Raw genomic sequence first — 71,651 nt, forward strand, 5'->3', positions numbered from 1 at the left:
GAGGTCTCCTGAGGCCAAGAACCAGGAGAGAAAGAGACAAGAAAGAAACCACGTGTAGTACTGGATCTTTAAATGACCTTTGAAGTATAAATGACTAGCAGAAATTAGGTCTGTGGTTAGAGAGGAAATGTTCTAAGCCTGTACACAAAAGATACTTCCAGTTGTTAAAATGCTTAAAAGCTATAGCTATAGCTTTGATGGAAGGGACCATTCTCTATACTTTCAACAGCCAAGATATAAGAACTGATACAGGAGCTCAGAACAAACATCTAGGCTACTGTCCTCTTTCTGACAGCAACTCAATGAGAATGCATAGGGTGGAGTGAAAGAGCAGGACAACACATAGCAGTGCTTCCTTTGAATACTCTCCCATCGTCCACCAAACTGCAGTTTAGGGATTTCCTAAGCCAGATACTCTTGAGTATCACACTTGGAAATTTAGGCATCCAGGACCTCAAATGTTCCAAGGAGAGGACTCAGAGTTATGAGTCATGTTCATATGACCAAAAATGTGATTCAAACACAATTAAAAAAATGCACTTAATGATACGGAATGGTTTTGCCTTTGATTTCTGCCTTTACCAGTGTTTCTTGTGGCTCTGCTGACCTTGGAACTGCCCTTGTACAAGGTCAATTCTGAAAAGAAGATCAGCCGTGCAGTGCCCTGACTGGCAGTGGCCATTGTAAAACTTAGTGACGTTCCAGGGCAGGTTTAGTCATCTTTGTCGTAACAGTGCCCAGAGCTGTACCTACTATTTTAGAGTCAGACATAAACAAACGTAGTCTCTGTCTATAAATGGACATTGATATTACATGAACAAACAGTTTGTGGTGATTCACCTGAGACTAAACTGGATTTGCCTGCCAGGATAATTCACCTGGAGAGCTGATTGCTTCCATTCACCTCCTTTCTTGGAAGCAGGCTGAGAATAACAAACTGTTCCGATAACATCAGCCTACTTCCAGTCAACATATTTCCTATTGAGAGGGAAGGCAGGTCCCACCCTGTTACATGACAGGCACATATTTGGTCATATAAATGTGACTCATAATTCTGACTCTTCCCCTTAGAGTTAGGTGTCAACAGCAGCCAGTTGTCACAAAACCCTTGCTTGAAACTGTGATGCCATGCCTTCTCTCCAGCAGTTCAGTGTTCGTCTCTCTCTTCCTGGAGCTCTGGAAAGCAGAAGTCACAACAATGTGCTCCAATCATCTGGATACAGAATTTCAGGAGAGACCTCCCCTCAGTCCATCTTGCTGCTGTTGCTCTTGGTGCAAACTAAATATGCAGTGCATATCCAGGGCATTTCATGGTGGTCAGGATGCTCACAAAGAAGAGGACAGTCCTGACTCTAGACCAACTCAATGATTCCTAAGCATTTGTATTCATTAGAGCAGAGACTGTAGCATTGTCCTCTCTTCTTCCAGCTCTATAAACACTAGGTCACGCGGTTTTATTTATTGAATGTTTAACCATTTCATGCTAAATGGAAAAGCCATTCAAAGGAAGAAAGGCATTATCTATAAATCAAATAGTATCAGTAACAAGTAGCAAGAGTGTCCAGTGCAGGCACTCTATTTTGGAAGCTGTCCCTTGCCTGTTTCATCTGAGGCAGTGCTGGCCCAGAATCATAGGCACAAGCCACCCACAGTGGCCTTTATACTCTTACAGCTGCAGTAATGTCCAAATCTGAACCACTGAACTGAAAGTTACCTGCATGTGGCGATGTGGGCATGAACCTACAGGAACCAACTACATTAAGGTCTTAAGGGACTTGTCCGAGATCGCATGGAGAGGCATTGGAAAAGTAGGAAAAAATCCCAAGAGGACTCTGATGAAAGTACCTAAACCTTTCTTCAAACCTGCTTCTCTCCGGCTTAGTATCAGTCTTAGTTGTGTGATCTGGACTTGCCAGATCATTGACAACAGCTTGCTGGGTCCCAGAGCATGAGATCTTTTCTTTTGATCCCATGGAGAACTGGGCTTCTGGCCAGCTAAGAAGAGCAATCCAGCTAGGCAGTCCTCCAGCCAAACTCCCCCTGGATGTGCTAATTTGGACATTGATATCTCACTGACACTAAACTTCCCTCTTCAGCATGAATTGCTCATTACTTGAATTCCATCAGGGATTTCTGATGTCATGAAAAAGCAGAGATTCTGCCTGAACACACTGAGCAGGACCGACTGCTTTCTATGGATAAAGTTGTTGATCTGTGTATATGTGTGTGCCTGTATCTGCAGGACATAGATGTCTCAGTGTTTTACTCTCAATGGTGTCTCTGTTCTGCAACCATCTGTGTATAAAGCTGCTATTCTCTCGTGAACAATGACTCATACAGGAAAGTCTCTAAGAATTAGGAAAGAACTATGTTCATCCTGAGTAGTATTGAAGATGAGGATTCAATTCCATAAACTCTTGGAAACTCAGCATTAGTTTCCCCTTGACAGCTTTAATTTTTAAAATCTGCTGTTGCTGACACACATTTGCAACAACAGGTTGGCAGTAAACTGTCTCTGCAAACAGGCGCTGCAAGTCCGCTGCTTGCTTCTGACCAAGACCCAGCACAGCACTGCGCACTGTGGGCAACCTCTTCCTCACTCCATTTTCGAGTGAGGATCCACCTAGTGACTCTTCCACCCGCCACATTCTTCTCAGCCCCCACAGATGAGTCTCTGCAGCCCTTTCCCTTATATTTCCAGGCTACTCTGCGTCTTTGCCAACTACAGTGGGTGAGTGGGAAAAAGTAGGGTCACTGTTCCTAGTGCCCTGCAAGCTACACCTGGACCTGGAGCTGCCCAAAAGACTGTACAGTTAGCCATAGGGACTATCCAGAGCAGTGAACCGTATTGGTATAAGACAAATCACAATGGAATGTTAAAATCAATGGATAAAATCAGAGTCAGGATCACAGAACAGTTGAGGTGGGAAGGGAACCCTGGAGGTGATCTGGTCCAAACGCCTCTGCACAAGCAGGGTCACCTACAGCAGGTTGCCCAGGCCCATGTTCAGACAGCTTTCAAATATCCTCCAAAACCAAAGATTACAAATCTACGTTGTAAAAATATCATGGGGAAAAGAGGTTGTACTTTATCCCTGGAATCGTCACTTTGAGAACTCACAGGCTGAAGGAGGTGATTTGATGGCTCACTTGCATGGCACCTGAGACAGAGGCCTCGTTCCCATGCTGTCCTTTCCCAGTCACCACTCTTCCCTCTAGCTGCATGGTCCTGACCTTCCTGTGGCTGGTCCCAGTTTTGTGTTCCTCAGCCTTTTCAGTGAATTGATCAATTTCAAATGGCAGACTGCAACTCTGTTCCTTATGGATTAGTGAGTTCAACTGAATCAGTGAAAAATGTAGATTGTAAGGGATATTGGGGGTCTTTAGTCCAATCTCCTACTCAAAGAAGGGCTAACTTCAAGGCTAGATGAAGTTGCTTGGGGCCTTGTCCACATGTATCCTGGAAATCCCCACGGATGGAGATTTCACAGCCTCTCTGGGCAGCCTGTCCCAGGGCTGCACCACACTCATGGTAAACAATGTGTTCCTTTTGTTGAAAAAGAATTTCCCTGGTTTGCAACACAGAATCACAGAATCACAGAATCTTCATGGTTGGAAAGGACCCTTAAGATCATTGAGTCCAACTAAACAATGTACAATCTCTGCCACTAGAGCATGCCCTGAAGTGCCACATCTAGATGTTTCTTAAACACCTCTGGGTGTTTAAGAAACACAAGACCATTGCCTCTTATCTCTTCACTGTACACTTGTAGGAAAAGCTTGGATGCATCTTAATTCGCACTTTTCAGCAGTGTTAGTCTGCAATTAGTTTCCCCGCTAGCTTTCTCTTCTCCAGGCTAAATGAACCTAATTCCTTCACATATCCTCATATGGCACGTGCTCCAACTGACTGATACCAGGGGCTTTTGCTGGATCCTCTCCAGCATGTCAACATCTCCGGTATAATGGGCGGGTCCACAAACTGAACACAGTATTGCAGATGCCACCTCATCAGTGCCAAGCAGAGGGGAATAACCACATCGCTCCACCTGCTGGCTACTTACTGGCTCCTTACTAATGCAGTCCCATGACTGGTTAGTGTTATTACTGCAGGGGAGCACTGCTGACACAGGTCCAACTTGTTTTCCACCATAATCCCGAGGTCTTTTCTGCAGGCTGCACCCTAGCAATCAGTCCTCAGTCTGCACTGAAACATGGAGTTGTTTTGTCCCAAGCTGAAAACATAAAGAGGATTTATTATTTCATAGAATCAGAACAAACGTATGAGGTGAATTAGACCAAATTCATTGCATGATTAACAAGGGTCAAATGCTGAGTCCTCTTGTGCTTAGTTTGTCTGCTAATACAAGTAAGGCATAACGGTGGCACACGGGAGTACAGTTTCATACCTGAGAAATCTCAGTTTTCTGCAAAAAGTTTTTTAGAGGTGTACAAGGCCTGATGTTGGCCACAGACATAAGCAAAGGGGCTGTAACTCTCAGCACAACTTACCCTTTTCCTACAAAAAGGCCCTACAGACTTGAAAGACAATCCTGTAGGACACTGGAATGAATCCCACTTCCGTCCGTTCCCCCAGGACCTCAAAGGAGGAGCAGGCACCATGCCTAGAAGCAATGAGCTTTGTGTGTGCATGGTGTGTTTTTAAATCAGCATTTTAAACCTCCTTCTGACTTCACGGGTAGGCAAACTAGTAAGAGTAATTCTTAGTATACACTGAGGTATGACACAGCTCCTGCTCTCTTAATAAGCTTATTTGTTACTGTTCTAAAATAAAGAGTTTGTCCTTTTTTATTTCCTAAGCATATATCACGCTACCTCTAGTTCAACTAAACAAAAAATAGTACGTTTTTTGTTCTTAAAGAAATAAATAAAGTTTATTTTGAAAACCTAGCAGTTATCCTATTTCATTTTCCTTCCAGCTTTCTGGTTTCATTTTTTTTTTATCTATCCTCTCAGTCCTTCTCCTATTTTCCAGAAACCGTCTGCTTCTTTTCAGAATGCTAATACGCACCTGCATATCTTATAAATTTAGTGGCAAGAATTAAGCACAGAGATACAGAAATACAAAAACCTCTGAGCTGGGAATAGTCTAGAGTTGCCCACTGGAGCTGCTCGGCACAGACCTGCATTCAAGTTCTTGCAGCCTCTGGAGGCTCAGCGTCTCTCTCTGTCTTCTCAGTCTCTCTCTGTGTGGAGATACACAGTGAGCTCTGATCAGTGAGCAGTTTTTGAAGAGCATATGACATGGATGTTTGCTGTCATTTTCCCATTTATAGCTAAGTTAAAGGTGTGGCCTGTTTTGTTTCTCCATCAGCCTAAAGAGCAATTCAAGCTTTTGGCCTGAGTGTTGTTCAAACCGTCTGCCTGGACTGTGCACTCTGCCCCGGAACAGAGGTGGAAGTAGCACAGATTTGGACTGAGTCTTTAACTTTCACCTTGTCTCTTCTTCCTCCCTGCCAGAGCTGTCTTTGAGTGAGCAAGGTGACATGTTCTGTGGTCACAGAAGATGCTAATGTATGGCCTAAGCACCTCACAGGCTGCTTTACTGAAATACTCCTGCGGAGAGACAGGCAGTGACACAAGATCCTTCCTACTGCTGGCCAGCATGCCAAGAACAAGTCAGTGCTGGCTCATGGGTAACGCACATGTGTCTGGTCATTCCACTACCACTCCCTTCCTGGTCTACTGGGACAAGCAAAGGACTCAGAGGGCTCTATAGGTCTCATGACAAATACAAAGCATATCTAGAAGCTTCTGGGAGTGCAAAGAGATTTTCAGACAAAGGATTTTCTTTCAGCTTTATAAATACATTTGCAGCCGCCATCATTCATGTTAAAGAAAAAATAGCCTTAAAAACCACCCCTGCAGAACAAAACTCCCATGCAGAGCTGTTTCTCATTCTTTCCATTTTTCTTCCTTTATGTACAAATAAGAGTACTGAGAACAGGTTTGTACATAACAAAGGGATAAACCCTGCTAATCTACTGATTTGTCTGCCATCATTGTGCTTATCGCAGCACTGTGTGTTGACTGGGGTAGCCGTGGTCCTAATGTGCACAGCTGTGCAACAAAAACCGTGTCCTGTCATGTTTGGGGGGGTTGGACACGGTGACAGTTCAAGTCACAGACTGCTGTGTCTGTGAAAAGGCTGTCCACATCCGCCGCTGACAACAGAAAACGCTGTGCTGAAGAACATGCAAGCCAGAGCCAACGATGGCAGGTAGCCACAGAGCAGAGGAAAAGAAACAAGATGCTTTTGGCCAGCTCAGGAGGCAGTGATGGCAGGTCAGCGTTTGATGGGGCATTAGCAGGCTATGACTAACAGACAGTTGTGACTGGCACAAAGGACCCTGGATAGGAACAGGAGGACAACCCATCGGGAGGCACAGGGGTTACAGCCAGCAGTGACAGGGTATAAAACACGGGAGAAGGAGGACAGAAGCCCAGAGGGAACACGAGGTACCAGAACAATTGGCGCAGATGAATACACAAGAGGAGAAAGGAATGACATGGAAGGAAGGAGCATCACGGGGAGGTGGGCAGCAGGCCACTGGTACTGAGTGTCAAAGGGAGGAGGCAGAACCTTGAGAGGGGTGACCAGCTGATGGCTGGTGATGGCACTGGTGCCTGCAGACAAAAATGAGGGAAGATGGTGGCCACAGCCACTGGCTGTCTCTTGGACGCGACCCTCTGGCTGAACACGACCCCCTGGCAAAGTCTGGCTCCTACCGACAGTGAACATCCAGACATTTAAAAATGAAAAATCTGAAGCTGTTAATGTGCTCCAGCACATTTTTACTGTTTAGAAACAGGCCCTTTTAGAAACAGGCAAAGACCGACGCTGCGGAAGGCAGGCAGAGCACCCCTCCCTTTGCAGAGGGGCCCTGCTCACCAGGGAGAGCCCCGGGACGCGAGGACTCCGGCCGGACCGCGGGCAACGGCCCACCCCCGCGTCCCGGGGAGAAGAGAGCCCACAGCCGGCAGAGACCGCGCAGGGGCAGGGCTGCCCGGCGGGCTGCCGGGACAGGCGGAGGGCTCGGCCCCGGCCGGGGGCGGCGGTCGAGGCCGTCCCCGCTCCGGCAGGAAGCCGCTGGCCCGCCCCGGGCGGCCCCGACCGCCGCCCCCGGCCTGAGGGGAGAGGGGGCCCTGCCCGCCGCGCAACGGCAGCGCCACCTGCCGGCGGGCCGCGCGCAGGCACGGCTCCCGTGGGCGGGGCCAGCCGGGACCCACCGCCTACCTGAGGGGCGACCCGGGGCGGGGGGACCGGCGGCGGCCACGGGGCTCCCGGCGCGGCGACAGGCTGAGCGAACGGGCCACCGTGCGCCGCGGCCCGCGGGGTTCAGCAGAATCAGCCCCCTCCCCACATGGAGCGGATCCCTCCCCAGGGGCGCTGCATGGAGCAGATTCCCCCCCCACCCACACACAGCCGCACGGAGCAGACACCCGCCTTTTCCCGCCTCCGCCGGCCCAGCACACCGCCGGCCGCAGGGCGCCGCACGCAGGGCCCCGCCCGTGCCCCCCGCGCGTGGCCGGTGCCAAGCTCGTGCGCGGCCCCGAGGGGACCCGCCCGCATCCCACCGAGCTGCGGCGCGGACGGGCCGCGAGGGCGGCGGAGCAGAGGCGTTCCGGCCACGGCTGTTGTTACAGCCTTGCGGAGAGATCTTCTCGGTATTTTTCCTACTTAACTGTTAGCTTCTCTCACGCAGGAAGGTTGAAGCCGTGGAGAACAGCTGAGGAGTGTGTTCCCATTGCCCCGGGAACCCTTTTCCCCTCCACAGGACATAACTTGGAGTTTGGGAACTGCTGCCATACCCAACACATCCCTTCACAGACGCGCACGGTCAATCTCATGACAAATTGATTATCCTTACAGTCACCACAGCATCACCCAGGTTTATTTTTATTTCTCACAGCTTCTACTTAGGGTTGTCTAAAAGTTACCAGGTCAAGGATCAGTTACACGCACACCTAGTTCCTTGAAGCAAGTAATGACTATCTGTTGGATGCGCTGGAGTCTATATTGTAAGAGAGCCTGCTGCAGCTCTGATCAGGGACATCATTCCTCTGATTTCTAAATATAAAAAAAAAAAAAAAGGATGATAACGTAGAGGTTATTGGAGCAATTGAATTATTTGCGGGGTTGCTACAGGTCTGTGGGTATTGCAAATGTTCTGCCATATTACTGGCAAAGAACCAGTATCTCCCAATTCTGCTGAAAGACCTGGATTCTTAGCATCAATCATATCTGGTCTGTCTGTTGGGAGGCACCAAAAGGACGTTCAAAACTCACTGGTTTTGAGTAAGTGCCAACTTCTGGCCTTCCTTTATGAGGCTGCTGCAGTGCCAGAGGGAGGAATGCAGCTGTGGCTGCAGATCTTTGTGGCACTTGCAGCGTAGGAAGGATCCTTCTCCGTAGCCCTCCAACTCACCTGTCGTCCAATGTCACGAGTTTTGGCGCGCAACTTGTTAACCTGGCATTCAGCAATATCAGCTCGTTCTTCAGCCTCTTCCAGCTCATGCTGGGTCTTGCGGCATCGTGAGAGGTTAGTGTTCGCCTGTTCTTCCTGAAAGTCATGCAGTGCCATCAGCGACATGGGCATGAACTGACATTGTGCTGTTACTGTTAACTGAACACCCTGTGGCTGCGCCACAGTAACGTCACCTATAGCTCATAGCTACATCCCTGCGCTGCCAGCACTCTGAGCACTTCTATCCCGTGCTGTCAACAACATGAGCGCTCTGCTGGGGACAGAACAATCCGTCCTGCTCAGCTCCAGCTGGCAAAATTGGCTAGCGTGGCTCCAAAAGTGCAACAACTCCAGGATAATTACAGCTGTGCCTGCTCTGTTGTGAGCCAGAAGTCTTTACAAGGTAAGGAATATTTAAAGCCAGTGGCCATAGCTGCCCTATCAAACTGGGTGTTCAATTATTTTAATGAACTTGAGAGCCCAGGCCTTTTGGAAATTCCACCCTGGGCCCACAAAGATTTAAAAAGAGTCCTGCACTCACGGCTTCCTCAGCCTGTTTCTTGTATGCTTTCACTTTTAACTGCAGCTTGTCCACCAGGTCCTGGAGCCGGAGAATATTTTTCTTATCCTCTTCAGACTGCAAGAAGTGAAAACCAAGTCAGCCTTGGATGATGGGCCGAGGTGATGTAAGAGGCCAGAGGATTTGAAGTACCTGGTATGTGAGCTCCTTCAGCCTTCGCTCATACTTGCGAGCGCCTTTCAGTGACTCTATTCCCCGTTTCTGCTCAGCATCAAGCTCGTTTTCTAACTCGTTGATCTGAAACACAGCATCATGGTGAAGACAGCAAGCTGCCAAGAAAGGCTGCTGATCCCGCTGTAGGATCCTGGGAACCGGGGCTCTGCAGACTAAGGCTGCAGAGCGCAGGGCAGCTTCCTGCAGCTGCTTCTTGGGGCTAAACTAGCTAAAAACTGCTCACTGTGCTATACTAGTAGTGACACAGTGTGTGAATCCATAGGTATTTATAGAAGGAACTTACTGTGGATAGCCGGGGCACTTATAAACACAATTAGGCTTAAATCGGTCAGAGAAGAGGAAATTGAAACAGGGACGGGAGGGTTCTGTCAATGTTCACCAGGTAAATAGGGAAAATCTGTTTAATTTGTAATCATTGAGTCCAGCTCACCCTCACGAATAGCCCCTAACAACTTCCCACAGCTCCCTGCCTTTTGTGCTTTGTATGTAGGTCAAACCTGGACAGCAATGTTTGCATTTCAGTGTGGATATTTCCTTTCAAATCCAAGAACACCTAACTCCCTGTCAGCTGTGCTGTGTTTTGGAACAGGAGCGGTTTAAGAGTGCAGTTAAGTGAGTCAGGCAAATGGTCCATCTAGCTGAACGCTCTGTCTTTGGGAGTGGCAGCAGCATATACTATTTAGGGGCAGCAGGTGACATATCTGTGCCTGTTCCCTTAAGTATGTCTATAAACCTGCTGATTTCTGATCTTTTTAAACCTTGTACCAGCTGTCTCTACAACCTCCCGTGGCAGCAGGTTCCAGAATTTCACTGCCTGCTCTGTAAAGTAGTTCCTTTTATTTCTTTTAAACTGATCTCCAGATGAAGATGTCCTGATCTGCATCATGTGTTCTTACTTCTCATATTGTGCATTTTGATGAATAACCATTCAGAACACACCTTGGCTACTGCTGTCGTGATTCTGTAAATGTCGATCATATGCCCCTCCACCATCTCCTCTCCAAATAAGAGTCCTAGCCTTTTTTGTCTCTCCTCATAAGGCTACACACTGGATGCCGTTCCCTGGCTGCTTCTCTAACTGTCAGGTCCTTCTTGAGTTGCAGTGACCAGAACTTGCACGTGGCAAGTGATGCCCTCTGTCTTGTTCTCAGTGCCCTTCCTAATGAAGCCCAATTTTTTTTCTCTTTTGGGTTTTTGCTTTTACTGAACATTGAACAAACAGTTTCTGAGGCCAGTCATGGATGAGATAGATTTCCTGGCTGATCTGTAATTGCCAGTTCCAAGTTCATCCCCAAGTAAGTATGCTTTAAATTATTTTTCCCTGGGTAAGTTACCGTATATGTCTACCCTGATGTTCATCTGCCACCATTTTTTCCCACTCATTTTTTATGAGGTCATTCTTAAGTTCCTCACCCACAATGCAATGTACGACTACTCAGTGTAATTCATCAACCCTGCTGGAGATACCTGGGGTTGTCCCTGTTGTAACCCTCCCAAGAGGTTCCAGCAACCAAGGGCCCACTCAGGAACTTAACCTTAGCCCACCCTCGTCTTTACCATACCCTCGCCTCTAGTTTCTGCAGTTGCTTCTTTCCACCCTTCAGTGCCAGCTGCTCAGCTTCATCCAGACGGAGCTGCAGGTCCTTCACCGTCTGTTCCAGATTCCTCTTCATCCTCTCCAGGTGGGCGCTGGTGTCCTGCTCCTTCTTCAGCTCTTCTGCCATCATGGCTGCCTGGTTGTAGTGCACAGTTATGTTACAAGTAGGCCTCCCCGTCCCTGGCAGTTTTGCGCTCTCACTGGGAGCAATGCCCAGCTTCACATTGGCGTACAGCTCTCAACGTTCTCAGTCAGTGCCCATGGCTGTGCTAAGGGTCTGTCATATAAAGAGGATCACCGTTTCTCAATATCTGTATTTCTAAAACTACTCTGCCTTGGAGAATGGGCAGGGTTGATGACAAGAAAAAAATAATTAGGGCATGGAAATGACTCAATACCGAAGTTTCATTTCTTAAGAATCAATGGAAATTAGGGGCATCTTGAAGTATCACCAGCTAGCCCTCTGCATCTCTGGGCCGCCAAATGAATTTGAATATCTGGCCATTCGGGCTGAAGAGTCAGACTCCTAAGCAGTTTTTGCCAATGAAATGACCCCCAATATCTCGAACCGCAATGAAAATCTTGTGCCTGCTGAGATCTTCAGAACCCTGGATGGATAGCTGTCACCAATGCGGCAGGGCAGAGGGGAATCTGCAGCACTGCCACTGGTGGGCAACCAGAACCAGACACAGCTTTTCAGGCCCAGGTGCACCATGAAGTCATGGTATGACTGGTAGTCTGTAGCGTGACCATTTTCTGTTTCATTTTCATATACCTTTCCTAGATAGTCCTAAGATTTGTTTCTTCTGATGCTGTAACTGTAGTCTTGTTTAAATGAAACATTTCTATTCTCAATTTCTTACATGTCTAGCATTTGTATAGAAGCATGTATGACTTTAGTCTTAATTTCTGCTTTTCTGTGGTGTGTCTAAACAGGCCTTGGTTTGACTACTCTTTTCCTATTACAGTTTTGCCACCATCTGTACTATCCTGTTTGTTACATTTATACTGGAAGCAAAAGTGAACGTGGGTATGGGGAGACAGGGATGAGTAGAAGACCTCGACTGAAGGCGTCTTCAATGGCAAGCAGTAGGGCAAAGGCTGTGTGAGGCCCATGTGGGAGGGATTGTGTGTCACCAGTATTTTCTGTTCCTATGTTGAAGAATTGGTTCTCCTCAACCTGATTGCTCCTTTCTAAAATGTAAAAGTGACTGCAGTAGTATGAAGTGGAAGAGAGGCAAGCAAGAGGACTTACATCTGTGATTGCTTTCTTTGCTTTCTCCTCTGCATTTCTGGCTTCCTGAATGCTGTCTTCAACTTCATTGTGTAAATGAGTAATGTCTACTTCCAGTCTCTTCTTGGTGTTGAGGAGGCTTGTGTTCTGTTGGGACAGACAGAAGACAGGTCATTCCCACCCTATTTCATGCCACTCCTACGTGCCCGTTGTAAAGGAGTTACCAAATACCTGCGAGTGGAGAAGCTGCACTCGCTCACTGGCATCTGTCAGCTCCTGCTCAGAAACTTTCCGGGCTCGCTCTGTCTGCTCCATAGCAGCTCGCATCTCCTCCATTTCTGTTGTCATCAGATTGTTCCTACGCTCTACGATAGCAAGCTGCTCCTTCAGGTCGTCGTTCTCTCTCAAAGCATCATCCAAATGGAGCTGGGAATCCTTTGGAGGTGAAAGCACAATGACACTCAGAAGCAAGCAGGGTGAGCAGCAAAGACCCATAGGACAGTAGCCCTCGTGGTCCCTACCTTGAGTTGCCCTTGCACAGCTTTGAGGTGCTTCTGTGTCTCCGCTACCTGACAGTTGGCATGGCTCAGCTGTATTTCCATGTCATTCAGGTCTCCCTCCATCTTCTTTTTCAGCCTCAAAGCATCATTTCGGCTTCTTATCTCAGCATCCAATGTGGTCTGCATAGACTCTAATACCCTCTGGTGATTCCTCTTCAGCTGTTGAATTTCTTCATCTTTCTCTGCACTCCTTCTGTCAACATCTGACTTCACCTGGTTCAGCTCCAGCTGAACACGTAAGATTTTTCCCTCTTCATGTTCTAAAGAGCCCTGTTGGGGTTGAAATAATATCATTTGTCTCTGTAGTGTCCGTTATTGGGAAATGCCCATGCAGAATTTTGATACTTTGCAGTCAGTAATGCAGATACATTAGCCTTACTGTAGTAGGCCTTTAGAAAAGGCCTAGCTCTGAAAAACACAATGGCTGTTCCCATACACAGGAGTCATTATACCTTAGCTGGATATTAATTAGTAATTTAGGAATAAGATTCCTTAGGAAAATGCCTCCAATATCACAAGGTCTGGGCACGGAGGGCTATGTTGACATTGCAGAGATAACAAGACATGTGAAAACATAAAATCGGACAGCCAAGCCTAATGCTCAGAAGAAGGTTGCCTTCTCTTGCATCTCCATGCTGAATTCTCTTTAGGGGCTCTACACTTAGTCCCATCCCAGTGACTATGTGGGTATCTTCCCCTTCCATACAGCCTTTTCCCTCTGATACTCATACCATCTAGCTTCAGATGTCTAGGAGTTAAAAGCTGGAAGCTGGTCCTTTACAACCAGTGGACAGAAATAAGCACGTCCAGAAAATAAAACAGTCGATGTAGCCTTGTCATGTCTTTTAAGAACAGACCCTCCAGAGATGCCTGTTTCTCCTTTTTGATTCTAGAATGAGCCTATGGCGACTAATTCAGGATTAGACTGGTGACATTTTAGATGCGTAAATTAGAGCAGATGGATTTGCATGGCCACTCTAACTCTTGCTTCTACTGCCCACCCATCTAGTGAGATCTGAAGATTAGAGATGTGTCAGTTGTTTGTGATTTTTTTTTCTACCTAAGGGGAGTTACAGAGAAAACAAGGTGGGGCTCTTCTTGGTGGTGGACAGCAAAAAGACAAAAGGCAAGGGTCAAAAGTTGATACAGGGGAAATCCTGACTGCATATATGGATAAAAATGTTTTACCATGAGAATGATGCCTTACTGGAAAAGGTTGTCCAGCAATACTATGAAATCTCCTTCCTTGGAAATTATAAAGAACAATTAGTCAAAGCTTCGAGCAACCTAGCGTAACTTTGAAGTCAACACTGATTTGAGCAGGAGGTTGGACTAAAGACCTTCCAGACATCCTTTCCAATGAAAATGAATTCTGTGTCTCTGTGTTTGAGCTGCTTCTGTGTCTTAGCTAGGTATGCCATGGGCAGCTCCATGAAATGCTCTCAAAGGCATTTTGTGGAGAATCAAATACGGTCATATAGAAGTACCAAAAGCTTTTCCAAGAGACAGTCAGGGCAGAAACGGAAGAGAAGGCAGAACCCAGACAAGAGGGAACTGAAAGAGCTACAATCTGACATGGATTAGGAAAAAAGTAAGATTTAAAGTTATGACGAGATGAGGGATAGCCAAAGGAAGATGGAGAGACCATGGAATTGTGGGACCTGGTACGCAGCCTGTGTCAGGAAAGCACATCAGTGTACCAGTGGCAGCTCCAAGATTCAGCTGATCTGCAGCAACCTCTCCATGTTCATTAGAACCCGTGATCTGTGAACTGACTCCTCTTTGAATGTATTACTGACTCCCACTCATTGAAAGCGGAGGAATTGAATAAATACCATCTTAATTCCTTTCAGCATTCAGCTTGTTTTGTACAGGAGGTGATACAAAGATTTTTAAGTATGGGTTAGACATGCTCTGAAAACATCCTTGATTAATTTGACTAGAAAAAAAAATTGTCAGAGTTTTGAAATACAAATGACCTTTCTTTAGCCTTTCAGAGGAGCAAATTCAAACAGGTGGTGCAAAATGAGCTCAAATTTAGTCTGGGACTGAGTGTTTTCATGCATGATAGCACAGCAAGGGATGTCACATTGGTATGGGAGAGGAGCTGGTCCTGTGCTATTTGGTCTGCTTGTGCTCTCGTACTGCACCTTTGTGACAGCGTTGGGACAAACACGAATGTATAATCTCCACATTTTCTCCATTCATGATATCTCTAAAAGCAAGCCTCCTTATTGAGGACACTTCCCTCTGCTTCTTCTAATGCTGCTTGAAGGTCACACTTTTCTTGCTCAATTTGCTTCTTTGCTTTCTCCAGTCCATGATTAGCTTTTCCACATTCAGCAATCTGTTCAGTCAGATCAGAAATTTCCTCTGCAACACAGAAAACACAGACTCAACTCATCTTAGGTAATGTTGTCAATGGACCTGCAATTGTTGTTTGGCAATGGAAGTGACGGAAGAGATAATAATGTAGCGTGATGCAGCAGTGAGGAGAAATAACAGGTCTTGTCTCCTGTGCAATCTTTATTTCTGATCACCTGCTATTTCTAGTTCAGTGTGCAATTTGAAAATGAGGGGGACCAACTGGATTGAGCTCAGAGAATGATGTCAACTTCCTCTGGATAATGAAATTACCTCTCCAGAGACAGTCCTGTTTGATTGCTCTCTTTATCCTCAGATACTCCCCAGGGATCATTCAGCTCACAAAAAGGAACCGAATTGTGTTTCCTTTATATAGTTATTCTGCTTATTAAATGCCAATCCATTGTGCCACAGCTGCATGGTCCTCCAATAGTCAAGAGACAGACAACAGCCCTCCAGACTTTTTCTAATGGAAGTGACTGAAGTAATTTGAAAAAAAAAAAGAGTATGTGGTTTCATCATTATTTCTGTCTATTCAGTCAATTTGGTCCCTACTCATGAGTGGGATTATGATGGTGGGAATGGAAAGGGAATACCATCAGTATGTAAGATGCTGTAATGAGCTGTAGTCCTGTGTTTACAGGTGACTTTGTGATCAGCTGAACAGGAAAGAAAGTTGCCTAGCCTGAGCTTTGTGGGAAAACCACAAGGAACAAAACCCTGGGAAGAGGCAGAGCTCTGGTAGCCCAGAAACAGGGAATCATCTTAGGACACATGGTGGATTCTGATGGAGCTGATGGTGGATCATGGTGGAGATGCTAGAGATCTGAACTTACGCTGGAGGTTCTTATTCTCCCGTCTGACAGTCTCAGCCTGGTCAAGCATTTCTTCATAGGCATTCTTCATCCGGAAGATCTCTGTGCTAAGAGAACGAGACTCCTTCTGGGTAGCTTCCAGGTCAGCCTGACTCTCCTGGTACTTCTGCTTCCATTCAGCCAGGACCTGGAGTAACAGGAGCTATCTCAGAGCATAAGAATGACCCATTCTGTAACACTCCTGTCTCTGCATGTTTACAGGACAAGAACCCAAGAGGCATGGCCTGTTTTGCAGTCTTTTGCTTTGGACTGTTCTCTGCCTGTGACAATCAATTCACTGTGATACATATTATGGCTGTTTTGGTGGAAGCTACTTAAATTATCTTCTTCAGCCAGCACTACTGCATACTGCAAGCTCTCGGGCAGGACTTTGGTTTGACACCACTGGACACAATGTGGTTAGTCTGAATGAGGCTGTGTGAGCCTTTTTATTATTGCAGGAGCCAGTGGTCTTGCACTCAGCCCACCCAGAAAGATCACGTTCTACTGATTGTCTCCTGAGTTTGATACCACAGCCGTGCAGGGCATCTTTTTTAGTGCATTCACCCAATTCACTCACACAAGGCTGGGCCAAGGCACAGGACTGTCCAACATCACTTGGGCAAACAGTGTTGATTCTGTTCAGTGTTATTAAAGGCAGTGAAGACTGGAACTGTGGAAAGGAGTCTGAGGCTCCGCCTAACCCAAATACAAGGCTGGCAGACTAGCACCAAGTGAAAGTCAGGGCTTGTTAGCTTGCATATGAATATTTGCTCAGTCTGCTTGATCAAAGACTAGATATGGATCCTCCCAATCTCCCTTGCAAAGACTTCATGCTTTTTAAAACTATCAGAAAGCTACTTTATTGTTTGCTGTGGTCATCTGGGGTTACTCACACTGTGACGTTATCATTACCATACGTCCCATTATGTGCTCCTTACCATAGCTTTGCTTTAGATAAAACGTAATTTATCTTACTGTGAGTGCAGAACGTCCATAATTTAAGAATTTGGCCTGGCCTATCAAATGTCTAACAATGTTCAGATCTGGAAGGCTCTTTGAATGAACCTTGTCAAAATTCTTCTGCTTTTTATCAAATGCTGCACAAGCTGCGTTCGACCTCTCCACGTCAATCATGAGGTCATCCACTTCCCCCTGCAGCCTCTGCTTTGTCTTCTCCAGTGAAGCACACTTTGAGTTGACAGCCTCAATCTGCTCCTCTGACTCCTGCAGGCGCTGAGCAAGCTTCTTTCTGCAGGATGAGACAATCAGCGCTGAGAGAAGGAAAATTCTGGTGTTCTCAGAGAACGGACAGGAAGGGAGTTTGGCATGGGAGAGATGGGCAGAGAGCGCAACACGGAAAGCTGTGATGGTGTGGGCAGAGAGCACCAGTAAGAGCCTGGGATGAGACAGCACGCTGGAGCGGTGCATAGGCTGGGAGAATACTTACCCGAGGGGTAGATTATACCAATATAGAGAGGAACCAGAAACACATTTCAGTATTGGCAAAGAATGTAATTTCTCAGCTACTATGAGTAACTCCGTAGTTAATGCACTGGAATTCTCCTTTCTGTAGACACTCCCAAGCCTCTACTCCTCCTCCTTTAAACGCTCTACTCCTAGCACATTACAAAGCATGCCGCTCTGCATATTCTCCCTACAAGCATATTCTGGTTTCCTTCAGTTCCTTCTCACATTTATATTTAAATATCCTTCTACTTGCTCCAGACCATCCCTACACATACTTGGCCTCCTCCAGCTCCTCCGTGCGCTGAATGGCATCCGTCTCGTATTTGGTTCTCCACTGGGCCACTTCACTGTTGGCCTTGGACAGGGCACGCTGCAGCTCCCCCTTGGCCTCCTGCTCCTCCTCATATTGTTCCCGCAGCAAGTCACAGTCGTGGCGAGCAGACTGCAAGGCGTGGGCCAGGGCGTTCTTGGCCTGGGTAGTTAAAAGTATACAAGTTGTCAACACATTGTGACTGGATTTTTTTAATTTATTTCAATAAAACCTCCACAACTCACTGCCCGTGTGCAACTGCTAGAGTAACAGAAGGAGCAAAGTGAGTAACGTTAGGGACTCTATGTTTCAGACTTGAAGTTGTTCAGCAAGATCAGGTGCTTGTCAGTCTCGTCTGGGATACTGCCTCTCCAACTCACCTACACCAAGTGCTTCAGGCAAAGGCACAGGAAATCCAGCAACAGTCAAGGTGGGAATTATCTCTCAAGAGGTTTCCCCACAAGCTTTTCAGGTAGAATTTGGTGTTTATCTGAAGTTGGAAGAAACTTTAAACTGTGTTGTCACATCTAACCCAGGGTACATCTGCACTCCTGGTCTCTTTCTTTTTTTGGGCTGCTGCTGTGTTCTTTGCCTCAGGGATTTCTCGTAGCAGTAAGGTAAGCACAGAGAGCTATTTTCATTCACTTCACTCAAGATTTTGAACTTCAGAAAGCATGATAAGAAGTGCTTAAACTGTCTTCCTTATTTAATGTCTAGTGTCTCTTCTGCGTGTTATACTCCAAGGCAATGTTCAAAAGTTTTACTGTTGTTATGTCTTCACCTTTCTCTGAGAAGAAATCTCATTTATTTTTTCAGCTCATTGATTTATTTTACAATTTGTCGGTCCAAATTAAAACAAGTCAGTTACCTTATTTTCTTCCTCTAGTTGTCTCTTCAGCTCTTCAGTCTGCTGAGTGAAAGCGTGTTTGCCTCGAGTCAACTGAGAAATCAAGGACTCCTTCTCTTCCAGTTGCCGAGTAAGTTCACCTAATGACAAAGCATGTATTTTTTTAGACAGAGATATGAGACAAAACATACAAATGAGAAGAGCTAGCCATATGGAAAGAGATTACAAGATACAACGTGGTAAAATGAAGGGAGAGTAACAATTTCATTCCCAACAGTAGGAGAAAGCTATCAAAGATAAACGTTGTGCTGGCATCAAAGTAAAGGGGATGAACGGACCACAAACTCATTCATTTGATTGACAGTACCACTTTTGGTTTGGTTTTATGTTTCCTTGGATGGAATTTTCATGACTGCCACCAGGAGGAAATTCTACAGTCTGAGTTTTGTTCAGATCACCCAGTGATGAATATATTACAAAATACACAGGCGGTCAGACAGCATATTTAAGTACTTGGCACAGGACAAATACATTTCATCTAGGGACACACCATTCTCAGTCTGTAGACGTGTTTTCTGCATGTTCAGATCATTAATTAGTCGCATATGTTCATCATCTTTGGTTCTGACTTCACTGAACTGGTCTTCGAGAGCTCGGCACATCTTTTCCAGATTGCTCTGTTAAGAGATAGAAAGCATATCCTTCAGCTCATCTAATTGTTCAGAAAATCAATGGTAGTCATGAGAAATTTGTCTTCGTGTGCAGCAACCAAGTCATATGAGGAGACGCTGGGGGAGCTGGGCATGTTTAGCTCGGAGGAGGCTGAGGGGAGACCTCATTGCCCTCTACAACTACCTGAAAGGAGGGTGTAGAGAGGTAGGTGTTGGCCTCTTCTCCCAGGTGAAATATGACAGGACCAGAGGAAATGGTCTGAAGCTGCGGCAGGGGAGGTTTAGATTAGAGATTAGGAAGAATGACTTTACTGAAAGAGTGGTCAGGCACTGGAACAGCCTGCCCAGGGAGGTAGTTGAGTCACTATCCCTAGAGGTGTTTAAGAAACGTGTGGATTTGGCACTTCAGGGCATGCTCTAGTGGCAGAGATTGTAGGTTGTTTGATTGTGGTGGTTTTTTTTGTTTGTTTGGGGTTTTTTTGGTGTGTGTATGGTTGGACTCGATAATCTCAAAGGTCCTTTCCAACCATGAAGATTCTATGATTCTATGATTCTATGATAACCTTGGCTTTGGAGACAGACTCCATGTTACTGGCCAAGTCATCAATCTCCATCTTCAGCTCACTCTTCTCCTTCTCCAGCTTCTGCTTCACTCGCTGCAGGTTGTCGATCTGCTCCCCAAGCTCAGCTGTGCTGTCTGCGTGCTTCTTCCGCAGGGCGGCAGCCATGGCTTCATGCTGCAGCGTGGCCTCTTCAAGGTCACGACGCATCTTCTGAAACTCTGCCTCACGCTTCTTGTTCATCTCAATCTGAGCTGCGGTAGCTCCTCCTGCTTCTTCCAGGCGCTCGCTGATCTCCTCGAGCTCCCTCGAGAGGTCAACTCGCTGCTTTTCAGTCTTTGCACGGATTGCACGTTCAGCCTCAATTTCCTCCTCCAGTTCCTCTATTCGAGCCTGTGAAAGTTATTTGGTTAAATGAGGACTTCTGAATAGACAGATTTGAAATTATCATTAACGAATAAAGAGCAAACATTCACATCCATTCATATCAGCAGAGTGAAACACCACTAAAAATTTCACTGAATTGTGTCCTAGGATGTGCAACATTCAGTTTTGGAACAGTAGTGAATATAAAACCTGATATTTCATTTTATGTTACCGCTCATAATGATTTATTATGTTATGAAGGATCTACTAATTCATTTTTCTGAAGAAATAGGGGATGCGTCACCAGAAAATGTAAAGGAATGTGAGTTTATTAGAAATTTCTCAAAGGTCAGGCCAAAACAAAGCAGTGTCCTCTCTCCATCAGGAAGGAAGACGGAAGGAACCTTGAGATGAGCACCATGGAATAATAGCATTGAAGAGAACTGTCTTCTGGCTCTGCATTTAGAAGGTGATCTCTGTCCTGATCATGACAGATTATTTCACATTCTGTTGTTTTCTTAGAAAAGTCATACTCAGTGGCTTCACTACTGTTCTAACTCTGTACCTGATCCATTTTCAAAGTCTGCCACAAGCTTCACTTAAGAAATTTCTTACATAGTTATGTATGATTAGAGGCGAGAGCTGCTGTAAAAGTGCCCTGAGACGGGAACAGGTTAATAGTTTTATTCATGCATTCATTATTCGTGCATGCAATAGTTCCATTCATGTAGAACAGTCTAAGACTAAATATTAAGTAATTCTTAGGAAGTTGTGCTTGGCTACTAAAAATATCAATAACTCTTAGACTTTACCTGAAGCTCCTTAATTTTCTTCTGCAGCTGAGAACTTTGAGCTTGCTCATCTTCAATTTTACTTTGCAACTGGCTAATTTCAAAATCTTTTCTGTTAAAGAACAAGAATGCAAATTCAATACGGTTAAGATAAATCTGAATTTTAGAATTCAGAGCATAAAAAAGTCAGTGCAATACTTTTTTAGCCTGTCATCCATCTGTTGCTTATCATTTTCCAGATCCATGATGGAATCCTGAGACATTTTCAGATCCCCCTCCAGTTTTCTCTTTGCTCTCTCAAGGTCCATTCGCAGTTTCTTCTCTTGTTCCAGAGACCCTTCAAGCTAACACACATAAAACATACTTTGAAACTCGTAAATTATACTTTGAAAGTAACTATTCTTGATTTAAAAACCTAACTAAAGGTGGAAATTGATGAATAGAGAAAACAATCAGATCCTGCATATAATTCTCATCTCCATCTCTGCTACACTCTCGATGCAAGATCAAAGCTGACATTACGATTTGGTTTCAGGTATTAAGCTGCCCGTGGCTTGTCAGTGCACAGTTGAAATGCAAGTTTTTGAAAAATACAGAAATTAAAATTTTCCAGTGGCTGCAGTTCCTAGCATATAGATTGCTAAATGTTGACAAATTCCCCGTGTTCATAAATTCCTGGAGTATATCCACACTGCACAGTAAGAGACCACAAATAACTCTGCAGCAAACTTCAAATTGCTACAGCTATACTGCTCCAGCTAATTGCTTAAAATGGGGCACAAAAGTCTGCAATGCTGAAAAATCCAATGATGAACATAGTTTAAACAGGCAGGGAAGGATGAAAGATGTACTGGATTACGGAATACCCTGTCAACTGGCAGTGATTTATGAGCTGCAATTACTAAAGCTGCCCTGGCTGCTTTAGATGTTGCTTATACTCCCAACTACAGATTTCTAGTCTCTTCTAATCTGTCAGAGCATCCACCCACAAAACCCAAAAACTTTTCCTTACGTCATCTACTTGCTGCTCCAGTTTGGTCTTGGTTTTGGTGAGTGTGCTGACTTTGTCTTCCTCGACTTGCAAGTCATCCAGCGTCTGCTGGTGGGCTTCCTGGAGGGTCTTTTTCTCCTTAGTGAGTTTAGAAATATTTTCATCCAGAGCTGCCATCTCTTCAGTAAGATTCTTAACCTGTTAGACAGCCAGCATCCATACTATGAGGGGGTGCCTTGAGAAATGACAGACTGAGAACACAGTGAGTGCACCCTTGCAAAATCTTGCATGGATGTAGTCAAAATGTGCTCCACAGAAGGTCTACATCTTTCATGACGAGGGTAGCAACAAGTGTCATGCCTGACAGTCAGACCTCTCTGGTCCTGCAATGGTAGGAATTCTTGCTGTAATTGTTTTTGATTACCAGCCCTATCCTGCTGAATTCTATACTGGAACATGTGCTAGGTCTTCACTTGCCTCTGCCAGCTTTTCCCACTGGGATTTACAAAAGGTCTCTGAGTTGTTCTTGCTCAAAAAAAATATTTCCTGTATGTGATATATTTGTTAGGCAAAGAGCTGTAAATTCTCAGCAAGTGAGGTTCTTTAAAAAGATATCAAGTGCCGAGCACAGCCAAGGATATGTTAATTTGTCCATAAAAGTCAATGAAACACAGTAACACGAAAAAGAACCTTATGCCCTTGGAACAGGTGATCACAAATTTAGGGCAGGAAGTCTTAAGTGGTCTGCTGGACATGGCAGCTCTTCTAGTTTTATCTTGGAAACTTATTCCTTGTACTTCAGTAGAGCATTGCACACCAGCAACCTTATCTCAAACATGTCAGGTGCTGTGCATTAGCCTGTCTGACCCTTGCTTCCCATTTGTCTCATTCAGAGGGGAAAGCCTGACAGTAAGGATAGGGATAAGGATAAGGATATCCTTATCCTGGATGGATGGATAAGGAACACCCACTCTGCTAAGTGCTTTAGCTGTATGGCCCGGAGATCTTATAAGACACTCCCTCATCCTAATACCCCGTACCAGCTAGATTTCCTCTAAGCGTTAGTATAGAAATGTCCAACATATCTGTAATTGCAAACTTAGAATTGTTTTCCTTGCAATTTGCAAACCTATTGCTTTCTGTGATGGCAGTGAAGGGAACCTCAGGGCTGTAATTACATCTCTGCTAGTACTGTCTCCACCGCAGGACTGAACACTGTCACCACAGATGTGGGCTTTTGAATTCTAACATACATATCTCAATTCTGTCTCTTCACATTGATTGTTGAGATGTATGCAAAGAGACCTGTGCTTTTACTGGGAGATAAATGAGTTAATGACCACCTGATACAGACTCTCCTTGCTACACTGAGAGTATGAACCTTGGAAGTCAGGAAGAACTCTCATCGTATCGTCAAGTCAATGGAGGGAAAGGATGTCCATCCTAGCTGAGACCTGGGCTTTTAAATATGAGTGGATTATAAGAAAACATTTGACATCTGCAAAATCAGTTCTCCTCAATGCATGTGAGAAAGGACCAGCATAGCCATTCTGTGCTGAGCTACTCACAAACATACTAGTCCTCCATTATCCACAGGAGACACAAATATATTGGTTTCTTATGACTGCAAATAGCCAAATATATAAATTCTCTATCAAGCACCATAGCAACCTCTTAACTCTTTTTGAACTGTCACAGAAGATATATTTTTCCTAAGGGGAAGTTATAATTTTAACAAAAAATTTTCTGTCACAAGTGATTAAGTGTCAGTACCTCTCTCCTATGCCTTGCCACATATCACTTCCATTCAGAGCATGTAGGAATGGCTGCAACTTTCCACAATACTGAAAACTAACTGTCTGGGAAAAATGTCTGGGGAAGAATAATTCACTAATTCCTCCATCACCTTATTCTCTGTTGCATGCTTCTCCTTTTCCACTTTGGCCAGAGTCAGTTCAAGATCATCGATATCTTTCTTCAGCTCAGAGCACTCATCTTCAAGTTTCCTCTTCTTTGCTGTCAGTTCAGCATTCATCTCCTCTTCATCCTCAATTCTTTCACTTAGTTCTTTAATTTTAGCTTCCAGCTGGATTTTACTTTTGATGAGTCCTTCACATCTCTCTTCAGCATCAGCTAGGTTTTCACTCTCCTGTCACAACATATTGAAGGCACGTTATGTTTATCATAAAAATGACAAAAGGCAACATATGTTGTTCAAGCACCATCTCCAGGAAACTGATTGCACAAGTCAGTGCAGAATTTCTTTTGTGAATCACAGTAATGTACACGATTTGATCATGAGGAAATTGTTCTGCTCAGTCATGGCTTAGGAAAGTGAACCATAATCCCATGGTAGAGACACTTCCTTTCAGCTGGTCAGATGGTTTGGCTACAATATCATGGAATAAACTCACAGGGTTTAGTTATAACAAGAAACCTGCAAGGAATCACTGAGATGAATAGGTGAGTAGCAAACTGAATTTTCATGGAAGCATGAGCTTAGATGTGGATTTGTAAAACATATAGAATTTCAATAGTCTTTCATAGAGTGCTGGATGATTCTATCTTTAACAAGCTCCTCCAACTCTAATGACACAGGTCAGACTGTCTCTCCCCAAACTTCCTCTCCCACTTCACTCACATGAGGCTGACCATATCATTCTCTAGCCTTTCTCTCAGCCAAGACAGGGTCAGGCTTGACCTAAATTTTAGCCTGCAACTTTTACTATAACTAACATTTTGAGACACATGATTAAGAAATAAAGTTTTGTCTAAATTAATGCTACTGTGATGTGTTCTAGGCAGAATACCAGAAAAGATGTCTGTTGCCTCACAGAAGAGTTACGGCTAAAAGCCATCACTGCAGTAACAGAAGATGGTACGTTTAATTCTCTCTCAGATTCTGACTGAAACCCATAGCACAATGAACATCATGGGTAATGAGTGTGCATCTTCTAAGGCAAACTTGGAGAAGATGGTCCTTGAGGAATCTTTCAAGTAGGGTTGATAGAAACTCCGTCAGGAAAATGGGACTTAGCAAGAAGACAGAAAGGACTCTTCTAGTACTGAAAGAGCGAGAAACTGGGAGTCAAGAAAGAGTCAGACAACACACTTGAGAGCAATGTTCTTTTATGTTCTAAAGTCTGAAATCTGAGTGCTCTGAAAGGCATCCAAAGTTGGAAGTTAGTTAACCTAGTTAAACCTGCATTTCTTGGGTTTTTTGGCTTGCCATCCACAAAGGGGTTAAAGCGAAGCCCCAGATGCTTGTAAACTAGGTTGGTTCTTGAGAACAGAGCATTATGTACCAAGAAGGGTACAAAGAAGCTCAGAAAACTGAATGAGGTTAAGTTGAAGTTCTGAAGAAGGATTCAGGTAATGAATCTGACCCTCAGCATGCACAGCTACAGCCCCGGTGCTTGAAACAATACAGGACTCCTGTCAGAACCCAACGGGTTGAAAAGCACTTGGCAAGTGACAGGTTCACTTGCACCAGACTGCCCTTGGCCACATAATATCTTGTCATCTTCTAATACCTGACAATATTCCTGTCTTGTGCAATTTCAGTCTCTGCTCAGCAGCGTTCCAGAGAAAAGAACCAGCCTTTGTTCCACAGTTTCACTCCTGTCTCTGACAGAAAAGCACCCCTGCCCTGCCTCCATATTATAACTGTCAGCAGATGTGGAAACAGCCTGTATTTCATCCAGAACCAGGTACCATTGTTAGGAGTACATTGTGTATACTGTGGAAAATCTGATTCTTCCACTGGTGATTGCTTAATGGTGAAGTGGGTTTATATGGGAACCCAGTTAGAATTTCCTGTATTCATACTGGTGGTAATGTTTTATGTGTGGTTTGTAATCACTTTGCTTAGGTGTAAATGATAAGACCAGATACAAAGCAGTGCAGAATCTGTCCCTGTTACATACCTGTTTATGAAGGACAATGGAAAAGAGAAGGGAAAGATCAGCAGAGTAAGAGGAAGTGGGGTGAATCTGAAATTGGAGGTTACTCACAGATTGAACCTGGAGCTGCAAGTCATTTTTCTCTTGCAACAGGGTCACCATTTTCTCCTCCAGCTCTTTCCTCTTTGCCTCAGACTTTGCAAGCTCTTCCTTGGTTTTCTCAAACTCTTCCTTCATGTTGGCCATCTCCTTCTCAGATTCTGCACTCTTCAGCAAGGGCTTCATCTTGAAGTACAGCTTCATCCAGGGCCAGTGCTTGACGTTCATGAATGCACGAATGTTGTACTGGATGATATAAATGGATTCTCTGAAAACATATGGAAACACAGTTTATGAGGGTTGTGAGACTTGGGTTGCAACCAGACTCTGATTATTGGCCATGCGGCATCAGCATTTTCCTCAAGGAACTTTTGCATGAGACTTTTTTCCTCACCTCCCTTGCTTTAACAACAGAATAATTTATGGGCCCTTGATTGCAGAATGGCTGGTTCAGTAGAATGAACAAAAACTGTGTCTGGTTGTAAGAGGGAGAAATACTCCAAAACAGACAAACTTCTCTGGCATGTTGCCTGGGAATCTCTGAGATTTTCCTCAGTCTCAAAGAAAGTGCAAGTGCTCAGGTGAATACCAGAGTGAAAAAGGACATCCTTGAAGTACTGCTGCTGAGATTACAAATCTGGGAGTTACTGTTAATTGTGGAAACAGCAGCTTGATGTTTTTTGGGTCACTCCAAATACCATATTAGAAATGATTAAGACAGAAATGGAAAACAAAAATGAAAAATTTTTATGGTATTGAACGCAAAAGAATGTTGTTGATGCCCAGAGTTCAAGGGGAGATTAGACAGCTCCTTGCAGAGAAATCCAGTAAGAGGTATTGAATTCTTAGAAACTATCCCTGGCTCCAGAAGACCCTGAGCTAAATATATACTACAGAGTATTAGAAATAAAAGCGGGTGGTTGGCAGATCATCCTGTACAATTATGTGATCTTTGCTCCCCCTAAAGCTTTCACTTGTCAACACCATTTGAGAAAGTTTGCTTGGCTGGCTCAGTGCTGCCACTCCTACATTCTAAATTTGCATGATTCATCCCATCTCAAAGGGAGAGAGCTGAAATAAGAAGGGTATCTGGGATGGTCAAAAGTATGGAGAACCTTCTCTGTACAAGCTAGAATTGTTCATCTTAGGTGATGGAGCCATGAAAGAAAATTAAAGAGGAGGGCAGAGTGTAATTATATGCCATCGCTTACAAAACTGATGTGATCCAGTGAAATTACCGGACAACATGTTCAAAACAGACAAACCTTAGCACTTGTTCAGTTGGCTATCTCTGTCACAGGGTTCTTTAAAGGCTGAAAATGGTTAAGTGCATTCTTGAAGAAAAGGTTTATGGTTAAACGCTATCATGGTCCAGCTGCATGCAGAAATACTCCAAAACAGACAAACTTCTCTGGCATGTTGCCTGGGAATCTCTGGGACTTTCCTCAGTCTAAAAGAAAGTTCAAGTGCTCAGGTGAATACTAGCAGTGAATACTAGTCTAAATAGCCATTGCCAGAATTTGTGAGGCCGTAACAAGGAAACTATTAGTTTGTGCTTGCTCTGTGTCCCCTAATCTTAGTAAGGGTCTTTCCCAAGGACAGTTTTGGCCTGAGACAGTACACTGCATTGCTGGACTTATGGTCTGCTAGTATTTTCTTATATTACCTTCTTTCATTCATCTTTTTAAATTCAGCTCTCATGAGGAACCCTCTGCACATAGCTTGTGTATGAGTGATGAGGCTCACAAGCTTCTCATCTCTCATCTCTTCTAGGAGTCCCAGGAGACCTGCCTTGAAGAACACCTAGAACATAAAAGAGGGTCAAATAGTTTGAGGCTTAGGTGAATACACAGCCATTGGCAGCTGATGCAGGGCAGTACAAGGCAGTTTTGGAAAAATGCATGCAGAGTAAAGTTTTAACAGCTAGAGAAATTTTGTGTCAGTATTCATATCCTCAGTGTTCCTGTGATCCATGACAAGTCACTCTATGTATAATCTAATAACATTATTGCAGTGTTATTTGATGTCTGCTCCAGAGTAGGTTGTGAAAGGTCTAGCTTATCAGTAGTTATTAAAACAAAGAGTTAACTTTCAACTCAGTACTATATCCTACTCTGTCTCTTCACTGTACTCTACCCTTCTATGTCAGGCTCAAGACTTTCTCTGCAAACTGACTTAGAGATGGCTTGAGAAGCATGCATGATGATGGCTGTTCAGTAATGTAGGTGTCCAGGTTTTTGTCTAGAGATAGTGCTGCCTTGGCTGTGCTGATCAGAGGATCAGTGTCCCACCTCATACTGCTTCGGATATGGAAGACAGACTTGTGTGTGCGCCTAAATCCCCTGAAAAGTCTGACTGTCCAAACTTGTCTGAGCCTGTCTAACATGCAATGATATAAATGACCTTTCTCACCTGGCAGGAGAAAGAGGCATCACTAGTTCTAGTTGAAGCCACACTGGGTCATTCTGGTAGTGTGATGTTCCCAGGGCATCACACATACCCTCACACATACCCCCAGAACCAGACAAGTTTTCTGTACCCCCTCTTGCTAGTGCTGTACTTCATTTCTAATCATCGTGAAGGCTGATTTCATATGCAAGAAATACTTTCAACGAACAATATATTTTTTGTCATTATTTATACCCACTCTTCCACAAGGACTTTACCTTGGTGTGGCCAAATCTGTATTGGTTGTGGTCAATATCAATGGAGGAAAGAAGCTTTTCTGAAGCCTTTTTGCTGTCAATGAATTGGCCTTCTGGAATGGCTGAGGCATTAAGAATCTTATACCTGTGGTAAGACAAGTTGCAAGGACTGATTGCAAACAGGGTGAAGAAAATAGGATCCATCGTATATCATAAAATATATGGAAACTGAGCTATCTGAAAGGAGCTGAATATGCCATCTGAAATCCAGACAGTCTTGGCTGAACAGAACATGATGACAAGGGGCCATGTCTACCCTTCAGAGGAATTTTTTGGTTGTGTAACAACACAGTATGTTGTTACATATAAAATTAATGTGTATACTTAAGAATGTCTGCATGTCCAGGAATTAGGAAGGACATAGTGAGAACTTGTCAACCTCTTCTCATCTTGTTTCATTGATCATTCATTGATCATTCATTGATTTCATTGATCATTCATTGATTGAGGAACACTACTCAAAATAAAGCTGAAGATGAATTAAAACTACTAACAAAAATCAGCTATATTCTAAAGGGAATACAGATCTTGCACTGCTCACAGTCCCTACAAGTTGTACCACTGAATCCTTGAGTTTGGACTAAAAATGGCATGGTGTTATTCTGTAAATGCTAACAGCAATCTGAGCATTTCACAAGGTAACTTAATGATTAAGGTAATCCTGTGTCATGGGCAAAACCACCTAATCTTTCTAAAGGGGTTTCTTCAGATACATCAATGAGGATGTGTAACTGTACATTGGAGCACTTCTTATTCTCAAGTCTATCTTGAAAGAAAATGTGTAAAATCAAGACAGTGATAATGGTGTACTGAATTTATTCTTTGTTTTAGACTTTGAGTGCAGTTCCTCCTGAGCTTCAGCACATTTCCTTGGAACTATAAAGCATTTTTTGGTTCTGGACCATGGCCGTTATGGATAGATTCCTTCACCTGTCACATCAAATTATTATTTGACAAGTGAGACCAGCTAATTCCTTACTGAATGTCAGGTTGCAGAGCATTTTCAGACCATTTCACACCAGTTCAGCATGAAAGATGCTACTGTTACATTTAATTATAACAGCAGCCATTTCTGATTCAGCCCTTTATAGCAATGGAGCTCAAATGAACCAGTTTAATTGTCTCCATTTTAAAGATGAGGAAAACAAGGCACAGCACCCAGGCCGGTGACAGACCACCAGCAAAGCCCTGGATTTTTGAATGCTTAGTCAGTACACTGTAAGGAGGCTGTGCTGATGTGTATTGTTTTTCTAGATATACTCTGGGATACAAAGAACAGTCTATAATGCTATTTAATTCATTACCCTACAAGCATTTTGCATCTCTTTGAATCATCGGGAATTGACTACAGTTTAGAAATGATACCTGGTTCTGATGAATCAAGAAATCTCTGGTCTGATCAGAGAGGGAAAAGACTGGAATGACCTAAGTTGGTATTAATGACTTAGTTCCCTCAAATGCCACTAATCTAGTCTGATTCAGAGGGTGTCTCTCCATGATGTCACCAGACTTGTCACCTTACTGGTAGGTTTACTTTTTTAACAGTCAGTAATAACTGAAGACCTACCGTTGCTTAAAGTCCGCATAAAGGATTCTGCTTGGAAACCCCTTCCTGCAAATTCGAATGCCTTCTAGAACTCCATTGCACCGCAGCTGATGCATCACCAAGTAATGATCCATTTCACCTTAAACAAAATACATTCATCATGACTCTCCTTTTCTTCCAAGGAATCTTCATATGTATTAGCATTCCAGAATAACTTCCCTTGATAAAATTCAACCAGTTCTTGATTAAAGATGCAGGAAGGGAAGACAGAACATCCCTTCAGTTCATACAAGTTGCAGAGAGCTGCTTCAGTGGGCTGAGCTTTACTAAGATTGTTAGGTCTGGCAGTGCTTGTGAATCTCCAATGGCCAAAAGGCATAAGGCCACATTACTCAAAAATGGCAGGAGAGTGCTTTAGGAGACCAGGGGGAAAATCTTCAACAGCATCAGCATCACCATTGGCTGTAAGTAGAGCAGCACAATGTACCAACTAGACAAGCGGCTCTTCACATTATGTAAGACTTTACCTTGGACCTGCCATGCAACTATTGACTATAATTAAACTTGATTAGATTTGATAGCTAGATGGATTCCAACACAGAAGAATAAGCAGGTTGCTTAAAGCTCTCAGTCTGCTGGTAGAGGACAGTTGATTAAAATTGGAAGAATTATCTTTCTCCTTCTAAAATATCTATTGGGTATAACAATCAACTGTATTATTAAGTCTTACTCCCAAGTATTATAAACAAAGTACAACTGGCAGAATAAAACCCTCTTGGAATCACTTTGTCATGCAGAAATTTCCATCAGCTGCTAGAGACATTAATTCACGCAGAATCGTCCGTACCCTTAACTTCATCTTTTCGGTGTAATCAATAAAGGCTTACCCAAAGAAATTGTTAGAAAAGTCAAGCATAAGAGCCTAAAAACAGCTAAAAATGAGAAAATGTTCAGTTTCTCTTCCGTCACTTCACCATCCTTAATTTCACTCACAGAGTACTACTTTTCTTTTTCTTAAAAGGCAAAAGTCAAGATTCCCTCTGAGTCACCTCTGTCAAAACAACCAACTGAACATTAAAATGACAGCTGTATCTGGCAAAATCATTCATTCAAATATGCTTTTCTCTTTTAGTAGGTTTCTTTAATTCTCCCCTTACACCTTCTTGACTGTCAAGACCCCAGTGGGATTCCTCTTTCTTCACTTTAGGATATGAAGTGTGGACATTTCCATTTGGGCTTCATTTATAGTCAGTGGAGCGAAACAGTTTCTTCTAGGATGTGATTCATCTCATCCTAAGATAGATGCATAAAATGGCCCAGATGAGTCATACCTTAAAATGCCAGCTTCTCTCCACTGAATATAGAAGGAGTTTAGATGAATAGCTGAAATATGAATGTCATACATATGTGTGTTGCTTAAATCCTGCTTGTGGTCTTCAGGGTTCACCAGAGAGACGTAAAAAAGAGAGGTAAGAAATGTTCTGAAATTGGTCTTTTGTTTCCTGAGCAGATTAAACAGATGCTAAGCTCCTGCTTCCTGGCACTCCTTCTGCATCCACTACATTCTACCGGTATCAACCTTATCATTCTACCAGTATCAGACCTCATAATGATTAGACTCCTAAAAACCATACAGGCAAGTCTTTCCTCAAGTAGTTTAATTTAATGGTCACATGAAAATACTCACAAAATTAACTGTTCTCAGAGACTAAACTCTTTGTGAGAGTTCAATATTTAATTAAATAAAGGAAAAAAACTAACTTTATATCAAAATGCTTTCAAACTGCTAGCCGCACCCAGCAGCTTGTACATGGAATTCTACAAATGATATACAATTTCTTTGACAGTCCTCCAGCTCAGTGAATCAGATCCTAACACTGAATATTGAGAAATTGGTAAGCGGTCTTGGACTGAACCCAACAGTTCTGAATGACACAGTGGTACATAAAACTAAGATTTGTTAGGGATTTGTTAATGCTCTTGCCAACAACAGACAGTTTTATCAGCTGCAATCAATTCCATCTTTATCATCTTCAGCTCTGTACATACATAAAGCAAAGATGGGTAAGTGTTGTAGACCATATAATGCTCAAAATTTTACAGTCATGGTAAACGATACAAGGTTTACTTGGGCACTGTCCTGCAGACCAACCCCCACAAGAACTTCATGTGCAATGGGAGCTGTTTTGGTGTGGAAGCTAAGCAAGCCAATTCCCATCAGTCTTATATGTCTTCAGAATATAATGATGGACTTACCAGGTGTCTTGGTCTCATTAGGAATCAGGCAACGCACAAAGTGAGGATGGGTACTTCTCAGATTAGTCATCAACTTGTTTAGATTTTCCTGTGATAGAACAAACCATGGTTTTGAGCTTTGAGCTACAAAACTTTTGCATTTTATTCAAATGTCAAGGGGTTATAGAATCACAGAATGGTTTGCGTTGGAAGGGGCCTTTGAAGATGATCAAGTACAACACCTTTGCTATGGGCAGGGACATCTTTCACTAGATCAGGTTGCTCCGAGCACTGTCTAACTTGACCTTGAACACTACAATGATGGGGCCTGCACAACTTCTCTGTGCAACCTGTTCCAGCGTCTCACCACCCTCATAATAAAAATATTTCTTCCTTATGTCCAATCTAAACCCACCCTCTTTCAGTTTAAAACCATTGCCCCTTACCCTGTGTGGAATAATTACTAAATTGGCCAAGAATACAAAAGCACAGCATTGTTCACACATTAAGGAAAAGTATAAAATCAAGACCCTTCTGAGGTAGAAAACAGCCGGAGCTGGCATGCGAAGGATGCAACATCTGCAGTTCCCTGTAGAAGGTTGCTTGCGAAGCTACATGAGGGATGGAACGAAATGTTATCATTCCATGGCCTTGCCTTGTGATGAATAGCAGATATGGGAACGAGATGGTACCATGGAACTGATAAGCTGCCTACTCGTTACCCTGAGCCAACATTTTGTCAAATTTTGATGAAATGCTGTCCTTTGTGTGAACTTTGCTCATCATAATGTACCAAAACACACCTCCATCCCAGAGGCTACCTGCCTCCAAGGTGTGACCACTCATAATAAAAGTATTTATGACTAAAGTGACTCAAACTCCACTTGAAGATAAAAAATAGTATAAAAATAGCCCGAGAGAGAGGGGATATCAGGGAAGACACCATCGCGAACAAGTTGAGGAGAACTCCATCACTGACTTCCGGGACCAGCCGATGGGTCCCCCATAGGGACTCCTTTGGGTAAGACTTAGATTATACCGAGTGTTTCCTTGGGGAACTTAGAAATCTCTCTAGAGAATCTCTACCCTACATTTATAGCCAGGCTGTATTGTTTATAACTTTGTCACATGTTTTGTATATTTAATAATATCTTTATTTGCACGTGCTTTGCAGGCAGTATATCACCAGCAATGTTAAGAACCTATATATCTGTTGTTTAAATAAACTGCACTGTTTAAGTAGCTGGTCGTTTCGGTTTCTCACTGAACTCCAAAAACTGGAGAGTGGCCGTGCTAGTTCATGAGCACGACTAGACTGAAGGTGCGGTCCACTATTAGTGTATCCAAATCGTAACAGTTTAATACATATTAAACGTGACTGGACTGATAGTGGTGAATTGGGCATCACTCAGAATTTAAACCCAGCTGCACCTGGCCTCCTGCCTCGGTGAGGAGTGTTAGAATGCCAGGGGGTTTATTTTCTGCCAAAACTGCTTTGCCCCTTTTCACGCAACACCCTGTCACTACAGGCCCTGGTAAAAAAGTCTTTCTCTGTCTTTTTGATATGCCCCCTTTACATATTGAAAGGCTGCAATAAAGTGTCCCATTAGCCTTCTTTTTCCCAGGCTGAACAACCCCAACTCTCTCAGCTTTTCTTCATAGGAGAGGTGTTCAAGCCCTCAGATCATTTTTGTGGAAGCATGGCTCATTTAAAAGAAAATTCACATACCCTGAACACAGCAGACACCGTCTGGAAAGAGCCCCCCTTCTTCTTAGCACCTTTCTTGCCACCACCGCTGTCACCTTGGAAGAAGTGGGTGGGAGGTGAACAGTTAGAGTAAGCAGTATGTTTGGTAGGCCTCACCTTCCTTTATTTGGTCATGGGGCAATAAAATAATTATTTTTAAATTTTAAATACTGACCCACTGCTGCATGGGAGGTTTAGTGAATGGCTGCTAGCTGGCTGTTGATCAATATATGGTGTATTTGGTCTCAGATGCATGATTTAAGTTGTATCATAACGTATATGGCTCCGGTGGTATGGAACACTATGGTCTGACGTAAGTTTCATAACAGCGTACTCTGTGCTACTAGTCACATTGCTTTTACTTACAGACGTAGCCCCATTTTTTATTTTTACTTATGTGAAAGGCCACAAGAATGTAGCTCAGCAGTGGACATTTGTTCATCAGTGCAGTGAAGTCTTCTTTTGAAAAATCTCCTAATCCAATGTTCCAGGTAAGGAATAGGGATCTATTCTGAGTTATGGCAGCCCCAAGGCAGGAAGCAAATTATAGTCTCAGGAGTACAAGTCCAGGCAGCTCAGTGCCTTTTAATATTTGCTGCACTGTTGAAGCCAATTAAATTGAAACTTAAATGGAGTCTTTGTGCTCCAAACTTTACACCTTGTCCAAAAGTTATGCCCACAACCTTTTCTTCTCACCTTCCCTATGTTGATGGTACCTGCAAGGACCACAGCGGACTCATCCACAGTATTTCCTAGGCACTTGCACAAACACATGGCTTTGTCAGCCAAACTGAACTGCAAGAAAGTCCCCGTGCAGTACTCTCTTGAGCATCAAACCCCGCTGTCCATATGCCAGATGGCTGAGGTGACTACTACTGTATACTGCCTCTTTTTTTTTGCTCAACATCCAGGCTGCCAGAATATGGTTTTTTTTTTGTAGAAATGTGGCCTTTTTTGGTAAGGCAGACCTATTGATGATCCAACTTGATGGTCTTCAGCCACCAAAAAGAGCAAGAGATTGGATTGTTCTCTGATGCCCTTAGAGAACTTCTAAGTTATATTCTCTCTCTCTCATTTTCCCTTGCAACACCAGGACTGCTCAGCTGGGTAAGAAGTAGTTCCATGGTCTCCTTTTAGTTCTTCCAGTTCACCTCAAGAAACAAAACTCTGTCCCCAAAGGCTATAAAGTGCTTGCACGAGCTGTCTAGAGGATGAATAAGCGTGCACATAATTCAGAACACAGCAAGTCAGGAAACATACGCCTCCTGTCACTTTGTTTTGAACTTGCTGAGTTTTACTTTGCTGCACCACATGAATGTGGTGTTTTCAGCAGTTCTGCATGTTTGTATCTTAGTTTCGGCATATCTGGGTGCACAAAAGAACATGGTCACATTAGGGGATGATAGAGAGTCGAGACTATACCACAGAGAGGACAAGCAGAAGTAGGCTGTAGTTGATTCTTGCCTTATAGATCATTACTGAAAAAGCACTTACTTGTTTCTGCACCAGCATAGTTAGAGAAAAGGAAGGACAGCAGCTTCAGGGATGATTTCTGGTACAGCCCCACAACAGTTTCATTCAAGGGATCCTTGTTCTTGTCAAGCCAGCCAGAGATATTGTAGTCCACTGTGCCAGCGTAGTGCACCAGGGAGAAGTGGGCCTCAGCCTTGCCTTTGACAGGCTTGGGCTTCTGGAAGTTGTTGGACTTGCCCAGGTGCTGGTCGTAGAGCTTGTTCTTGAAAGAGGTGTCAGTTGCCTTGGGGAACATGCACTCTTCTTCCAGGATGGAGAAGATGCCCATGGGCTGGGAGAAGTACGAATACATGAAGAAGGTAAGTGTCGGGGAGAGGAAAAGTAAATAAAATGTCATCTTGAATATGGTTTGTGGCTTGTTTCAGTGACTGTAATTTGTACTGCACAAACTCCTAATATGTTGAGAGTTACTATAATAATCAGGCAAACTATAGTTAGTTTGTGTTGCTCAAGCTGCTACCCATGAACTACCCAACGTGACAGTACTGTTTACATGCATCTTTGAATGAAAGGCTAACCGTACACATTACAATCAACTGTTTCAATCATCTTTATCATGCATCGTTAGGAAGTAGGTTTCAGCATCCTGTTTGCAGGACTGATGCTGTTGTGTATGTCTGTTACAAGCAAGGTTGCAATTGTCAACGTGAACTTAACTCCTCAGGAACGTGCACAGGTAACTAATATTTAAGAAGTCCTGTTCTGTCTCCAGTGAATATGTATGATGGATCATATTTTCCTCACCTTCTATGGAGTGTAAATGGCAATAATCTGGCACTTTAGAACACCCATAGACTTTTAATTTGTCTCCAAATTGTATTTAAAATTGGAAGTATTTCAATACATAGATGTAGGCACATTCTCAATGACATCAGGGCTTTCATCTGAGCTACATTAGGTATCTTCTGATAGTGCAGATAAGCACATGTCCTCTGATTTCGCTGGAGACACTGATGTGACCTGCATTTCATTGGCCTAGAGAGAATTCTAGGAGATTCTTCTTTGTATGAACCTTTTTATAATTTAATTTAATTAGATGCGTACAACTGATTTCACCTAGGTAGCTGCCAGAGCTAGAATCAGGGATCCTCCAGAGCAGCAGCAACCACAGGAGGTGGATGTTGGGCAGGAATGCTGTGTTTTAAATGAAGATTTTGCCCTCTAGGTGTGGCTGCCGTGTGAGGGTTACCACTCATCTTGCCTAACTGTAGGTGTCCATAAAACAAAATCTACATCTGAGTTAGCTGTCCAGATTGCTCTTTTAAAATGGAAGCACTGTAAAGACATTTCACAGAATCACTAATAAAACATACTTTGTAAATGTATACTTCTTTCCTGTCGCTTCAAAAGACACTACAGTATTAGATCAGCATAGGTGTTCTGATTCCTCTGGCTCTACTACACTGTATTGCATATATATGGGACACAAAATCATAGAATCATAGAATCTTCATGGTTGGAAAGGACCTTTGAGACCATCGAGTCCAACCATACACACACCAAAAAAACCCAAACCCCTACAATCTCTGCCACTAAAGCACGCCCTGAAGTGCCAAATCCACACGTTTCTTAAACACCTCTAGGGATAGTGACTCAACCCCCTCCCTGGGCAGGCTGTTCCAGTGCCTGACCACTCTTTCAGTAAAGTAATTCTTCCTAATATCTAATCTAAACCTCCCCTGCCGCAGCTTCAGACCATTTCCTCTGGTCCTGTCATATTTCACCTGGGAGAAGAGGCCAACACCCACCTCTCTCCACCCTCCTTTCAGGGAGTTGTAGAGGGCAATGAGGTCTCCCCTCAGCCTCCTCTTCTCCAAGTTAAACATGCCCAGCTCCCTCAGCCTCTCCTCATATGCCCTGGTCTCCAGACACCTCACCAGCCTGGTAGCTCTCCTCTGGACACGCTCCAGCACCTCAATGTCCCTCTTGTACAGAGGGGCCCAGACCTGAACACAGCACTCGAGGTGAGGCCTCACCAGTGCCGAGTACAGAGGCACCATCACTTCCCTACTCCTGCTGGCCACGCAATTCCAGCCACTCTTCCCCAAGCCTGTAGCGCTGCTTGGGGTTGTTGTGACCGAAATGAAGGACCCGGCACTTGGCCTTATTAAACCTCATACAGTTGGCCTTGGCCCATCGATCCAGCCTGTCCAGGTCCCTCTGTAGAGCCTTCCTACCCTCAAGCAGATCAGCATTCCCACCTAGCTTGGTGTCATCTGCAAACTTACTGAGGGTGTACTCAATCCTTTCATCCCCGGACACTGAACAGTTAGTGTGGATTTTGGGTGTTAAATATAGCAATATGCGACAGGGAGTAGCTGTGAATGGTAGCGCTGGCTGCAGATGCTGCTATGTGGTGGGAAGTGTGGGAGGTTAGCAAGAAAGGTGAGGCTTGTGTGTGCGAAGGCATAACCCACGGGCATGAATATCAAGCAGTGAACACTGAGTGAGTCACTGGGCACTAGGCATGAATGACAGTGTTGGGAGCAGATACCTGTATGGTCCCAAGGAGGAAGCTATTTGGGTATGTGCATACTGGATTTGCACATGGTGTGTAAGCTGTGCACCACCTCTGGACGTTGGTTTGTAACGTAGCAGTGAGGGGTTAATTCCCCTTCAGATCCCCAGTGCAGTTGCAGTGGGCAGCAACAGAGGGGCCAGAAGGACTTGTGTTGCTAGAACTAAGACTTAATTCTATCTATTAAGGCAAGGATTAAGACTTGAGGTTCACCTTACTGTTAAAGGCAGTCTTGTTAAAGACACAAAATGAACATTGTGTACTCCTTTTCTCTTCCACCCCAGCCATGTTGTTCAGGAAATCATTGTTTGTGAAGAGGCAGCCATTCAAAAAGTTTCAATTTTATAAACTGTCTCTTCTTATGTGAGAGGGTCATTCAGCAGTAATGTGCCAATTTACTAAGAGTTACTGGCCTAAAATAAATGATCATGAAAGAAACGTGCTCTCCTAAAATGAAAAGATTTCCTTTACCTTCTCAATGAGCTCAATGCAGGCAGCCAGGTCCATCCCAAAGTCAATGAACTCCCAGTCAATCCCTTCCTTCTTGTACTCCTCCTGCTCCAGCACGAACATGTGGTGGTTGAAGAACTGTTGCAGTTTCTCGTTGGTGAAGTTGATGCACAGCTGCTCCAGGCTGTTGAACTGCAAATTTAAAATATAAAAAAATGCCAGTTAGTTTGGAAAAGTTATCGATGGGCAAGCATACCTACTGTAGCTCACATCAAAAATTTCAAAGCCAGCAATGTCCAGGACACCAATGAAATGCTGTCTGGGTTGCTTCGTATCCAGCTGTTGGTTGATTCGAGTAACCATCCACAGGAACATCTTCTCATAGACTGATTTAGCTAATGCACCTACTGAATTGTATACCTGTAAGAAACACAGCCGTGGAAGTAATGAAAGCTGAGTTACCTTCAAAGTTGAAAGAAACATCTGAACAAAATGAAAGCTGATCAGCTGTCTAGGTACCTGTTGGACATTTTGTCCTTTAGTTACATATTCATTCCCAACTTTCACCCTGGGATAGCATAAAGCCTTGAGCAAATCGGCAGAATTCAGACCCATCAGGTAGCCAGCTTTGTCAGCCACTAGGATCAGAAACAGCAAATGAGTTCAAAAGAAACAAAGAACGGTTTCCTGGTGCTCTAGGATGTTTGTGCTACAAGGAGCGTACTTTTGGTGCTACTCAAATGCACCTGTCATCAAGGGAAGCTCCTCTCCAGGCCATGGAGAATGTTTTCCCCCCAACACAGACAATGCCTGAGCTGCAGCACACTCCTGTTGCATGCTTGAAGGGCTGCAGCAGTGCTTCATCTTTGTGTCTGTCTCTTTCCTTGCAGAGTATAAATTACATGATTGAGTTTGAAGAACTTGCAAAGAACTTAAAACATTTATTTTCTGGAAGGGAAAATCATTGTCAAAGTGTTGGGCACTTTATGGGATGGGGCTGCTAGGTTATCTCCTAGTGCGGTTCACAAACAAACTCTGCAGCCAACACTACCTTCTGTGCTGTCCGGCTCCGCCTGCTCCTCCCGCTGCTTCTGCTTGAATTTCATGTTCCCATAGTGCATGACAGCCCCTGTCAGCTTATACATCCCCACCTTCTCATCAGGGCTGAAGCCCAGGATGTCCACAGCGCTCTGCAGAGGCAAACCGGGAAAGGTCAGAGAAGCACGAGGGCTGAAGCACAAGGTGCTGTTGACAGGCAGGTGTGCTGCAACAGGATGGTGGGGTGTCTCCCCCTGCCTCCCCGCCTCCCTGCCCACACCCAGCGTCTGGAGCTCTGGCTGGCCCTGTGCTTGATGGGGCTCCTGGCTGTCCCCGGCCCGATGGTGGGGTGCCCGCGGCCGCTCAGCTGCACTCACATCAGTCGCCAGCAGCTCCTCGCTGTCATCGATACTGGCAACAGTGACTTCTCCTTGGCTCACGTAGGGGAAGTCATAGGGGTTGGTGGAGATGAGGAGGAGATCTGCAGGTATACAGAGCACCTTTGGTGGCACTGGGGCAGGTCACAACAGAAAGAAAAACTGCTTGCAGAGCCAAGCCCAGGACTGCTGGCACTCACCAATGAGCTCCGGCTTCTTGTTTGACATTATCTGGTAAAAAATATGATAGCTCCTTTCACTGGCCAGCTGGAAAGTCACTCTGGATTTCTCCAGAAGATCTAACCAAAAGAAAGATGCCATTTGTCTCCTGGTAAACTTGAGATCATAAATGCAGAAAGTCTGCATGCATTGATTTGCTCCAACTCACAGGTTTCGATATCTGCAGAGGCCAGCTTGCCAGTTGTTCCGAAGTGAATCCGGATGAATTTTCCCTGTCAAGCAGCAAAGATCAACTATTGGTTATAGCGATCAATGAATGAGACGTGTATTATCTGTCTGCATTCCAACAAATCTGAAATGAACTCACAAAGCGTGAGGAGTTGTCATTCCTCACAGTCTTGGCATTGCCAAAGGCCTCCAGCAGCGGGTTGGCCTGGATGATCTGATCCTCCAGAGTTCCCTAGTTACAGGAGTAAAAGCTTCTAATCAAACTTTACTAATGGTTAACAACAAATATTGCAAAGGAGATATTACAAACAGATCATTTTTGCACTTCATATGTGATTTAAAACTAAAATTTAGGAGAGTTTTTTAAGCACTCATCAATTATTACTCATTAACATTGCCATTGGTTTCAAATGGGAGTGTGCTGAAAGGCAAATCTGTATTTTGTTTCCTTCTTGTACCTGCCATCATAATATTGGGTATCTTATACAGAGTCACTACAGTGGAGCTCAGGGAGTTTGAAATCTGTGTGAGAGGTGCTTCTACATTCCCATTCACAAAGGTCATGACAGCTAAGGAAAATGTGAAAATAATGGGATTTTTTCTGGAGGTTACTTGAGCCCAGGGTACACAGAGAGATGTACAGCCTTTAGTAGGAAGCAAGGGAGAACATAAAGTTTTGCAGTGGCATTCAAACAACCAGCAGCCTTTCAGAACGCAGAAATACATCTCCAGACATGCTTTGAAAAGAAGGGTGGTACATGGACAAAGCCTGAGACTCATATAACAAACTTTAAAAGGCAGAGAACAGAAACTGTTTGAGCTTTTTGCTGCATGACTGCAGAAGGAACGATCAACAGGTAAAGTTTCAATATTGTATTTTATCACTGTTGTTAACTGCAAAAATATGGGAGGAACGAAGCTTCTGTGACATTATATCTCTCCTTTTCTGTGCACCACGGTCCAGGAAGCCAAGTCACGGTGTGCTCTTTTGGAATGACATAGCAAAGCTTTTCTCGAGGCTTCTAGCAAAGCTATGATTGATCCCTACGTACCGAGGGCATGCTTGCCAGGGATCGTTTCCAAGACAGAGATGGAAAGTAAAGAATGAGGAAAAAAATAATCAGTTTTTATCCACATGGAAGACTGTCGGCACAGCTCAAATTGCTGCATCTTTGTATGTACGTGGTGCTCGGTGCAGCCTTTAACATCTTGCAATGGAGAGGGAGCGCAATTCCCAACACTGTCTGCAGATGGCACAATGGGTTTAAATTAGTGTTTATTAGTCTACACTGAAGGTGGACCCTATAAAATTAAGGCAACACAGTAGCATATGAAGCTCTATTTTTTTTTTTAAAGGTAAAAAAAAAATCCCAAATCCTTGGAGTAATGCCCTCTCACATGTATCTTTCAGATTTCTAAAGGAACTTCCTAGTTTAAGAGAAGAGAAGAAATGTGTGTGTCAATGCAGCTGACTACACCAACACCAAATCTCTCTTTAGTGCAGAGCTGTGACCAGGGAACTCACAAGGGAGCATCGTGGGTGACGAACAACATGGAAGAAGACATGGCAATGCTTTACACAAGTTCATTGTGGAGTCCTGTCTACAGGCTTGGTGACAAAATGCTGGAGGCTGAGACAGTATTCCGGGGAAATGCGGTGACATGCTTCCCTTATTCATATACTCTTTCCTGGCACCTGATTTCAGCCTGCATCTGAGGTAAGATGCTAGGCTAGACAGAACTATAACCTGAGTGTTTTATTTGATGTTCTTATGAAGAAGCACATACTACTGTTACAGAGATTGTGAATACTAAAAAACCAGAGTATTCTGTGAATAAACTCAGAAGAGGGCAGAACAGGTTGTTGCCCATCAGAGCTAGGTGATTTTCCTTATGTCTGACATGGTCAGTACATTTCTCAGCTGTCTCAGGGTTTTTCTGAGATCAGTCGCAGCATAGTGAGCAGCTGGTGAAAGCTGAGCCCAGCAGATTCTGAAGTGGTGCTGATGGAGAGTGCTTGTGATGAACTTGCCTTGGCCATAACAACCCATCAATCACAGACACCTGCCCCTGAGTGTGAAAAGTATATTCAGCCTTGGAATCTCCTTAGATTCTGCTGTGCCCTTGGGTACTCAAATAACACATCGACACGTGTCACCCGCTTTGATGCACATACCATCTCGCAGGCTGGTGCCAACACAGTTGTGCCACAAGGATGTTTGTTGCTCGCTCTGTGCTAGGGAATGAAGCCCACGCCTTGTGAATGCACAGTGGGCTCAGATTGCAGCAGCTGGGCTGCTTAGCAGAAAGAGGCATCAGAGCACGTGCTTTCTTCCCTGGAAGGATCCTTCCTGAGGTTGTTTCTAACTGTGGGGCAAGTGATCCCAGCTGTCCCAAATCTATCACTTTTCTTGTGCTGCCCCTCAGGGCTGTTACCTTACCACAAGCAAGAGAACGAGCCCGTGCAAACTACTACCTGATGCAATTGAAATGACTCTTAACTTCAGTGCAACTGTTCTGGAGTTCAGAGTTCCTGCACTTCCCCTGTCAATAGGAATGAAACAAGGAATAGGAATGGCACAACCATGTGCCAGTGGGAACTGACTGCCCTCTTTGCACTTGCAGCCGCTCAGGTGCTGTGGAAGTGGCCGGTCTCATGGAATACAAACAGACAGAAACATGGTCAGACAGCACAGAAAAAACGGCTGTCTTATGTTATCTTCTCCCTGACAAAGACTTCCCCTGTGTAAATGGACGTTGGAGAGAAACTGACTCTTGAGCCTTTCCTACATTAAGAAAATGTTTAAGTAGAAGTGTTCAGAGGGATGGAGGCTGGGTGGCAGGGGTGAACGAGCACAGGTGTGCTCGGATCGTGCAAACCGACTGTTTCCTCAATTGTGCTACACTTTCTGCCTTTTGATAGTCCTGCAACTCAAAAATATGCACTGATAGTTTCTGCTCTGCAGGCAGTCTCGGGCAAACACTAGAAGGGGGAACCGATGACATACCTGCATTTTGCCGGGCTGTTGGTCTTTCTTCTTCTCACCAGTAACTGCAATTGTTGCAAAGTACTGGATGACACGCTTTGTATTCACAGTCTTCCCTGCACCGGATTCTCCACTGTTAAAATGAAAATATTAATTCTTACAGGAAACAGAAAACATTTTTACTTCTCTGCCAGCTTTGTCACACATACCAAAATATACTCACGTGATAAGGATTGACTGATTGTTACGATCTGAAAACAAAGCCACAGAAAGAGCTGATCAAATGAGATATGAAGGGCTTCTGTTCCTCAGACATAACTAACTGACTTCAAGGGAAAGAATTATACTATAAGTGTATTTATCACTTTGTAACCAGATAAGGTAAATTCTGCATTAGTCTGCATTTGGGTTATTTTGTGCACAGAGGGATGGAGCAGCCCAAAAATCTAACTCCAAGTGGTGGTTCTTCATAAGGTTTTCCATTTACTATTTGTTTTCTTTTATGTATAAATCTTGGCTTAAATATTGTTTAATCAGAATCAGATTCTCTGCTGTGTTCCTTCCTTACTGTTTCTTTAAATTCTTTATTAGGGGAGTGGGCACAAAGCCATACAGATAGCTACTGCCTTTCCTCATTTTCTGCCAGCACAAAGGTCATTAAGATGCCACAGGCTGCCTAATCTTGAGTTGTGCCATAGGACTATGGGACCTGTTGCCCCCAGGCACTAAGTAGAAGAGTGCTAAGATGCCTGAACTGGCAAGTTCCTTGACCAAGCAGCCAACCGTGCATATGTCAGGGTTTCCCGTTCTTGCCAAATGACTCACCAGTCAGCATGGACTGATAGGCATTGTCAGAGATGGAGAAGATGTGTGGAGGGGCCTCCTGGCGCTTCTTGCCTCGGTAGCCAGCCACCACCTCTGGGTTGTACACCGGCAGCCACTTGTAGGGGTTGACAGTGACGCAGAAGAGACCCGAGTAGGTCTGCGAGGAAGGGAGACGGCACGTTGGCTTCCACTTAGCCTGGCAGAGTGGTTCCTCCTAGCTACCCAAAGGCAGAGTGCTGCTGGTACTTACGTAGATCATCCAGGCTGCATAACGCTCTTTGAGGTTGTACAGCACAGCGGGTTCGTGGAGGTGGGTCATCATGGCCATGTCCTCGATTTTATCAAATTTGGGAGGATTCATAGGAAAGACCTCATCATCCTTTACAGTCACAGTCTGACAAAACCAGAAGGGAACAGGAGAATAAATCTAAGCCAAGGAACTGCCTGAACTAGGTGATCATTATTGAGTAACTTTTGGTATCACTTACTGTATCATCATGTTTTTTAACTGTGACTTTTCCACCTTCTCTACTCTGTATGGTACCTTTCACATACATTTGCTTTTCATCCACTACGAAACAGGCTGCCTTAGCATCAAATGGACGATTCTGGGCTTCAATTCTCTCCTTCTCAGACTTCCGTAAATAGGGAGCAGCTTCTCCGAAGATTGCCATCTCTGCATCTGAACTCATGGCTGGAGTTGCTCTGGAGAATTCAGAAAAGTTTCAGAGAGCCTGTGCATTTGTAATGTATATTTATCCATGGTCATATTTATATTTATCCGTGGTCATGCTCAATGGCTAAAAGCAAGAAGAGGACTAATCAACAACAGGCACTTAACTTCTGCCTCAATTTTAAGTATCCACTGCAGAAGTCCTAATAAAGAAAGTTTCTTTTGTACACAGAGGTGTATTGTCTTTGAAGAGATCCCCTTTAATGGGATGTCTGCGTGCCCAAGTGAGGGCAGAGAGAATGTCAAGTTAGAAGTCTTCTAAAGCCTCTCCTGCGGTTTCTTTGCCTGCTGTTCAGACAGCTGCACAGCCGCATACTTCTCGAAGCCACATAACCTGGCCACTTAGATTGTTCCATTAAACATCTAAGAATTTAGACACAAATAAGATCCATAAGTTAAGCAGATTGTCTCTCACACATAATTTCTAAGTGGAGGTATTCTTGGCATGCTTCTGTTTTCTATGTTTTAATACCAAGCACGGAAAGTTCAACTAATTTCTGTCTGTACCAAGCACTGGAATAAATTGTGAGGGTCAGTCATCACCTATCTAAAGCCAAGCCTGTTTGTCATATGAACCAAATATAAAACATCTTTTTAGATCCATGGCAAAATTAGTTAATAAAGGTATATAATGTATATTGAAGGTAATAATTAATAGCATAGTATTATCTATGTAAATAAGAACTTGATATAACATTTCAAAGAATTTCAATTACAAAGTATCTTTTAGGTTTAACGTAGTATATAGAGAAAAAGTGGTTATGAATCATTAAAAGACAATTAATGTGTACAAATATGTACCAGTCATTCAGTTAGGGATTTGTCTAGTAGAAATATTTCAGAAAATCGCTCTATGCTCAGTTTTATTTTACGTTTTTAGCAATACCTAGTAAAAATTCTTCAATGCAAATAGATGCTATTGGTTGCTTCGGAAGGCCTGATGTGGATAATTCAAGAGGATCTGGAAATAACACAGGCAGAAATAATGTAGGCAGGAGCTAGCATAAAGAGAATGTTCTTCCCCAGGGAAGCTAATATACAGGCTAGCAAAAACACCCCACCATTCTAAACCCCTGCTACGCCACGGGCTGTCTGACGCACTGTGGTACTAAAAAAGATAAAGGTACAGAACTGAACAACTTGGACGTCTGCTTTCAAGACATCACAATACTGAAACAATCAACATGGAGTGATTTTATGTGCAAGAAAAAGATGACAGGAGCCTGAAGGCATTTGTAGCACTGATTTTGAACACATTGCTGTGGAAGTGCTGATGTCTCTCAGCAAAACCTTTCTGCTATGGGATATGCACCTTGCAGGACTTTGAGGGACTGCGTCTCTCGAGCCTTTAATAGCCAGGAATTTCAAAGCACAACATCCAGAACCTTTAACTTACTTTGAAAGTATTATTCTATGTATATAGAGTCCAGCATTTTTGACTATGTGATCCTGCCTCTAAGCAGTTCAAGGGAAGCAACAGGAAAGAAAGAGAGAAATTATTTCACAGTGTCCATGACAAGGTTAACAAGAGCATCAGAAAATGCCAATAGGTTATCAGAAAATTTCTCGAGAGGCAAGTCTGTTTTACTACTGACTGTCTTTGGCAGGAAATAGTGTAAAATTTAGATCTTTATGCATTCATGAATAGAGAAGGCGGCATTCTCTGGGAGAATAACCTGTACTTCCATCTCTTTTGGCTCCAATTTCAGTGAGCATTTTTGGTATTAGGATAGAAGGCACATGTGTGGAGGGTTCCTTCTGTTGCTCTGGTGAACTGTCCCAGTCACTCAATCACTAACCTTCCCCAGAAAGCATAGAAGGGAATGGTGCATATTAAGTTCTCTGTGAAGGTGACACTTTGCACATAAACAGATCTGTCTATCAGACAGGAGACAAGGTCACCCTGAACTTTGTTTTGGTTTCAGGACCTGTGTGATAAGCTAAAGTCAGCATATAATGTTGTAGACTTTACCCTAGAGGAAACTAATTTAAGGCAAGGTAAGCTTAGACCCTTCTTAAATTGTACTTTGAGCCTCCTCTCTGAACACAACCTCAGTTTCAGGCTTCCATCAGTTGTGTAGATGGCAGGGAGTGAATTTTAATAATCTATAAATCCCAGAATTCCAGGTTACACCACAAAAAGTCATTACTGCCACCGTCTCTCATGTCCTCTTGGCTAAGTTTGAGTATCTGTCACTTTTCTTTCCCGATAACTGGAGTATTTCCTACCAAGAGCTGTGAATATGCTTGTACTGATTAAAATATCATATACCCTTTTCAGTGAACCTGGTTCTACGCCATGGTCTTTTGCCACCTGCCCTCGCTATTGTCTGGGTGAGCTTCACTCATTGCTCAGGATCAATTAGCAAAACTACATGTTATTTGTTAAACCCTTACCTTCAGAGAGCCCAGGAGGAAAACTGCTTTCAGTATCTGTGTGGAAAGGTTAAAGACAGAGAGAGTTAAATCAAAAACAGTCCGTTGTCTTAAGCATATGCTCTATCAAACATTTATACCCCTTGTGTAGTCTGTCCAATAGCTGAACTGTACAGAGAGCCTTACAACGCTTGAGCTAGAGCCAAATTCCACAGAAAATCTTGTGTTCCTCCACACGTTACCATGATCTGCAGAAAATAAATCTAATGTCTAGGAAAAGATCATCTACATTACATATATTTTCCCACTCAGTTTCAACTCGCTTCAGAGTCACTTTTCCCACGCTTTTCAGGTAGCAAAGTTTGTAGAAGGCCACTCCAAGGAAGGGCACGGCATGGCTCTTCTGCTTCTGCTTGTGCCACCACACTGATGTGGTTTGGATTGTATAAACTTGACATTGCATGTAAGGCATGACCTGGAATGTTAAGAAGTGGGAATGAGAGGAAAATGCCCCTACACATTCCACCTCTGCAGAGCTGTGGAGATGCCATGGTGAGAGTATGGAGGAAGCAGATGGGACTTACCGTGAGGTGCTGAGGTAACAAAGAATAAGGTTGCCTTCAGCTGCGGCTCTTTATATGTAACCTCCTGCCCACACAGTGTTCAAGTGCTCTATTTTTGGTCAATAATAATTTACTCTTTAGTTGTAAACGTGTTGAAGCTCTGATCTCTCTGCTAATTACTCAGAGACAGGATTGGTTTAAGGTTGTATGGAGTCAGCTGCGCTGACCTCTTCTTTTCACATTGCTCTGTGCCAGGATGGAGGATGGAGGAACCCAAAGACAGCTCTGATAATGCCAAATAAGGCAACACTTGGCTCCTGACTTCAAGAGCTTGCTTTAACCAACAAGATGGATGGTTTTTTTCTAATTGCGCACAATTATTTCTTTATGGACTATGATTTTAACAGATACCATCCTATCCTCTCTGTCTATCTACACATGATGATAGAGAAGGAGGAAGACTTAGTGAGAAAGAATTTTTCTCTCATTAAATTTCTTTATACCACTTTATGGAGCGCTGGCAAGTCTGAAACCAGCCTCAAGCTTGGGACAGAGTAAGACAACTGTGAGTTGGACAACAATGCAGATTTGCAGTCCTGGCCTGCAGGTTTACAATACCTGAGCCCTGCAGGCATACTCAAGGTCTCAGCCTGCAGGAAGGAGCCTGGCTTCTGTGCCACTCCATTGTCCTTCAGAGGATGTCATGGAGCAGGCTGAGCGACAAACCAGAATAACTTTGACTTGCTCTGTAAGGGTATGTGGGAGGAGAGTGTCTGCTCCTTTAAGAGTATCTGGTTAAGGACATTTTTTACACCACAAAGGACAGTAAGAAAGGGAGGAAGCCATAAACAAGAACATACCAGGACACAAGTCTGACTGACAAATAAAGGAGGAGATGATGGGAATCAAACCCGGTCAGTCACATTGCTTATTGAAGGCCTGTGAGAGTGTGAAAATGTTTATTCCAGCAAGGTTACCAGATCAGGGACCTTGTTGGTTGGGAAATTAAGGAAAAAGGGGGAATGAGAAACAATACATACAGAGACACAGACCTGACAAAACCAACATGGAGACAATGAGAAGAAACAAACTTCTCGAATCACACTAGTTGGTGGCCTATCAAGAAACTATAGGCTGTTTCCAGGAACATCAACCTGGACTTCAGGACTGATAGGATTGTGAAGCAGGGGAGATCCCAGACAGGGTTGGAGTGGGTGCAGAAACAGACAGAGCTGTACAAACCCATGAGGGGAGATGCAGGGGAAGGGGGAGCAAGGAGGAACAGAGTGGGGTAAACAGAAAAGGGTATAAGGGGCTGGTCGCATGTAAAACAGGGACAGTCCTTGTGCTTGTCTGACTGAGCCCTGCACCTAATCACTGCAGTGTCTCCTCTCTTCTTACTAAATCTTTTCTTGACTATCTGTTCGTGTAATCTCACGCTGTCCCATGTACACATGTGCACGCACAGTGCCAGCTACTGGTGAGGCTTCTGTGTGCTGGCTACCGGAGTCCTGGGGGCACCCCTGGCCTCTGGTGTCAGCTGCTGGAACCGGTGGGTCTCAGCGTCAGCTACTGGAGCCAGGAGAGGTCCTTAGCTTCCAGACACTTGGGTGTGTGTTCCCAAAACCAGCTACTGGGGGACACCGGGGTGAGTGAGGTGAGTGAGGGACTCAGTGCCAGCGGCTGGAGTGGGACCAGAATTAACAACCTGTGTGCCTGGTGCCGGCTGCTGGGGGGAGTTGAGCATCTCTGTCTTCCCCAGCCCTGGTGTGTGTGGTGCACACGTATGCGTTCACCAGCAAACGTGAAGCTGGACCAGCCAGTCAGTAGCGGGGCCTCGGGTCCAGGCTGGGGTAACAGGCAGGTGGGGGGTCCGTGCTGGTATGTCCAGGGGGACTTGTGAATGTGGGGGACCCATGGGATGTGTGTGTGAGTGCTGCAGGTTTGTGAGCTGGACCAGGTGGCAAGAAGGTAACTGTGGGACAGGTGAGAGGGCCAGGGTCCAAGAAGGGGTGCTGGGGGGACAGAGGGACTCTGCTGGACTTGAGGGAGCTGCAAATGTGCATGGGCTGGTGAGTGCGTGTGTGTGCCTGCACTACTGGCCCACACTACTGACCTCCTGTCTCTGCCAGAGGAGGGGGGGATGTGTCTGTCTGCTCGTGTAGTGCAGGTCTTGTTGATGGCACCCTGTGTGGGTGCTGCTGACGGCAGCACCTTGGCTGTGGCAGTCCCTGTGACCACCCATGTCGATATCCTCTGTGTTTGTGTCTCTGTGTCTGTGCGTGTGTCTCTGGGACACGTGCTCAGCTTTGCTACTGGTTGAACCCGCAAATGGGAAAATGGCAGCTGCATCCCTCAGCCTGGGCAGAGACCCCAGGTCCCTGGGCACCAGGCTGGCCTCCTGTGGCCAGGCAGGATTAGTGGGCTGGAGTGGCTGAGGGAGGTGGCCATGTGTTCTAACAGCACTTAACATGCCCCATCACAGAGGTGCAACAGTTTTGGGAAGGAGGTGTGGAAGACTTAAGTTTTTCACAAGCATTTACTGGAGACTTGCTGGATACCAGCTCCTTGTGTTAGGAGCGTGTAGGTGGAGACCTCATTCACAAAAAAGCTCTAGTTCAAGATGGTGACGGCTTTTGAGTTAAGGATGTGCTGCCTGCCAAGTCATGAGTGTAGAGGAGGAAATTCCACTCTCAGGAAAGGAGGGATGTCCCCAGACAAGCACTATGGGCCCCTCAGAGGTGGCTGTCCACAACTGACATTGTCACTGCTGGGGGAACTTCCTACTTCACCACTTGTACCAGTAAGGTATCACCAGTGGGAGCTCACCATCATCCTTCCACTGCATTCTTGATTTCTTGAACCACTATAACAGTTTTATAGTTATCACCACTGCCATCTCCCTCATTGAGTGTGTCTCACTGAGGTAGAAGGCTAAAGTGTGAATGTTTGGTTTCATGTGTTGTCTCTGACAATTGGTTCCTATATTGAATAAAGCCCTTTTTCATCTTTTGCACGGACATCTTCCAAAGCCAGTCCATCATTGAACTCCCTGTTTAATGGCAGTCATTAATAAGTAAACAAGTGGTTACCAGTGTGATGGCAGCAGAGCCAACTCATATTTGAGGGAAATGGCAACGTTGTGTACTATGAAATGAGCCTGTGACAGGTGCAGAGGTATTACATGGCAGTAGCGAATCATAAATGCAATACGGATTTGCTTGAAGAAATTGTGTGGGATCGAACATTATGGTAGAACGTTGTTCTTCTCCATGCCTCTTTTCATCCTCTCTAGTCATGGATGTAGACTTTTCCAATCACTTTGGGATTTTGACACACATAACTCTCTCCAGCCTCAGTCCCAGTTCGCAACTCTCCCCATGTTCATAGAATCATAGAATCATAGAATTGCCCAGGTTGGAAGGGACCTTTCAGATCATCTACTCCAACCACCAACCTAACTCTGACAAAAACCATCGCTTAACCATATCTCTAAGCACTGTGTCTACTCAGCTTTTAAATACCTCCAGGGATGGAGCCTCAACCACTTCCCTGGGCAGCCTGTTCCAATGCTTAATAACCCTTTCAGTGTAAAAATTGTTCCTAATATCCATCTAAACCTCCCCTGGTGCAACTTGAGGCCGTTTCCTCTTGTCCTTTCGCCTGTTCCTTGGGAGAAAAACACCAACTCCCACCTACCCCCTCCTTTCAGGGAGCTGCAGAGAGCCAGAAGGTCTCCCCTCAGCCCCCTTTTCTCCAGGCTGAACACCCCCAGCTCCCTCAGCTGCTCCTCATGGGACTTGTGCTCCAGACCCCTCAGCAGCTCCGTTGCCCTTCTCTGGACACGCTCCAGCCCCTCAGTGTCTTTTTTGTGGTGCCGGGCCCAAAACTGGACAAAGCCCTCGAGGTGGGGCCTCACCAGTGCCAAGTACCGGGGGATGGTCACTTCCCTAGTCCTACTCACCACACTGTTCCCGGTACAGGTCAGGATGCTGTTGGCCTTCTTGGCCACCTGGGCACACTGCTGGCTCACATGCAGCTGGCAGTTGATCAACACCCCCAGGTCCTTTTCTGCTGGGCAGCTCTCCAGACACTCCTCCCCAGGCTTGTAACGCTGCATGGGGTTGTCGTGACCCAAGTGCAGGATGTGGCACTTGTCCTTGTTGAACCTCATACCATTGGCCTTGGCCCATCGATGCAGCCTGTCCAGAACCCCTGCAAAGCCTTTCTACCCTCAAGCAGGTCAACACTCCCACTTAACTTGGTGCCATCTGCAAACTTATTGTGGGTGCACTCAGTCCCCTCGTCCAGATCATTGATAAAGATATTAAAGACAAATGGCCCCAGTACTTAAGCCCTGGGGAACACCCCTCGTGACCGGCCACCAACTGGATTGAACTCCATTTACCACCACTCTCTGGGCCCAGCCCTCCAGCCAGTTTTTAACCCAGCGAAGAGTACTCCTGTCCAAGCCATGAGCAGCCAGTTTCTCCATGAGAATGTTGTGGGAAGCCATATCAAAGGCTTTACCTTTCCCTCATCCGCCAAGCAGGTCACTTTGTCATAGAAGGAGATCAGGTTTGTCAAGCAGGACCTGCCTTTCATGAACTCATGCTGACTGGGCCTGATCACCGGTTGTCCTTCATGTGACGCATAACGGCACTCAGGATGATTTCTTCCATGACCCTTCCAGGTACTGAGGTCAGACTGACAGGTCTGTAGTTCCTCAGATCATCCTTCCAGCCCTTCTTGTGGGTGAGCATCACATTTGCTAGACGTCGGTCAACAGGGACCTCCCCAGTTAGCCAGGACCACTGGTAAATGATGGAAAGTGTCTTGCTGAGCACTTCTGCCAGCTCCCTCAGCGCCCTCGCGTGGATCCCATCAGGCCCCATAGACTTGTGTATATCTAGGTGATGGAACAGGTCCCTCACCATCTCCCTTTGGATTACGGGGGCTTCATTCTGCTCCCCACCCCTATCTACTATCTCAGGGGTCTAGTACTCGGGGAACAATCGATACTACTACTAAAGACTGAGGCAAAGAAGGCATTAAACACCTCAACCTTCTCCTGATCCTTTGTCACCATTTTACTGCCTTCATCTGATAAAGGATGCAAATTTGCTTAGTCCTCCTTTTGTTACTGTCCCGGTTTGGCCTCAGACGGCAACAAAGAACCACGTGCTGCTCTCTTGAGCTCCCCCCCCCGCCCAACCCCCAGAAGAATCAGAAGAAAAAGGCAAAATTCATGGGTTGAGACAAAGTTTAACAGAAGAGCAAAGGGAACAAGAAAACAACAGCATAGACGAATATACAAACACAGTTATGGAACCACCGCTCACCAACGGGACCCGGGACCCCCAGCCTGCTCCCAGCGGTGACTTCCTGCCCCCTCCCCCGGCAGCTCCTGGCTACATCCTGGGCATGGCTCACACAGGATGGAATACCTGAGTCCCTGCTGGAGTCTGGGGAGAATTAACCCTATCCCCACCGGAACCAGGACAGTTACTAATATATTTATAGAAACTCTTTTTATTGTTCTTAACATCCATAGCCAGGTTAAGTTCTAGTTGGGCTTTGGCCCTTCTAATTTTTTCCCTACATAACCTCACAACATCTTTGTAGCCTTCCTGAGTGGTCTGCCCCTTCTTACAAAAGCCGTAAACTCTCCTTTTTTCCCTGAGTTGTAACCATATCTCTTTGTTCAGGCAGGCTGGTCTTTTCCCCTGATGGCTCGTTTTTTGGCACATGGGGACTGCCTGCGCCTTTAAGACTTCCTTCTTGAAAATTGTCCAGCCTTCCTGGACTCCTTTGACCTTCAGGACTGCCTCCCGAGGGACTCTGTCAAGCAGGCTCCTGAAAAGATCAAAGTCTGCCCTCCCAAAGTCCATGGTGGCACTTCTGCTGAACTTCACCTGCTGTCCTTCCATGTTCCCTAGTTTAAGTCTGTCCCTAACTGTCTTTGGGTCCTTGACCCTGACTTATTTCTAATCCAAACTATCCATGTCTATGTGCTGCCCCTGATGTTCCTCAGGTTCCTGGGCAGTATGTAGTTTCCAGCCTGGAGTCCCTACTAAATCTAGTTTATGTATTGCCCTACATTAGCCTAGGAATCAGTCATGAAGTTTGCTTGCTTTTTCTCTCCTATTCTCTCCGGTTAAACTATCGATTCCCAAGTCTGTGTGCACTTGTCATCTGTGCAACAGCCTAATCACTCTCTCAAGATCTCTTCCTGGTGGTGCTCATTGGACTCATCTTTAACCTGGCAGGACTAGCAATGGTGGTAGCTACTGGATATTAGTTATGAAGGTGGTGGTGGCTAGAAGGAACAGCGTCTTCTAAGTGTAGATGTCTAAGTGGTGTTATGTTGGGTGCATAAATGTTGACACATGGGGATGAGGATCAGCATTTTCTAAGAGCTTTGACTGGGGGATGGAATGTAGTTGAGAGTAATTGTCAAATACAGAGCTGTCTAAAATGGTGTCACTTGCCTATTAGTCACGTGAGTTGTATCCCATATTTCCGTTCTCTATTCCTTTGTCTCAGTATATGAGCTATTAATTACAGAAAGCACAAAATTGCCTTTCACACCTAAGTAGGTGGGACTGACAACTCCTAAAATCAGCTGCTCTCTCCCTCCTACCTTCCTCTCCTTCAGTGAGAGGCTTAGATATATCTCCTTCCTCTGCCATGGGCCACTTCCACCCATAAAACCTTTAGACAAAAACATAAGAACAGCCATATTTTGTCTCTCAAACCTATTATTCTGTTCCCAGCCATGGCCAAGACAAATGTACAGGAAAGAATATAAGAACAGGGTACACATTTAGTGCTGCTTATCCAAAGTGCTCTCCCAGCCTGCAAAAGCTAATGGTTCAAGGAATCCCCAGTCCTGTTGTTATGCCTTGAGATTAAGTAGCTCTTAATGGATTTCTTCTATGAAACTATTCACTATTTTTGTACTCCTGTAAGCATTTAGCATTTACGACATCCTGTGTCAGTAAGTTAATCACGTGTATGAAGTGCAACCACTTTTATTTGTTCTGAGCCATCTGTCTGAAAAATTAATTGGTGTCATCTACAGCGAAACGCTATTTCCTCTCTAGTCTCTTTTTCCAACCATGTGTTAAACTCCTTAATAATTCCTAATTCAGAAGCAATCACATTGCATTGTTCACTGTTGTTGTCCTTCTCTAAGCCTGCCACAGTTCATTTATTTCCTTTTTGGGGTGTGTGTATCTAGAACTGCATACAGTTTTCGAGCTGTGAGTACATCATGCATTTATACGCTCATGTAATAGTTTCTCTTTGTGCTATGATCCTTTCCTAATAATGTAAAACAATTGGTTTCCCTTGTTGAACCATTACCAAGCACAGAAGCTAATGTTTTCAGAGGAATAGCTATTCTACCTGTGTGATCTCTTCTGAGTTGTGATGGTCATCTTAGAACCCATTTCTGTGTGTAAGAGTGTTCCACATTTCTCATGGGTGCCATTTCACATTTATTATTATTAATTTGGTCTGCAGCTTTATCACTCAATTGCAAGATAGTTACAATGAGGAAAGCAAGGAATAAAACTCTCCATCCTTTCTCTTGAAGCTGCTGTGATATGAAGAAAAAGTTCAAAGTGTTCTGAGTTAGAACAAATATGAGAGAGCCAGAGATAACCACATCTCTGTATGATCACCAGCAAGGAGGTGTCCATTTATGCTATTGATTCAGTGGTTGCTTGCTATAAAATATATGGAGGTCTTTGAATAAGGTTTAGCATGTAGAGCTAGACAGATGGATTTCCTAAACAGTAAGTTAAGAAGTCATCTGTGCTTTTCTGCCTGTGTCCCCAGCACTCCTGTAGACTTATTTTTTTTTTCCCCTCCTGGAGTGTAGAAGGTCAGAAGGAATGTTGAGAATGTTAATCCATCCCCATATGGGCCTATCCACATGCTGAGAGCCACATAGCTACAGGAATGTGAGCTTGGGATCTGAATTCCTCAAGTGACAGTAAGAGTGGATTAGAGGTCTCTCACAATTTGGGTAAATACTCTTACCATTAGATTATTTTGTACGGGATATGAGGTGGCATAGTAGATTTGTCATCATTACCTCATCTTTTCTTTATTTTAAAGGCAGAAGAAACGTTGGTCAGAAAACGATTTAAACTTTAGAGGCCATGAAATCTTATCACCTCTTTATAGAATTGACCCGTGTCCCTATCCGGAAAGAGATGGATTTTCAGATGCATTGTTGTCATCACTTCATGTTGGCTCAATCCAGGGAATGTCCTTGGTGCATTTACACAGTTCTCATTGGCTGTTTGTTTTGGATTATGTTCATGATGCCTACTATTTAGGTACATGGTATAGGAAGTAAAGGCATCTAAGAGGGTATATTGGATTCTGTTACAAAAACTGGAACACTTCAAGTCCGGCATTGCAACATGCAGCGTTGAGAAGTGTCCTATTTAGGCATTTTCTCTTGTTTCTTGAGTCTTTTTTTTAGCATGTTTTTCAATGCTTTTATTACATCATCTCTTTGTGGTTGGTTTTTTTTTGGTAAAGTCAGAGTTGTTGCCAGTCGACTGTGAGCACAGCCACTGAACGAAACGACAATGATAACTACTCACATGCGGAGACAGTATTATCACTGTATTTTTGTTTGACCGATTGCTATGTATCAAAGATTCACGTTAGCTGTGCTGGTTGCAGCACCAAACTTGCATGCACTTACATTTCAGCAGTCTCAAGATGTGGCTTTGGTACAATCCCCCTTCCTCATCTGTATTACAGGCTGCGGTCTTCCTTATTTGCTATATGGACTCACATTTGCATTTTAGTTACGTGCATCTTTAACTTAACCATAGGGATAACCAGAAGGAATGTGATTACTTTTTGTCAGAGACTATTTTGTCTTTTATATCTGACTCATCTAATTCTTTTGTAATGAAAGTGTAATTCTTTTGTAATAAAAGATTTTGCATTTTCTCCTTGGTCATTTTTTTATTAAAACAGTATATGGTGGAGAACCAGTCCTTTCCAAAGGCACACCCACCCACTGGGGACCCTACACATACAGAATCATTTTGACACTTGTCAGTTATGCAATTTTTAATCTATGTAGCGTGTAGTGGCCTGGTTTTGTGTTCTAGCTTACCAAAATCCATACAAATGAAAACCAGTAACAGATTTATGTGCTATTAGTATTATTACTTTAACAAGAAAGTATATAAACTCATAAATATCAACAGTTTAGCTACCTTAAATAGACAGTGCAAATTACTGTATTTAGTTTGGCATATCAAGTATTCCAGTGTTTGCCTCAAATCAATATCAATATGATTAGTTTATTATTTACATCACTGTTGAGTTACAAACATTTATAATATTTATAGAACTTTAAATTACTCCTTGCCCTTGGGGGTTTCCTCAATATTTCAAGAATTACTGAAAAGCAGTATTAATGCTGCTTTTGAAATATAGTGTCTGCTTGCCAGATTGTCAGGACAAATTTCTTCAGAAGAGGCACGCAGAAGGAAAGAAGAAAATGACTGGTATAGAACAAGCTCCACCTGAGGAAACAGTAAGTAGACTTTGATTCTCCAGCTTGAAAAAGATTCAGTAGAGAAGTTAATATACCTATAGTATCTAAAAAATCTAAACTATTTAAAATAACAGGATAATGGTTCAAAACAGATGAAAGGAGATGTAATTCATTGCCAGAAAGCATAATGGATGGCACCTATGCAGGGCATCTGACTGCAAGGGTCAATGAGAATGACTACCCCAAAGGAAGACCTCTAGAATGAAGGAGAAGCAATAAGGATAATCTTCCAGCATGGCTGGGAATTCACAAATTATTAGGGGAGGACCTGGGCTCATGAGAAACAGGGGACGGCAGATGGTGCAGATGACGAGTTTCAGGAATACTAGCAAACCATCTCCAGACTGTGCGTATTTCCCCCAGCCAAAAGTTCCCCCATCTACCCTTATAGATGACAACAGTCCCAGACTTGAGATTGCTGCCAACAGATACAAAGAACTTTTAACCAGAACCTTTATTTTGTCAAAAATTCTTTCTCCTTTCTTCACAGGTAATGATGTCTGACACTGCTTCCCTCAGGAAATCCCAAATATCTGTAAAACAGCCCTATACCTCTATACACCATTTATCATGCATCTGGAATACTGAAAATAAAACACCATTGCTTTCACCAAGTTAGAATGGTGGAGACAGGTCCATATCATCTTCAAGGCACATTGTACCTTCTCTGTCTTTGTCACAGGTACAATCTTCTGTGAAAACCTGCATGGGGAGCAGAGAAACCAGAAGCGTGCCTCAAGGGGAGAGAGAAGAAGCCAGACTGCAGAGGCATTTGTCCAAAATGGTCACAGGAGGGTAAGTTGTGATCTGGAGGTATTGTAGGCTACAGTGGCTGGAGAGTGGCACTGTGAAGTTCAACAATGGAATAGCACGGGGTGTATACTCTGTTGTGGTCCCAGAAAATGGCTGGCAGCCCCATTGTTCTTGTGACTCTTCTTGTGAGGCACTGTGTGATGGTACTGGTTTGCAGTGCATAAGCAGGGTTTCCCAGCATTTCTCAATATCTCTTGTGACCCAAGGTTAGAGTTGTTCAGGTCCTGCAGGAACTCTAATCTGCTGATGCCGAGAGGATGTATGCTTTGGGGGTACCCACCTTACACAGGACATTATGAAGCAATAAATAAAATCAGGAGCAATCTGATGAGAAAAGTTATCTTCTAGATAAGACAGACAAATCCACAATTGCTGCTTCTTTTTGTTTTCCAGAGCATGTAATTTTCTTTTAGGAGGGCTCTGAAGTTCCTGAATATATGTGGACATCAATGTTATTCCCAAAGGAGGGTGTTCCCTCTTGATAACCATCCAATAGGAGTGCTTTCCTGTGACTGCAGGGCCATTACGTTGAAAGAACAGGAGTGTACAAAGACAAAGAAAGGTTGTTATGTGTGTCATTGAGGACAATGACTTTCTGGGGCATCCTGGTAAGACACTGAGGAGTTAAATGACTCAGAGGTCTCAATATCTACCTTGCTTCCCATTGTATGAGTAGGGGAATAATGTCTCCTTCGGGCAACTGAAATATAAAAGACTTCTCTTGTGGCCAAGTGAAAATTTCCAATTCTAGTTTGATAAACTGAACCTTCAAAATTTCTTTGAGTTGAAAAAACAGTCAACCAAACAGATTGCATGTAAAGACTCAGAAAACATTATGTACCAGGAAGATTTGTTGAAAGTACATTTTAAGTTCTAGAAATACTGTATATATCTATGCAGATATAGATATGATATTCATGTGATGAGTCTGTTGTCCATCTTGACTGATGTGTTGTTATTTTCACATAATATACAGAGATGTGAATTTATCAAAAGCATAAGCATCACTGGAGCCTTTTACAGCAATCTATCTGTCAAGAAAAGCGCCATGCATTTATTGTTTCAGTTTCTAAACACGTGTTATACCAGCTGATTCATCTGCATGGTTTCTGTAAATTCTGCTATTCATGGAATTCTGTAAATTCTGCTATTTACATGGGTTGATCAATCAAGACACCATCACACAAGCAACATCTTGATGAGTTCTCATCATTCCAGCTTTGTCAATGAGTATATAAAATGTGAATGTAAACCTGTCTTGGTAGCTGAAAGGTTAAGATACCATACGAAGCACAACCTGCAAAATTTGTGCATTTGATTGTCGTATAAATTCTTTGTGGATAAAAGAGTATTTATTTTCTCTGTTCCCATGCTTCTGGCAGGACTCCTCAGGTCCTTCCATTTAGTGCGGGGTGTAACACCACACCTGTTTGTAGCACTAAATAGCTTTGATCCTATTCCAGTTACCCAGTATCTTTTCCATTGGATGCTCATGAAGAGATGAGTTTCCTTGTACAAGTGGCCAGTGAAGTAAGCCTGCCTATACTAAGTCCCCAAAACATTGCTTGATAAGTTGCTATATCTGCAACTGTCTCACACGGTTGGGACAGATGGACATTTTGGTCTGTAATGGTGTAGCTATTCTCATGTTTCATACTGAACCCCCTTTTCCTAGGCCTTTAAGCAGATATATATTTGTTCCTATATTTGTTTGTGTTGCTGTTATTGCAATACACCTGGAAGAATGAAACAGGATGAGAGGCAACTAACTTCTTGTTGTCCCCCATCAATTTAAACAACTTCTGAAAATGCAATTTTTTGTGGCTTTAGCCTTTATGTAGGATTCTTCCATTACATCTTCAGTGATGCAAAGTTGTCTGGCCCTTAAGTTCATTAATCTGCACTAGAAATTCTATAAGTTTGGACTGTATCCTTACCTTGTCATGCAGGTCTCTGAAAGCCACAAAGATGCTCTGTTGTATACATTATTAGTGTTCATTATGGGATAAAGCCTGTTCCCTGTGCTTTAAATTATTTGTTTGCAAAGTTGTGTGGGACTGGTTCTGGAGAAAAGGCGAAAAAGAAATACCATCGAGAAGACACAGGACTGGGACATCACTTGCTGCCATTTAATGCCATGGTAAATTTAATGCCATTGATACCCATACCCCCAGCATCAATACAGGCTGGGGGATGAAGGGATTGAGAGAAGCCCTGCCAAGAAGGACTTGGGGGTGTTGGTGGATGAAAAGCTGGCCATGAGCTCACAATGTGCATTGGCAGCCCAGAAACCCCCCTCAGCCTGGGCTGCATCCCCAGCAGCGTGGCCAGGGGGGCAAGGGGGGGATTCTGCCCCTCTGCTCTGTTCTGTAACAACCCCCTGCAGTGCTGCCTCCAGCGCTGGGGCAGCAACAGCAGAATGACACGGAGCTGTTGGAGCAGGGTCAGAGGAGGCCCCGGAGATGCTGGGAGGGCTGGAGCCCCTCTGCTGTGGGGACAGGCTGAGAGAGCTGGGGGGGTTCAGCCTGGAGAAGAGAAGGCTCCGGGGAGACCTTATTGCGGCCTTTCAGTACTTAAAGGGCTTATAACAATGATGGGGACACACTTCTTAGCATGGCCTTTTGCGATAGGGCAAGGGGTAATAGTTTCAGGCCAGACATAAGGAGGCAGTGTTTTACAATGAGGGTGGTGAAACACTGACCTAAGTTGCCCAGAGGGGTAACCAATGCCCCATCCCCAGAAACATTCTAGGACAGGCTGGATGGGGCCCTGAGCAACCTGGTCTAGTTGAAGATGCCCCTGCCCATGGCAGGGGAGTCAGACTAGATGGCCTTTAAGGGTCCCGTTTGACCCAAACTACTCTATGATCCTAACCCCACAGTTTCATTTGGTAATGTCCTTTTTATTGAAAGCTTTTTGCATACAGTCTCCTATTCCATGGGCAGAAGAATGAGATTTCTTCCATAGCTCTTCTCAGATTAGACAGAATGATTCTTAGGCTCAAATGATCAGTGATGGCAGAATAAATAGATAGTCATGCAAAGATGTATCTTCAAATATGTTTTTGAACTCAGCAAGCGTTCCTGCATTTAATAGAAAAAAATGTATTGAGCTTTGAAAATATGTACTAAAAATTCATCTTCTCAGCCTGACTTTAAATGACACTCTTTTCTAATGAAAGTTGAGAAGTAATTCATGTAAAGAGAAAAGAAAGTTAATCTGAACTTGTCAAAAGTGTATGATACTGCATGCTGATTTTCTGCATCACTGGCTATGAGTTTGACACTGCACCAAGTCCAAATGGAATTAATGATAATCTTTGAGGGATTACTTTCTAAAAATATATTTGCAAGCTTTTTCCACAGCTGTCAACTACCCCCAATCTAGAAGAGCTTCTGTTGTAATACTGAAGATGTCTTTCAGCTAACTACTGAACAGTGCAAAATGGTCAATGAGATACATATTTTGTATTTTTTTGGAAAGGTGATCCCTATCATAAATTTATTGTTCCATCTTTTTTTTTTTCCCCAGTGTAAAGCAGTGATATGATCATATCTTCAGGTTGTTTCAGCAGTTGTAAAGTTGTCAGCAACCCATATTCTGTTCAAGTTACTGACAAGAACTGTTTATTACCCTGTGGACTGTGAGGCTTTTTCACCTTAAATGACAGACCTTCTACTTCCTTCAACCCTTCCTGAGGGAAGAAAACCAGAAAGCAATTCATTAACAATTCATCATTTGTACCTTGCCATTGTGAAGGCAACAAACCACTTTTTTTCCCAGGCAATTCTGGCAGCCAAAGCAGCAGAGGCAGATGCAATTGAAAGAATACAGATTGTTTGCTCCCACTTAGAGCTAGTCTCACACCTATACTGTCTCCTTATACTGTAATAATAATGAGTAGAATTTGAGGACACACTGGTAAATATAGCATACTGAGAAAAATAGCATTTGTAAAGGGAAGTCATATTCCACAAACCTAGTGGAGAATCAAAAATAGGTGGATAGGTGGGAGAACCAGCTGGCATTGCCTTAATGAAAATCTAAAAGCCATGTGAGAAGGTATATCACCTTTCTTAAAGGAGCTAAGTGTGTGTCTGTGTTGTTACATGAGATAGTTCTGAGAAGTGATCCTGGACAAGGACAGGCCGGTAATCATTGCTGCAGACACATGAGTGTCCCTGGGGATGGTCTCTGAGTGTCCAAAGTGGCTTGATCTGAATCAAATACCAGGAGCAGCTTGGGGGAAAGCTCACTCCAGCAGGTCTATTTATATACATATTGCATTAGAGCCCAGCACAGCCCTCCAGTATGGCCTCAACAGGCCTTGTGTCCTCACACTCCTCATGTAACCTCACACCCCTCGTAAGTAATGTCCTGTGTACCCTTGTTATGCTTCTCTGTAGAGCCTGCTAGCAGGTTATGAAACAGCTATCATTTGAAGTCATTAATGTACTGAGTAATGATTACCAGGATGTCAGAAGGATCTTACCTAGCGCTGAGGACTCCACTGCTTTTTGTAAACTAGCTTCTGCACCTGGGACATCAACACTGTTTTTTGCCTGAGCTGTTTCCTATTCAAAGTAGGCAGCAAAGACAGAGTGGAAAAGTGACCTTCTGACGCAGTCAGGTTTGCTTTTCTCTTTTCCCTCCTGTTGCCTGCACCCGCCTCACCTTTCTCCTGTAGCCTGGGCAGCAATCGGCTGCAGAGATGCACAGGTCACCGGGCTGACGCCAGGGCTCTGCTCTTCTGGTGGCCACCCAGCACTGCCTGGGTAGCCCAAAGCTGCCCAAAGCTGCTCTCCAAGGCATCTTTGTGGATCCAAGCAGAATCCATCTCCCTCAAGCACTGCCGCTCTCCTTGCTATTTCCTCCAGACAGGAGCTTGGATGTAGGAAAGAAATAGTGGCCTTTGTGAAATGTACTGCAATCCTATAGTTTTTAAAACAGACAAACAAAACTCCATATTGTCCTTTTCTTCCATATTTAACAGGGAATACCCTGCACCACCTCTTTTTAGTTCCCTTCCCCTTCTTCCCAGTTGCAGCCATTTGAAGGAACTCATGAGTACTCTTGTGATAGCAATTCAGCAAGCTCAGGATTTTGGAGGAAAATGTAACATACTTGATCCGACAGCCTGAGAGCAGCAAGACTGCCACAGCTCCATGCCCTCAGGTCCAACCAGTGCCGAGGCTGCAGATGTATTCCCATCAGGCCCACACACACAGAGCATATGTACGCACCCCACAGGGGATCACACAGCTACACTCTGCACATTATTGACAGCGTTCACATATGCACTGTCCCCATATTTACAGTACTTAGAGCTACAAGTTTCACTTCAAAGAAAGAAAAAGGCAGGGTGTAGAGACAAAGGAGGTAGGGAAAGGGCAAAAATCACAAAACCCTTAATAGGAAGGTGAGGCTGAAATTTTCATCTTTCCTCCCTCCCAAAGGCCCATAGTATTCCTGTATGAACTGGAGCCCTATTACCAGACTTTGTAAAATTACAAACTGCTCTGTAAGTTGAGGACACTCATTTGCAATTGCCAATACCTCTTTGTAACTCAACTTCCAGCAAACGGTTTGCAGAGAAAGTGGCCTTCACTTTCCAGTCTCTACCTGCTTCATGGTCAGTATAGTTAAGACTCAGTTTGCAGTGGTAACAGTTTTTCAAAAGAAACCAAGTCTACTCGGAAAGCCAATTAACACACCAGTCTCTACATATGCAATGTTGTGTGTGCATTTCTCAGTCCATCACCCTGGTTAGTCCAGGATTTCCCTCACAATATTCCAAAGGTTTGGTAAAAAATCCTAACAGATTGAACACATTCGCAAAAGGATCAGTTCCTTCCCCATCTTGGGAATATTGAATCTGCTATTTTGGGAATGCTCACAGCCCAGCCGGCTCCTGCCAACTATGCCAGATGTTAAAGGAAAATACACCATGCTGGGTGCGACAGCCTGAGAGAAGCAAGGCTGCTGCAGTTCCGTGCCTACAGATCCATGTCCCCTGGTCCACGCCCCCTGTAGCAACGTTGAAGATGTATTCCCAGGAGGCACAAACACACACAGAGCAAAATTATATGCCCCATATATGTGTTTACATCCATAAATACCTCTATACATCTATAAATCTGTGTATGCATACATACTTATATACGTGACTGGTCCCGCGGATCACAAATAGGCACTCGGAGTGCTCACATAAACACAGACAGCACCAACAGCATCATCTTGCCCCCTCTCTGGCTGAGCAGGAGAGGATATAAATACATCTGTACAAGGGGAAACCCTCCAGCAGCTGGGCTCAGACACTCGGTCTGGCCAGGAGCTGCCCCTGGATTGCCGTCTCCCCAGTTGCTGGCACCTGGACATACAGCCCCCCAAGGCCGCAGCCCTACTCCGTCACTTGTACAGACTGTCCCCCACCCACCTACAGCTGACCAGGACCCCGCTGGCCTCATGACCGACCCCCCACGCTCTTGCCCCTTGAGACACAAGCACTCTCACATCCACCCCGCTCACCCCTTGCTCCCAGCCCACCTCACCTGCTCACCAGTGCGTCTGTCTGGATCTCCACTAGCAAACACGTGCTTGCACACCTGTACTCAGTCCAGTTGTTGCATCATGGACACATGGACCCTCTGGCCTGTGGTCTGACGCCAGGTGCTGCACTCACACCCCTTACACACTGGGTAGGGAGCCCTCCCCCAGGACAGAGCTAGAAAGGAGTTTAATAACAAGACAGGACAGACTGCAATGACCAGGCACAGGGCATGGCCAAACTAGCATACTGACCAGCTGCTATTTACTCCCATCAGCCCTTTTTATCACCATACCCCTCTATTTTCCTACGATTGTTCCTGCCCAGATCACCTAACCCTCTCTTCTTCCACACCTTTGGTTCCTCTTTAAACATTCCATCACTACCCCTGTGTGATCCTGGCTGCTCTTCCTCTGCATCCCACATGTGCCCAAGACCCCCAGCAGCAACCCTCCTCGATTCAAAAGGAGAGCTGCTCCCTGTGGCTCGTGGCAGCAGGTTTCACACCTGGATCCTTGGCCTTGAGCTGCATCACGACAACCCTGGGAGGGGCCCAGCAAAGGGGCCTGTTCCTCTGGGGTCCCCACTGCACCCTGGAGGAGGAGCGCTTTTGACAGGCTGATGGCTCCTGTCATGGGCCTGGGAGTAGCTGAGCAGGGTGTTATTTGTGATCCCCCTCCTGCCTTTGTCTCTCCGTGCTCCATTGTGGGTGTGAAGACAAGTTTTTACAACATAACGTTACACAGGCCACTCAGATGTTGCCTGCATATCAGCTGGGCTTTCTCTGTGGGAACAACGTGGCATCTGCAATAGGAAGTGGAAGAGAGACCTGAAGGAGCACACACAGATCTTTCACGATGTTTTGGGATTCATGCCTGTGAATGTCCTTCTCCCAGAAGTTGCTGGTGTCAGCTCTTCCAGGGTTGGGATCAGCTCCTCGGTCAATCCCAGTCTCTGCAGCCTATCATACCAGCGCGGAAGAACCCTAGCTGCAGCTTCATGTCTGAAGAGATTCAGCAAAAGTCAGCCAGGCAGAGGCAATGTCATGGCTGAAACAGTCTGAAGCCTTATTTTCGTCTTTCTGTAAAAGCACGCACAGGACTGAGCCTTTTCCACTTACTGCTTTTGCTTTCCTTCAGACTTAGCTGAGGCATGATGGTTCTGAGTGAATGGTTTTAGCTATTTAATGCTTGTTGTTGGAAATGTTGGAAATGCCCAGACCAGAGATGTTTTTCTTTATTGCTGTTGTATTTTAAGACACAGGCACTGCTTTGTAATGGGCATAGTATGATATTGCAGTAGTCTCTTCTGGGGATATTAGCCAGTATCCCCCTATCAGACTACCTCTGATGCACAGAAGGCAGAACCAAGTTGACAGGGGTGTAGAGGCTTGGTAGCACTGCTCTGTGAACACAGACTGTGGGCAAGCATGGAAAAAGGGATGGGGTCATGGCTGGTAACACACAACTATGGTGTGATCACATGGATTTGGGCAGACAGGGATGGGGTAAATCACAGATGCATTTGGAGGGGAAGCAGAAAGAATCAAACTTGGTGTTTTTACTGGTGTTAGCATAATGTCTGAGGCCTCATCAGCATGTTGTTGTGCCATTTGTGAATGTTGTGATGCCAGATAGGCTGTGTGACAGCTGTCACATTTTTTCTGGTGCCCGTGGTGTTACTTGAGTGGCCCAATACTGTACAGAACCTGAAGAGATCAGATCTATTGCAACTGTCCTGGTTGGCATAGCTCACCAGTGTCTTTGCACAGTGTCTGCGAGGTGTGTCAGGCTAAAAAAGAGAGGGAGAAGCTCTTGCCCAGACTCTTCTTCAGGGTTTGACTGCTCACAGTCAGCCTGTTAGACACAGCTGAAGTGTACATACGACCTGTGGCACTCTACAGTCAGCACAGTGCTGTACTTGCCACAGCTTTGCACCTGTGACCACACCAGGTCATGCCCATGGGTTACGAGGTGTTGTCTGTCCCACAGGAATAATGTTATCTGATGCTGACAATGGGCCTACAAACTCCTCCTCATGGTTGAGCTGCCCTGTTAGGTTGATAAAATGGAGCTGTGACCCTTGGTTTCTGTAGTGAACTGATACAAATCTGAGAGATTGGAGGGATTTTGCAGCCCACATTTTGTAATACAGGGTTTCATCCTGTGCCATGCTCTGCAAAGGAGATAGGAAAGAGCCAGTGTAAAAGCAAAATCCTGTCTTTACACTGGAATGCAAGCAAAGCTATTTTCAAAGAAGGCACCTACTATCTATAAAGTTTGTATCTGTGGACAGTAACAGTTTGGATTACAATCTAGTTAGAAGTCCATACAGTCCATGAAAGAAAAAGATGATCTGCTTGAGTCAGAGACTCGAAAAAAAAAATATCATGGAAAGTAGGAAGCCCCCCAAAGCCTGAACAGTTCTTTGGCTTTCTGAAGGTTTTCTGAGCAAGGAGGCTTTCTACTGCTTTTTTTTTTTTTTCCGTGGCATACATGAAAAGAGGGCTATCTATGCAGTATAAAGACTACATGCTGATTTGTCATCCTTTTTCTTCCTCTGAAAGGAACTTGGTGGTGACACTGTTCACAGGTGGCAGTCAATCCCACAGACTTCATTTCTCAGGTGTCTGACGTGCGACTCTGGGAATGGGTTTGGAGATCTGGTGACACTCAATCAGGACTGCAGTCAGGGGAGGCTGTCCTATAATGCTGTAAGATGCTTATCAAAGCCTTGAAGTTGAATGCTAAAAATAGTGACTACCTTTGACATTGATTACATATCAGTGATGAAACAGTGAGATACATCTTCATATTACTGGATTGCTGCTGAAAAATATTGCTTTGGAAACTTTATATATATAAGTGTGTGTGTATGTGAATATATATACACATGTATGTATGTATTTATACACACATAGATATATATGTATGCATAAATTGCATACAGTAAATACATTCAGATGTAATATTTCACACATGTATCTTATAACCTTGGAAAGCCTTTGAGGAATTTAGCTTGATTTGAATAATACTCATTAAACAGAAAGCAAAGGGGAAAAAATGCTGAAAGCTCTCAGCCACTGAATGCTGTCTTTCATGTGTCTTAAATTAAGAATCAGACCTGTGGAAAGCAACTAAAGGTTACATAACCTAATACATAATTAGAAGTGACTGTGGTAGACTGAACAGCAGCCTGAACACCAAATCTTCCCCAGGACTTGATGTTAGTTGATGAGAAGCTCAACATGAGCCGGCAATGCACGCTTGCAGCCCAGAAAGCCAACCACATCCTGGGCTGCATCAAAGGAATCACGGCCAGCAGGTCAAGGGAGGTGATTTTGCCCCTCTACTCTGCTCTGGTGAGACCCCAGCTGCAGTACTGCGTGCAGCTCTGGAGTCCTCAGCACAAGGACATGGACCTGTTGGAGTCGGGCCAGAGGAGGCCACGAAGATGATCCGCGGGCTGGAGCACCTCTCTTATGAAGATAGGCTGAGAGAGTTGGGGTTGTTCAGCCTGGAGAAGAGAAGGCTCCAGGGAGACCTTAGAGCCCCTACCTGTATCTGAAGGGGGCCTACAGGACAGCTGGGGATGAACTCTTTATGAGGGAGTGTAGCGATAGGAGAAGGGGTAATGCTTTTAAACTGAAAAAGGGGAGATTTACTTTAGATCTTAGGAAGAAATTTTTCACTATGAGGGTTGGTGAGCCCCTGGCCCATGTTGCCCAGAGAAGCTGTGGCTGCCCCATCCCTGGAGGGGTTCAAGGCCAGGTTGGATGGGGCTTGGAGCAACCTGATCTAGTGGGAGGTGTCCCTGCCCAGGGCAGGGGGGTAGGAACTATATGATCTTTAGGGTCCCTTCCAACCCAAACCATTCTATGATTCTATGATTCTATTAGATTATGACAGAGAAAGCGAAAACTGTTTGTCCTTATTTTCAAAGAGGTGACCATGGATTCTCTGATGTATGCTGATATCTACAAAGAATGAAAACCCATGTTTTGAGTGAGGCCAACCTAGGCAAAGTTATCTGGCTTACTCTGAAGACTACACAGGAGATAAGTGCCTGGGCAGCTTAGAAGATTCAGGGGACTTTTGTGAACAGAATATAGACAATGAACCACTATATGTGGTAGCTGGTTGTGCTGCCCTTGTAATGTTGGTTTGCACATCATTCTCATAAATGAAAGTTAAAAGTAGGTCTCATTTCAGGTTTAAATGTCCTCTATACTATGTTTCAAAGTGTCTTGAAGGACTGAAGAGGTTTAACCTGAAAAAAGATCTTGCAAATACATGATTTAATAGAATAATCAATTATTAGACTGGATTACCAGAAGCTGCAATAAATTCTTATTCTTTGGACTGAACCTTTGAGTTAAAATCTATTATATTCCTAAAGCAGAAGTTATAAGGGATAATTACATTCTGTTGCAAATAAATTATTTTTCCCCTTAAGGAAGTCTTAAATGAAATTCCATGGTGAGAATGAAGGAGGATGTCTGATTAGACCACTTTAATAGTGGCCAAAATACTTTGAAAATACCTTTAGCAAGATTTTTAATTGAATGAATTTAAATAGGTAAGAAAAAATGTAAACCTTCTAAGAATCCAGATACAACAGTGAGCTTCTCATTATTTCCATGGGAAAATCTCTAAGGTTTTTATTATCTAGGCATTCATTATCTAGAGATCGATGAAGGACTAAGCAGTGATTACAAAATCAAAGTGGCAGAATTTCACATTTTGTGCAATTCTCTTTCGCTTTGCATCACTGGAAGCATTTACTCTTCACTTTCTGCCTTCTTGCCAATTTCACGGCTCTTTGCTCGGAGCTTGTTGACCTGCGACTCTGCAATGTCAGCCCGCTCCTCAGCTTCCTCCAGCTCGTGCTGGATCTTGCGGAACTTTGTGAGATTGACATTGGAGAGCTCCTCCTGGGGATAGGAAGAGAGATAAAATATGTTTTAAAATGTTTAATAATTTTCCTGCTGTAACACTGCACTGGGCATGTTGTGGTATTTTGCCTTTACATAATGAAAAAAATAGAAAAAGAGAAAAGACTGTGAGTTAGTGTGTAATTCTCTTTAAAAATTCTAGGGGAAATCCAAAGAAATAGCTTCAATGTTAAATGTTTAGATGGTTAATAAGATATACCAGGAATCTCTCTCTGGATATGAAGTGCTAATTCACTTTGGATTTTTTGAATAATTATATATAATCATGGTTGTTTTCATGAAATCATTTTTCCATTTATTTATGGCTATAAAATTACGTATTACTATATTTGAAGTGTTTGAGGTTTTTTCTTTCTTTTCTTTTTTTTTTTTCTGCTAGACAGAAATATGAAATGAAGAAAGTAAAAGGAAGCAAAGACCTACTCCCACAATGTTGGCCTGAGCCTTTGGTGGTCTTCCCAGTGACGCAATAATGCTCACAGAACAAGTATTCTACACCCCTCTAGAACCCTGAGCTGTTCAGCCAGAACAGCTGTTCAGGTATCCATTCCTGAGTGCACAGTGACGAAAAGACAAAAAAGTTAAGGGTTTGAAAAGAGCTACTATGCAGGGGAAAAGACCAACACAGACTTCCACCTCCACCTGGATGGAGACTGACTCTTCACACAGCAATACTTACAGCCTCCTCAGCTTGTCTCTTGTAGGATTTCACTTTCATTTGAAGCTTGTCCACCAGATCCTGGAGCCTTAGAACGTTCTTCCTGTCTTCTTCAGACTAAAGAGAAGGACAAGAAAGAGAATGACCTCTTTGCCCCTCTTATTTAAATACCCTCTACATGAAACACGGACTAGTATTCCTTATAGACTATTGGTGTCAAGACAGAGGTGATAAGCTGGATCTTCTTAACATGACCAGAAAGATAAATTCTTCTGATGTTCTCAGTCTTTTCCTTTTTAACTGTGGAACTCAGGGAAGAAAGAAATCCCCCAGGGCTATATTTTGGCTTCCTGCAAGAATTGGTGTGTGAGCCTGAGTAGGCCTCCTGCCGTACCTGGTAGGTCAGCTCCTTCACCCTCCTCTCGTACTTGCGCACCCCCTTCACGGCTTCAGCGCTGCGCTTCTGCTCAGCATCAACCTCCCCTTCCAGCTCCCGCACCTGCAATGAGAAGCCCATCTTTGGAGCTTCCCTGGTATCTCTCCAAGGCACGTGCTCACTCCTGCAGAAATACCAGCCCTACGCACTCTGGCCTCCAGCTTCTGGATTTGCTTCTTGCCTCCCTTCAGTGCCAACTGCTCGGCCTCATCCAGACGGTGCTGCAGGTCCTTCACCGTCTGGTCCAGGTTCTTCTTCATCCTCTCCAGGTGAGCGCTGGTGTCCTGCTCCTTCTTCAGCTCTTCTGCCATCATGGCTGCCTGATGAGAGCAAAGAGGCAAAGCCGTTTTTGGGGCTGGAGACATTCTCGGGGAGAATACATCCACCATCAGCAGCAGGGAAAGGATCTCCCGACTCACATCTGTGATGGCCTTCTTGGCCTTCTCTTCAGCATTGCGAGCTTCCTGGATCGTATCCTCCATTTCAGTCTGAATTTGGGAAATGTCTGTTTCCAGCTTCTTCTTGGTGTTGATCAAACTGGTGTTCTGTTGAGCAGCATCAGAGGTTTGTTTTTGTTAGCTCATTATTTCAAATTAAGAACATTACAGGATTTTGAATTATTTCAGGCATCATGTGAAAAATCAATATCACAAATCTTTCTGTAAAATTTCTTATCACCGGGGAACAATGCTTTTGCTTTTTCTTTTTTTTTTTTTTTCCCCTCCAAAGTTTAATTTTATCAATT

At 44.2% G+C, this 71,651-nt stretch overlaps 2 protein-coding genes across 2 annotated transcripts in view; both read right to left on the reverse strand.

Moving 5' to 3' along the window:
• Nucleotides 1-5,372: 5,372 nt before the first annotated feature.
• Nucleotides 5,373-44,920, reverse strand: LOC141751386 (myosin-4-like). The gene is made up of 41 exons (XM_074608034.1): nucleotides 44,717-44,920; nucleotides 44,479-44,622; nucleotides 44,229-44,385; nucleotides 43,627-43,654; nucleotides 43,425-43,536; nucleotides 40,556-40,648; nucleotides 40,397-40,460; nucleotides 40,209-40,307; nucleotides 40,009-40,112; nucleotides 39,645-39,783; nucleotides 39,113-39,231; nucleotides 38,864-39,013; nucleotides 38,615-38,785; nucleotides 35,587-35,896; nucleotides 34,075-34,148; nucleotides 32,367-32,454; nucleotides 30,132-30,249; nucleotides 28,526-28,649; nucleotides 27,526-27,662; nucleotides 25,872-26,127; nucleotides 23,765-24,007; nucleotides 21,880-22,056; nucleotides 21,066-21,211; nucleotides 20,889-20,979; nucleotides 19,714-20,103; nucleotides 19,030-19,156; nucleotides 18,501-18,619; nucleotides 17,598-17,794; nucleotides 16,921-17,104; nucleotides 15,835-16,000; nucleotides 14,877-15,007; nucleotides 12,596-12,904; nucleotides 12,306-12,509; nucleotides 12,096-12,221; nucleotides 10,806-10,976; nucleotides 9,202-9,306; nucleotides 9,031-9,126; nucleotides 8,451-8,585; nucleotides 6,951-7,149; nucleotides 6,485-6,648; nucleotides 5,373-5,399 (listed from the first exon to the last, which is right to left on the reverse strand). Exons 1-41 carry the CDS (start codon nucleotides 44,918-44,920, stop codon nucleotides 5,373-5,375), a joined length of 6,198 nt encoding a protein of 2,065 aa, XP_074464135.1.
• A 24,467-nt stretch (nucleotides 44,921-69,387) lies between these two features.
• LOC141751115 (myosin-1B) overlaps nucleotides 69,388-71,651 on the reverse strand; it is a 19,128-nt gene continuing 16,864 nt past the window's right edge. The window contains exons 34-38 of the mRNA XM_074607423.1: nucleotides 71,326-71,451; nucleotides 71,056-71,226; nucleotides 70,865-70,969; nucleotides 70,492-70,587; nucleotides 69,388-69,791 (exon numbers count right to left, since the gene is read on the reverse strand). Of these exons, the coding sequence (XP_074463524.1) occupies nucleotides 69,639-69,791; nucleotides 70,492-70,587; nucleotides 70,865-70,969; nucleotides 71,056-71,226; nucleotides 71,326-71,451 (651 nt within the window). The 3' untranslated portion in view covers nucleotides 69,388-69,638. The remainder of the gene's footprint in view (nucleotides 69,792-70,491; nucleotides 70,588-70,864; nucleotides 70,970-71,055; nucleotides 71,227-71,325; nucleotides 71,452-71,651) is intronic.

This window comes from Larus michahellis, chromosome 14, assembly GCF_964199755.1.
Source record: "Larus michahellis chromosome 14, bLarMic1.1, whole genome shotgun sequence".
NCBI lineage: Eukaryota > Metazoa > Chordata > Aves > Charadriiformes > Laridae > Larus > Larus michahellis.

Coding starts and splice junctions, on each gene's coding strand:
- LOC141751386 (XM_074608034.1), bottom strand. CDS start 44,920: ATGAGTTCAGATGCAGAGATGGCAATCTTCGGAGAAGCTGCTCCCTAT. Junction 20,980..21,065: donor ATGGATGACAGGCTAAAAAA/GTATTGCACTGA, acceptor GTTCTTTAACAG/AAAAGATTTTGAAATTAGCC. Junction 7,150..8,450: donor CTCGTGACATTGGACGACAG/GTGAGTTGGAGG, acceptor CTCTCCCCTCAG/GCCGGGGGCGGCGGTCGGGG.